Raw genomic sequence first — 72089 nt, forward strand, 5'->3', positions numbered from 1 at the left:
ACTTGTTAATGGTTTGCTTTCATCTTCTTATGAAATTTATTATGTGGGTTTTAACGAAGTGGAGCTAATTTTCTTATAGGGTTGTTGTTCAAGGCCCTGGACCAGGGCCACGCTATGGACATGTGATGGCATTAGTGGGGCAAAGATATCTCATGGCAATTGGTGGGAATGATGGTGAGTCAGTTGAAGCATCATCTTACTAATCTTTCGTGCATTGAATTAAAACAAAAAGAATCTGCATGATTAGATTTTTATTGATCTTAAGGGAAATTGGTGTGTGCTTTCCAGGAAAACGGCCTTTAGCAGATGTTTGGGCCCTTGACACAGCTGCCAAGCCTTATGAATGGCGTAAGTTGGAACCGGAGGGGGAGGGTCCACCACCATGCATGTATGTCTATCTCTCCCTCTCTAACGTTCATGACACTCAATATCATATTATCACATATGCAGATATGTCTATGCGTCTCACCTTTTGGGTATTTATATAATCACATGCTTGGATTTCCAAATGAATGTGTATTCCTTACACGAGTTTTGGGCATTGGCTTCCTACTTAAAGTCTCTTTTCCCAATTTTTTTGGTCCTTTTATATGTCAGTGGACTTGTACTGTTAGGGCCTATTTGTTACAAGGGCTTGGCTTGGACTGGATTGCCCAAAATATAATCCCATGTTTGTTTCACATGGTTCTAATCTTAAATGGGATTACCAATACTGGCTCCACCAAAAACACCTCCTTAGGTGTTCTTATGGAAGTCTGGGGAAAGGGGGGACAAATTGTCCGGAGCCCTTCGCTAGTGACATCACAGTTCCCCTCTCCCTCAACCAGCAATGTCGCCTGCAGACCAGCCACAACCAACAACAACCAAGAGCCAGCAGACCCACCCACCACCACTGCTTTCTCTCTCCTCCAGCCACAGCCCAGATTCACCATATCCGCCATAGCCACTGCATCATCGTCCCAATAAGCCATAACCCGTTCGAAATTCAAAAGAAAAAACACCACACAAACCCATTGCATCATTGTCCCAATCTTCCCCCACCCCAGCAACATCGATGTGCCCCTCTCCCTCTAACTCCTTTTCTCTACCCCTCTCTGCAAATCCCCAAGAAAAAAAAAAAAATTACAAAACAGAAAAGAACAGAAATGATTTCAATTTTGGCCAAGAAAAGAACAAAACAGGAGTTTTTTGGGGTTTGGGGAAGGGATGCTTTGAGATGATGTTCAATTTGAGGGTACAAAAGGGGAGTGGTGGCTTGGGTTCTTTGTTGGGACAAGGAGGAGATGAAGTTTATTTATTTTAATCTTATTTTATCATATTTTTTGTGTTTTTCTAATCTTTTTCTTTTTCTTTTAATTAGTTTTTAATGTTTTATTAATATTTTTTTTATCAAAAAAAGTTTTATTAATATTTTAATCAATTTAAATTTAGTCCCGGTCCAATCATATATCAAACGTGTGATAAGTGTTGTCCAACTTAGACCAAGCCAAGCCAATCCAAGACAATCCGTAAGCATAGTCCATGCCAGGATAGTCCAGCGTAACAAACGAGGCCTTAGAAGCATATATTTCATGGTCTCGTGTTGCTAAACTGGGTGATGTTTGGGTATTGTTTTTAGTTTTATCGGTGATTGAATATCTAGTAGTGAGTGTGGTGATTATTTGATATTTTAGTTGTCAGAGAAGTTGAATTATTATTTTTTCTAGACATGATAATAGTAGGTTCATTAGGATTTGTTTTTTTGGGTGGATACCATGTGGTAAAAGTCACTTGCCTTCCTAGGGACCCTCTATTATTGGGCCTTAGGCTCGTGACCCCAGAAATTGCTGGTAATTGTCTCATTCTATGTTCTTTTTACTGGGGCTGTTACCTATAGTGTGCAGAAAGAGTCTGTGCTCAACACTCACTTTCCAGACATCACTTGCATTTGTTGAATGAGCCTGATTTCTCACCGATTTGATACATGTTTCATTTGGGCTCTGATATCTAATTTATATTGTCACCTGGACAAAGAGTAATTATTCTATGTACATCTACCACTGAGAATGTTGAGTTTGAGAATTTTTCCTTGCCCATTATAATTTCTTTTTGTATTAAGACCTTAATTTCAACCCTTTGTCATTCTCTCATTTTCTTGTTTTATGATGTTACTTTGTTATAGATCTAAAGGGTTCTATTCTCATTTCTCTCTTTCCATTTGGGTTTATTTATTTTTATTGAAGAGTCTTTTTCCTTGCCATTTAGATCCAATAATTGCCTTTTAGATCCAATATTGTGAAGTCAATATGTAATCTTAATGTTTACTTTTGACCAGGTATGCAACTGCTAGTGCAAGGTCTGATGGTCTTCTCCTTCTTTGCGGAGGGAGGGATGCAAACAGTGTGGTGAGTCAAATACCGTAAATTTTTTTAGGGGTTTGTTTTTGTGGATACATGAATATGATAGTAGCATTTCATGTGATTTTATTTTATTTTCATATTGATTGCTGGGGTGGCTCCATTTTCCATTGGCACTTTGTCTTCTTTGTTGCATTCAGTCATTGCATACTGTGTCAAGGATGAGGCCCATGAGGGTATCTTGTCGGAATGGGCCAAGGAATTGGATAAGTTAATAGCACATTTTGCAATATAACTGTGGAACATTAACCCTTTGCTAGGGTATCCAATCTTTCTAACTGAAAACTGAAGTCACCCCTTACATATTAGTAGCAGAAGGACTTGTAATATGAATGCAGTCTTATTCTGGTGTATGGGAAAGATGGGGTAGGGGTTTGAAATTTTTTGCATGGATTACTTATTTCTATTTGGCTTTAAAGTTTGTTTTCCTAGCTCGTGTCTGAATGTTTATTTGATTCCCTTCCTCTTTAAATTTTGCAAACCACGGTGTCCCTAATATTAGTAACAGCTTTGTAGCGTGAAGTGTTAAGTTTCTTTTGGTTCTTTTGCTTGCAGCCATTGGCAAGTGCATATGGCCTTGCCAAACATAGGGATGGCCGTTGGGAATGGGCAATTGCTCCTGGTGTCTCACCCTCTCCCAGATATCAACATGCAGCAGTGGGTTTTGGCATCCATTTACTTGTTCCTATTTTACTGCTTTCCTTATAAGATTTTATATTTTAAAGTAGCATACTTTTGATACTAGGTCTTTGTTAATGCACGGCTGCATGTTTCCGGAGGGGCTCTTGGTGGTGGCCGAATGGTTGAAGATTCATCAAGCGTTGCAGGTACTTGATTATGGGTTTTACAAGCTTTTTAGTTTTTGTTATGTGGAACATAGGTGGTTTAGATATACATGTTAACTGTGGTTGTCATGGCAAAAGGTTTCATTTAATACTGACGCTCATGATGGAGGGGTATTAGGTTTTCTTAAGTGATCCCTGGCGGACCTTGTGTTCCCTTAGCTGAGAATGGGACCAATTTTGATTATATTATTGCTACTTCATATCATAAAATCACAATGCAGAAGAGAGTGCATTCGCAAACGCATACTAATACACATGTATGTATTGTTAATTTCAATATACTAGAAGTTGATTAAATATGTGTTACAGAATGAATTTAATTTTCTGGACTCAAGATTGTGGGATCCTCTTTGAGAGTTGCTGAATGCTTAATAGATTTAATTTTTCCACTAGTTTTGGTTGATGCTGGTTGATGTATTTTTGTTTTGCCCTTCCTCGCTGCCTAGGATAACTGCGCTGTGCCTTGTTTTTGCTGTGCTATGATTTGAGCGCATATTTGTGATCTTATTATCTCTATTGTAGGTTTGTATGTCTGAAGTAGCAATGACTCAAATAAGAATGATTTGGCTTTTATTCCACTTCAAATAATTGGTCCTCACCACATCATCGCATACAATTTTGGAAATTGATTAAGTTTCTATGAGAAACAGATAGAGTGGTAGCTTTGTTTAAGTTTTGTCGCTGTTTATTGGTGTTAAAAATTCCCATGTTTCCAATAGATTCACCATTATAATTATCATACAAATTCCTATGTTTCTATTGTCCAGTGTTGGATACTGCAGCTGGAGTTTGGTGCGATACAAAATCAGTTGTTACTAGTCCAAGGACAGGTAGATACAGTGCTGATGCAGCTGGTGGAGATGCTGCAGTTGAGTTGACAAGGCGTTGCAGGCATGCTGCTGCAGCGGTTGGTGATTTGATCTTTATATATGGTGGTCTACGTGGCGGTAAGAGATGAATGTGCTATTTCAACAGTTTGGCTGCATCTGTTTCCAGTTTCATTAACTTAGGATGTGAATCTATCAACCAGTAAATTGTTGTAAATCACATAATGACTTAAATAATTCCAGTATGAACACCACAATTCACTTTGTGTTGATATGTAGCTTGTTAATTCTCTGCCACTAAAAGTTTTAAGTTCAAGAATAGACATGTTTAGAGGAGAATAGATGTTTTGTATCTTGAGGTTAAGATTTCAGATACATAGTTGTGTTTTCTGATACATTATTGATTCTTTCAAAATTCAGCCAAGTTTTCAATGATTGGCTTACTAGCATTCAAATTGTTTCTCTGTTTTTTATGTTGACTTTGTCTTTCTGTGGATGAGTCAACTAGGATAAAAAGGACACGTAAGGATACTGTAGGTGTAGCAATTTATTCATTGGCATTCAAATTGTTTCTCTGATTTTTATGTTGACTTTGTCTTTCTGTGGATGAGTCAACTAGGATAAGGACACGTAAGGATACTGTAGGTGTAGCAATTTAGTCATTGGTGTAGTATTTTAGAGCCGTGGTATTGATGTTTGTTTCAAAGCTTTTATATTATGGATTGTGGACTTCACCTAGCAATTTTATCTTTCCAAGCTTATATAGTATCAAATGATAATATTCAAGCATACTAATTGTTTTGTTTATGGAATAGGGGTGTTGCTTGATGACCTACTTGTGGCGGAAGATTTGGCTGCTGCTGAAACAACATCTGCAGCTTCGCATGCTGCAGCTGCAGCTGCTCAATCTGTACAAGGTCGTTTGCCTGGAAGGTATGGGTTTATTGATGACAGAACGAGGCAGACAATGCCTGAAGCAGCCCCTGATGGTGCTGTTGTGCTGGGAAATCCAGTTGCCCCCCCTGTAAATGGTGACATGTATACTGATATAAGCACTGAAAATGCCTTGCTCCAGGGATCCCGGTAAGCTAGTCATTACGTGTACATTTTGATTGCAGGGTTTGAAGTCACTGAATTGTACTTCTTGGTACTGTTAAAAATATACTGGATGCTGTTTACTGTGTAGGAGAATGAGCAAAGGTGTAGAGTATTTGGTTGAAGCATCTGCAGCAGAAGCTGAGGCAATCAGTGCCACCTTGGCTGCTGCCAAGGCACGGCAGGTTAATGGAGAAGTTGAACTACCTGATAGAGATCGTGGTTCAGAGGCTACCCCGAGTGGGAAGCAGATATCTACCTTGATCAAGCCTGATTCTGCTGGATCAAATAACATTCCTTCAGCTGGAGTGCGACTGCATCATAGAGCTGTCAGTATTAGATTTTGATCACTACTCTGAATGTTTTCTAAAGTCTATTCTGGCAAGAACTTTTAAACCTATATGGTTCAGTCCTTAATGTTTCCTCACATGCTTTGTCAGGTTGTTGTAGCTGCAGAGACTGGTGGAGCTTTAGGTGGCATGGTGAGGCAGCTCTCAATTGATCAATTTGAAAATGAAGGCAGACGGGTTAGCTATGGGACTCCAGAGAGTGCAACTGCAGCAAGGAAATTGTTAGATAGGCAGATGTCCATTAATAGTGTTCCCAAAAAGGTTTGCACCTTATTTGATATACTTTTGCATCCCTAAATTTCCATATTTTTATTTTTGGATCTTATAAGGTTAATGTGCATGTTCAACTTTTGAGAAATAAATTTTGCTAACTCTTCCTAATCCACTTCCTATTAAGCCAATTATATTCTATAGAAAAATGAAAGAACAAGTGAGGGCCTGAGAGGAATCTCAAATTGCATTCAATAGTGCGAATGACTAATTGTTCTTTCCTAAAAATTAAGCATCATTGTTTTTGAAACCCCCCAACCCTTGGTGTTTAAGTGAATCATTTCATCCTGCATATAAAATCTATTGGGTTTCCTTATTAATGTATTTCCTTTTTTATTATCAGGTAATAGCACATCTTTTAAAGCCTCGTGGGTGGAAGCCTCCAGTTCGCAGGCAATTTTTCTTAGATTGCAATGAAATAGCAGATCTTTGTGACAGTGCTGAGAGGATATTCTCCAGTGAACCAAGCGTCTTACAGCTTAGGGCTCCTATCAAGATATTTGGTGATTTACATGGGCAATTTGGTGATCTCATGCGCCTTTTTGATGAGTATGGTTCACCTTCCACTGCTGGGGATATTGCGTAAGTTTCTTTATTAATACGATATTAAGCAACTTAGTTCATATGGTTCGATATTCAAAGATTTTATTCATGCGGGCACTTAATTCTACCTGAATTACATATGATAAGGGGTCTGTCAGTTTGAGTTGTGGGCACTTGATTATACGTACACTCCCATGATATTATGTTGATTATTATATGTCTTAATTTTTTAACAATCTAGCTAACTTGTATTATTTTTTGAATGGTTAATAGATATTTTATCAATTGAAAAGGCCAATGACTAGTTTAACCTAATGAATAGTCCTTTCAGTTTGAAGGTTTTGGTTTGTAATATGAAGTTTATATTTACATATTTTACGTAAAAAGATCATGGGATTATAGTATGGAATTCCTGATGTTCCTTTATATATAGGACCTTACATGGCAAGACAGCTAAACATGGCAGAAAAGATCTTCATACTTTATATATTTTTTTTGTTCTGATTTACTTAGCACAAACTCAGAATTGACCGAACCAGAAAGTTATATGAGACTAGGAAAAAATTATTGAATAACTAACCTAAGCACCCAATTCCTAAGAAGATGGTATGACATGAACACATACATAAAATTTCTAGTTAAGCCCTAGTATGAAATTTTGGTTTTTACCGGTCAGGAACATTTTGGTTAAATTACTGTCAGTAAACGTGTATCTTTTGCATTTGTAATGCAAGGTGGATTCTATAATTGACTGTGCAGGTCTTTCGGGTTTCCATCTTTCATATGCAGGGCTATTTATTTTTTAGTTATATTTTGTTGTATGTTTAGCAGTTAATTCACATGCATAATATTTTTACCTTTTTTACATCTTGTACTTATAGATTTATAAATATTTCATTATTATTGGTGATTTGTGTGCATAAATGATTCAGCCCATGCTTTGTGCGTTATACTATTGACAAATCTACAAAACGTAGTATTATGTTTCTTGCAATGATGCTGATTTTATATGGACAAAAATCAGATATATCGACTATCTCTTCTTAGGAGATTATGTTGACCGAGGCCAGCATAGCTTGGAGACCATTACACTTCTGCTAGCTTTGAAGGTAAGCTTTGGCATCACTGTTATTCTGTATCAATCTTTTATCACTTGATGCTTATCTCTCTTCCATGGTGGTTGTGTAATTATTTCTGTATACTAATGTCCATGCTCTTTTAAAAAATGCCAAAATTGCAGGTTGAGTATGCCCATAATGTACATTTAATTCGTGGCAACCATGAAGCTGCAGATATTAATGCTCTTTTTGGCTTCCGGATCGAATGTATCGAGCGGATGGTACTGTGTTAGATTATAAGATATCTGTTACTTATATATAATATAAAATTTATGAAGCTTACTGACTGAATGACTTACTGAACAGGGTGAGAGAGATGGAATTTGGGCATGGCATCGTATAAACCGTTTGTTTAATTGGCTTCCACTAGCAGCTCTCATCGAAAAGAAAATAATTTGTATGCATGGTGGTATTGGTCGGTCTATAAATCATGTGGAACAGATTGAAAATCTCCAGCGTCCTATTACAATGGAAGCTGGCTCAATCGTGCTTATGGATCTATTATGGTCAGTGCATGTCTGTATTGGTCCGCTTTGTGTGACTTTCATTACTTTAATATCTCTTAATTGGTCAATGACATTGTATCATTCTCTTTAGGTCTGACCCCACAGAAAATGACAGTGTAGAAGGCTTGCGACCAAATGCTAGGGGTCCAGGTTTGGTTACTTTTGGGGTGAGTACTTTTAATTGTTTTCGTATTCCTTATTTCACATTACCTATGATGTTTCAGAAATCTGTAGGCATCTAAATAAGTAGAGGTGTTCCTTATTTCGTATTCCTTTTGTTAATACTGTACAGTGCTATTTTTGGCTGTTAACGTTGGCAAAATTAGTTAGTAGTCCAAAATGAGATCTGTAATTGTTGATACAGATGGCATTAAGTTGATCTACCAACAAATTTGCATAGCATGTTAAACATAGCAGTCTGATGATATTATGTTGCAAGGATCTAGAGATATAGATTGATAATTGGATATGTTGATATAAAGGATGACTTTTTTGCTTCAAGAATAAAGGTTGAAATATATAGTCGGATTGGACATTGTCGGTATTGTCTCAGCTGGTGCTTCTGTTTTTCATTTGAGATGGACGTTAACAGCACCGTATCGTTTTAGCCACCTGTTTCGGATTTTATTGCACAGATTAATGTGGATGATATGCTAAAAGCAAGCAATACAAGAAGTAGTTTTATATTCAACTCTGAAGTTTAATCAGTCATCAGTGTTTTTTATATTTTAAGTTGCAATATTATATTTTTGGTACATAACTCACTAATTTGGCTCAGTCAGATAGTTTGGTCGGTTGCATGTTCCTTTAGTTGAGATTCCTTTTGTATAACAAGTGATATGCTCGTAAATAGCTTTTGTAGTTTTTGTTTTGTGGTTTTGGCACTTGAGATTCCTTTCCCATGTTTGGCAAGTACACTTTGGAGCAGAATGGCTTATTCCATAGGTATGCAAAAATCAAAACCTATAAAATGGAGGTTTTTGCATTCCTAAGGAAGAGGTGGGTTCCCATTCCTATTCCTTGGCTTTTGAATTATTATAATGATAACGATACGCTTGTGTTATATTCTCAAAATTGAAATTCCTCCTGTGTCTTGAGAACACCATTATACGCCCATCATTTCCAAACATTGGAATGGGAATGTTTTATTCCAATGGTTTCTAAAATTTCCATTCAGGGAGGTGTATGAGGCTCCTAGAATCCCTTTTCACTAAGCAAAAGGAGCCTTTAAGTAATTGAATTGTTCTTCCTCTTTTGCAATTGGTTCACTATTGATGGTCTAGATTGAAAATGTAGTCAAATGATGCTTGCCATGTAATTCATCTTCTATGACGTCCACGAAGCTTTTCTACTTTACTCAGGTTTATGTTCCATGAGTTTTTATGTTCTAAAGTATCTGGAATGTAAAAATTTGTAACTTTAATCGGGATCTTAAATATCCATTTGTGTCGTATGTCATCTAAAAAGGTTTGATGTTGCAGCCTGATCGGGTCATGGAGTTCTGCAATAACAATGATCTTCAGTTGATTGTACGCGCACATGAATGTGTAATGGATGGCTTTGAGCGTTTCGCCCAGGGACATTTGATTACTCTATTCTCTGCTACCAACTACTGTGGTATGAACCTGACCCCTTTATTATTTATGCAGCTTTGAACGCCTCACATGACTAAACATCTCATATTTGGCCCTTTCCACTTTGAACAGGTACGGCCAATAATGCAGGGGCAATCCTAGTTCTGGGTAGGGATCTTGTGGTCGTTCCAAAGCTCATTCATCCTTTACCACCGGCAATTTCATCACCAGAAACATCACCGGAACGCCATATTGAAGATACATGGATGCAGGTACGGATGTTTATTCATTAATTTTATTTTGAAATTTATAGTTATAACTTGAAAAGTCCTTGAATGAGGACCTTATTAGTCTCTCTCTCTCTCTCTCTCTCTCTAATATATATATATGTGCGTGTGTGTGTTTGTGTGTGCGCTTTTCACTGGAGTCTTTTCATTCCTCCCTCATGGGTGGCTCTTTTGGTTATTATCTTGGTAGTAATCTTTGTTTGATTTGATTTGTTATGAGACCAGGAGCTGAATGCGAACAGACCTCCAACACCAACTAGAGGCCGCCCACAAGTAGCTAATGATCGGGGTTCCCTCGCTTGGATATAATTGATAATTCCAAATTGCTTCGTTATATTCATTCTGGCCTTGTTCTTCCACATGGGATTTCTAGTGCTGTATAGAGCATGATGTCATATACAAGAAATTCCCTCGTTCTTCCACATGGGGTTTCTCGTGCTGTATAGAGCATGATGCCATATACAAGAAGTTCCAAACTTGTGATCTTTTTTCCAGATTAACAAGTTTGAAGGCTCGCAGAAATTTTGGTTTTTGCTACACAATTGGTAGGCCATGAGATGATGAGAGGATACAAGTTGAAGAAGCAGGTTGCTGTCGGCGGGTAGGTTTTACTTTTGTATGATGTGCTAAAAGTTACAGTTCGGGTCCACCCACCCTTTGTAAATTGAGCCACAAGCAGGTAGAAATCAGTCTCCGTTCTTCGCATGGATTGGTAGTGCTGCTGAGTATTCTTCTGATTAATTTATATATTATTTTTTATTCCTCGTTTTAGGCGTATTATTAATTTCTCTGTCGAGAGAGGACACAGGGGGTCTATTTGTGATGTGGTGAGATATATAGCTGTTTAGAATCTTTGTGAGCGTCCAATGTATCATAGAGAGGTTTGCTTTGTGTAATATTTCATCTCTGTTTTGTACAATGTAACATTGTGTGAAGATAAGTAACCTTTTTCGTTTTTGATCTGATACATGCAATATGTCAAGTTTTGGTCGAAAAATTGTGTATAATATCTTGTTTTCTCGTGCAAATAACTAACCAGATATGATGCAATCTAATCTCAAAGGCCAACTTTGTCATTTGGAGAATTCTTTTGTATAAAATCATCATTTTTATACTAAATTCAATGAAAAGGGGATTTTTTTCTCTTCAACACATCATTAATCTAAATTCAAGACCAAGAACTGTCAAGCAAAACTGTGAGCATTTTATTCAATATTCGCACCCTTTATTCTGATTCCTTTCCTGTCAACAGAAGTCTTAAATCAAATCTAATGCAAATTCAGTAGAATTATTTAAACACCCTACAAATCTACCATCCATTCATCAAAATTACAAATAAATACAAACTTGATAATTGGCTACTCACCAAATCTAGTCATAAGTGAATGGATACGTGCAATCTAATAGATTTTTTTTTTTTTTTTTGGTCGAAATTGCAATTCATTGCAAACCCCTAAAGGGGTAGAGAACAGTACAAACAAAGCCGAGCAAAAGCATCGGCCAAGAAACTAACAGAACAAGCAGGAACAAATCTAGCTAAAACTAGTACAGTATAGCATGAAAATCATGTTCCCGAGCCAAAAACTAAAACGTCAAAAGCCAACAAAAAGGCATGTAGCCCACATAAAGGCATATAGCCCACAAAGAGGCATTACGCCCACATTCAACGTAAAGCCTACATTAAACATGACATACATAAAATAAAACACCGTAAACCTAGCCGCCACAACCAAAGAGAACCTCCAAGCCCCCACTACCAGCAAAGAGAGATTCCACGACTGTAGATGGACAAACCACCAATCACCACCATGAAGAACCGAACACCCGTAGGTCAGCAAACCAAGCCAAACATCCCTCAAAACATAGCCCCCCCGAGATTCCCTAACAGATCCAGAGTTAACCCAACCAATACATCCAAAGGACAGCAGCCAACAAATAGAGAATGAGAAAACCCATTCCACAGCCAAGAGGGAAAGAACCAAGAACTTGGAAGAAGGTGGTGCAAGCACCCGAGCTAGAGCTCTACACACCTTCCAATAAATACGCGTCAAAGCACGTTCACAATTTGCAGCTACAAACCAAGGATGAGGCCAGATCGAAGGGGATGTGAAAGAATCCAGATGAGCCATGGATTTTGGGTCGATATGGAGCAGGATCTGCAGGGTAAAGATGGTGGTGATAGGGAAAATCAAGCCCATGGTCTTCATCCCACCAGATTGGAAAAAAGGAGGAGAAGGAGAGAAGTTTGTTTCAAGGAGGAAGAGGTAGAGGAAGAGAAGAGGAAGAGGGGAGGGGAGGGGAGGAGGGGCAGACCACCTCCCCCCCAAGATGCGACGCTGAAGAGGTTGGAGGTTTTGTTTCTTTGCTAGGTTTTGTTTCTCTACTAGGAATATTTTCTTCGTGCAATCTAATCGATTAGTTGACTAAGAGTGTTGGTAGATTGGATAGCCGTCCAAAATTAAAAATTAAAAAAAAGGGATTTTCATCCAAAAATTCACTCTGCATAATTTCTCCTTGATTTAAAAGCACAATAGCAAAAAGGATTCAAGCACAGCTACTAGAATGACTAATTCAAACACTTATATATATGATTATATAAACATAACAAGTACCTTATAAACCACCTCTAGTCTAGGTAATCATTGCTTGCTTTATCTATTCATTGTGACTGCAAGGCTACAATAGACTTGGTGAAACAATCTCATACAAATAGGAAAATGAGCAGGCACATACATGTGAGACATAAATATGTGAAGAGCCTATTAAGTAAGAACATTGTGTCTTTGGAGTATGTGAAGTTGGAGAACAACATTGCTGACCAATAGACTAAAGGTCTTTCTAGGAGCAAAGTTCTAGAAATGTTGAGGGGGATGGGTTTAAGCCCATAAGGGAGTCACCTAGGGAGGTACCCCAACTTCTGTGATTGGCGATCCCATGAAGGAAGTTCAATGGGTAGAAACAATCCATACTGCGTGACTCATTGAGCACTGTTTATATAATGTGGAGGCATCCTAGAGATGTCCTCATGCTTATCCCTATGACATCAGTGCTATATAATGTGACATTAGGAAGGGAGTTATCCCTGAATTAGTTTCGAAGCGGGCAATCTCCCGTAGGGTGCAAGTTGTTAAATAACCCGCTGCTGGATCTTGTTCTTTAATGTAACCAATGGAAATAGACTAAACTAGCAAATATTAGAAAACTTAGACACACACAAGAATTATACTGGTTCAGCAGAACTTTTGCCTACATCCAGTTGTGATTTCTCTAGGTAGAGAAATCACCGCTCCTTTGATTAATAATAGAGATTACAAAACTTTTGCAAACCCTAGAACTAATCTCAAAACTCTTGGTTGTCTCTGGCTGTTTTTCCCTCTCTTAAAATAAGCCTTGCCGCACCCTATTTATAGATATAGAGTTGGCTTACATGTCCCAAGGCTGATTGAATTCCTATTCCTAAGTGGATTAGGAAATTACACTTATCCAAAACCAAATAGGCTTATAGAAATCCAAACCTGAATTGAATAAGGAAAACTGAAATTCTTTCCTAATCTTCTAGGACAAGAATCGATATACCTCTAATTTTCCTAAAAACAATCCTAAACCAACTAGGACATATTTGACGAGCCAAAATCCTAACAATCTCCACCTTTGTGAGTCAAACCAAGTCTTGATCGTTGCACCCCAGAGTATCTTTGAACCTCCTTGAAGCAGCTCTGGAAATCTTCAAGAGTTTTCACCTTGGCAATCTTCTTCTTGCCTCATTGCACCTCAAGTGAGGAGGTGCTCCACTTTAATCAATCAACGAGATTGATCAAGTTCAAGCAATGCTTGAACTTCTTGACCGGCACTATCTTTGTAAGGAAATCTGCGGCATTGTCATCCGTATGAACCTTTTCAATCCAAATCTCCTTAGACTCCACCCAATTTCTGATTCTATGATACCTTGCTTCAATGTGCTTTGATCTTCCAGAAAAAACTTGATTCTTTGCCAAGTGAATGGCATTTTGACTATCACAATACAGCTTCACACAATCTTGGGTGATTCCCATTTGACTTACCAAGCCATTAAGCCAAATTGCTTTCTTTCCAGCTTCGGCCAATGCAATATACTCTGCCTCTGTGGTCAACAAAGCTGTAATTGGTTGCAGTAGTGCCCTCCAACTGATTGGTCCTCCTGCGCATGTAAACACATAACCAGAAGTTGACCTTCTCTTGTCCAAGTCCCCTGCATAATCGGCATCTACATATCCCAATACCCCTGCATTTTCTTTTTGCTTCTCAAACATAATCCTTCGTCGCCAAGAACCCTTCAAATAACGCAAAATCCACTTGACTGCATCCCAATGTTGCTTTCCTGGATTTGCCATGTATCTGAAAATGACACTGATTGCTTGAGCTATGTCGGGACGTGTACATACCATTGCATACATAAGGCAGCCCACGACATTAGCATGAGGCACCTTCTCCATTACTTGCTGCTCTTCCTCGGACTTAGGACACTGTTGCCCACTTAACTTGAAGTGAGCTGCCAAAGGAGTCGAAACTACCTTTGCTTCTTGCATGTTGAACTTCTCAAGAACCTTCTGAACTAATATACTTGGCTTGTGATATCCAGATCTTTCCAGCGGTCCTATCTCTCTGAATTTCCATGCCAAGGATCTTCTGTGATGCACCTAGATCCTTCATGTCGAACTCCTCGCTCAACATCTTCTTCAAGTCTTGAATTCTAGATTTGTCTTGACAAGCGATTAACATGTCATCCACATATAGCAATAGAAATATGATCATCCCATCTTGGAACACATGATAGTACACACAATAATCATATAAACATCTTCTAAAATTGATTTTCAGCATGAAGTAATCGAACCTCTTGTACCACTGTCTTGGAGACTGTTTCAGGCCATACAAGGACTTCCTTAGTTGACATACTAGGTTCTATTTCCCATATTCAACAAATCTTTCTGGTTGAGCCATGAAAATTGTCTTCTTTAGATCCCCATGAAGAAACGCAGTCTTCACATCCATCTGCTCAATCTCCATGTCATGCTGAGTTGCCATTGCTAAAAGCAATCTTATAGAAGTATGCTTGACTACAGGTAAAAAGATCTCATCATAATCCACCCCTTCCTTTTGTGAGTACCCTTTAGCCACGAGCCTTGCTTTGAATCTCACGGCATCTTGTTCATGTAGTCCTTCCTTTTTCCTAAATACCCACTTGCATCCAACTAGCTTTCTGTCTTTGGGCTTAGGAACCAACTCCCAAACAGAGTTCTTGTAAAGGGACTCCATTTCTTTTGTCATAGCACTTATCCAACTATCTCGCTCATCACTTGCTATAGCTTCTCGATAAGTAGTTGGATCTCCTTGACTAATGTTGATAGCATAATTAACTTCATCTTGGTCAAACCCAAACCTATCAGGTTTCTTCTTGTTCCGATTAGGTTTGTCCAGTGCTATGCATCTCTGGAATGCATGTGGATTATTGGTTGGAGTTCGAACCCTTTGGGATGTCTGGTGGATTAGAGTGCCTTCAAACTGCCCTATTTCTTGCTCCACCTGATTCCTAACTAGTGAATGATGTTGATGCTCTTCTTCTTCCTCGGAACCATTAGATTCGGCTTCTTGCTCAATTTGCTCCACCTGAGCTTCTTCTTCATCTGAACTGATTAACGGAATCTTTGTTGCTTCAATTTCAGCATCATCTTTCTTCTCTCTACTGCTCTCGACTTTATTCAGAGGCATGGTTGCCTCATCAAAGACAACATCTCGACTGACAACCTTTTTCCTATTGTTGATATCCCAAAGCTTGAAACCCTTCACTCCTTTCTCAAAACCTCAGAATATGCAATGTGTAGACTTTGGTTTGAGCTTGGACCTTTCATCACTTGGAATATGTGCGTAAGCACTGCAGCCAAACACCCTGAGCTTGGAATAGTCCACCAGCTTCTAAGACCATACCTCTTCTGCACTCTTAAAATCGAGAATTGTATATGGTGATCTGTTAATCAAATAACTTGCATGATAAACAGCCTCTGCCCAAAAACTATCAGGCAATCCTGCATGAAATTCCATGCTCCTCTCTCTCTCTCTCTCTCTCTCTCTCTCTCTCTCTCTCTCTCCATGAGAGTTCGGTTCATCCTCTCAGCAGCTCCATTTTGTTGGGGATTCTTCTTTACTGTGAAGTGCCTTATGATGCCTTCCAACTTGCAGTAATCGGTAAACTCATTACTTGTATATTCACCTCCATTGTCACTTCTCAGGTACTTGATCTTTCTTCCAGTTTGATTCTCTGTTTCTGTTTTCCATTCCTTGAACTTTGCAAAAACCTCGGATTTCTGCTTCATGAAATAAACCCAAACCTTCCTAGAAAAATCATCCTTGAAAGTAACAAAATAGATGGCTCCACCATTTGATTTGGTTGGTGCAGGGCCCCAAACATCTGAGTGAATATAGCTGAGTTGCTCCTTGTTTCGGTTATCTGCACTGCTACTTGCGAATGATACCTTCCTTTGTTTTCCATGAACACAATATTCACAAAAGTCCAGTTTGCAAGATGACACGCCTTCCAACAGGCCTTGCTTGTGTAATTCTTGCAACCCTTTCTGGCTTATGTGCCCGAGCCTATGATGCTAGAGTTCAGTCTTGTCTTCTATACCTTGATTTATAGAAACAGCTGCTCCCCCGACTATAGTGGTCCCAATTAACTTATATAGCTTATTGGGTTGTAGGTCACCCTGCATTACCACCAGTGATCCTTTGGTTACCCCGAGTCTTCCCTTTTTAGACTCATACCCATAGCCGGCCTCATCTAAAGTACCCAAGGAAATCAAATTCTTTCTTAGTCTAGGGACATACCTAACGTTCCCCAAAGCTCGTATCATCCCATCAAACATTCTGATTCGAATAGTGTCGATTCCTTTTACAGGACATGAAGAATCATCCCCCATTAAAACTTCCCCACTGCTAACTTCTTTGTAAGTTTCAAACCATTCTCTTACTGCACGCATATGAAAAGTGCATCCAGTATCCAAAATCCAATTTGTGAAAGCCTTGGAGCCTGATCTTACTGAAAGAAGCTCCCCTTCACTCTCATGCTCGATGACTGCACTAGCTAAACCTGAGCTTCCTTCCATCTTGGCTTTCTTCTCTTTCCAAATCTTGCAGTTCCTCTTCCAATGATCGGCTGAACCACATACGAAGCAACCTTCCTTTTTTTCCTTTTTCTTCTTGGATTTTGACCTACCTCTGTTGCTTGTTTTCTCTTCCTTTGTCTTTTCCCGCCCCCTCTCCGTGCCTTTGGCATAAAGGCTTTGAGAGTTTTCAGTTATATCATCTAGTTTAGCATATGACTAAAGAGCTTGAATTACGTCTTCAAGCTTCAGGGACTCTTTTCCAAACATTAGACTTATTCGAAAGTGCTTGAAAGACGAAGGTAGAGACCTCAGCAAGATGATAGCCATATCATCATCTTTGTAAGTTTCTTCAACCTTTTGAAGATTAGTTATGCAATTCTGGAACCTGCAAACGTGATCTTCAATATCACCTCCTTCTTCCAGTCGAAGTCCGAATAGTTCATCCTTTAGAAAAAGTTTATTGGACACGTTTTTGCCCATATAAACATTCTCCAACTTTTCCCATGCTTCATGGGTAGTCATCTTTTCAGTGATGTGTGACTGAACTGATCTTGTGAGATGGATCTCGATGGAGCTCTTGGAGTTCTTGAGAACCTTAATCCATGTTGTGTCTGTCATGCTTGTCGGCTTCTCACCATTGAGTGCATCATCCAAATCTTGCTGTATCAGTACGTTCTTCATCATCCTTTGCCAGTCCGTGAAGTCATCCTTGCCGTCAAAAGGTTTTAACGCGGGTCCTAGATCCGCCTTCATCTTCCCTTTAGACATCGTAGAACCCCTTGAACCTGGCTCTGATACCAATTGTTAAATAACCCGCTGTTGGATCTTGTTCTTTAATGTAACCAATGGAAATAAACTAAACTAGCAAATATTAGAAAACTTAGACACACACAAGAATTATACTGGTTCAGCAGAACTTTTGCCTACGTCCAGTTGTGATTTCTCTAGGTAGAGAAATCACCGCTCCTTTGATTAATAATAGAGATTACAAAACTTTTGCAAACCCTAGAACTAATCTCAAAACTCTTGGCTGTCTCTGGCTGTTTTTCCCTCTCTTAAAATAAGCCTTGCCGCACCCTATTTATAGATATAGAGTTGGCTTACATGTCCCAAGGCTGATTGAATTCCTATTCCTAAGTGGATTAGGAAATTACACTTATCCAAAACCAAATAGGCTTATAGAAATCCAAACTTGAATTGAATAAGGAAAACTGAAATTCTTTCCTAATCCTTCTAGGACAAGAATCGGTATACCTCTAATTTTCCTAAAAACAATCCTAAACCAACTAGGACATATTTGACGAGCCAAAATCCTAACACAAGTCACATGTACTCTTGGAGAACTCACCTAAGTGAGAGACGTCGTGAGGTCGTGACTGTGAGAATTGGGCTATTCTTTAGCAACTCTCATGAGAATCAAGATTAGTGCATGGCCATAAATAGAGCTACCCCGCTTCCAAGTCTCAACCAATACTATGTGTGGGATATGTTGAAGTTTGGTCAAAAGTGCCGAGTTCAATACTGTGTACACTCAGGTTCCTCAAATGAAAACTATCATCACTAAGTGAAGGTTCAAGCCCGGAAGGCACTTACACCTATTGCATAGTATTATGTTGCCCATATGTATATTTTCTTTATCTTTTACTATTTTAAAATTTTAAAACCCTTTGTGGGGGATTGTTATTATTTGAAAGGATTTTAAATTTTAACGTTTTATTTTCTGTTTTAATTTTTGGCTGTTTTCTTTTATTTATTATGGGAGTTACAAATTGTTTAATTTTCAGTTTAATTTTCTATTCATTGCACCAACTTTTCTGGTTAAATGTGTTTGGAGGTTACGAGTATTGGATGCCTATAAAAGGCCACTTTTCCTTCACTTTTCAACACACTACAATCAGAGTCTCTATTCTCATACTTTCATATATGGCGAGGGGGCAAAGTGAGATGCAAAACATCGGTCAAGGGGATAAAGTCACTTTAAGGGGGTTTAGTGAGAATTGACCAATGTTTCAAGGGGCACTATAGTACTTAAGAATATATATAACGGAATTTTTAACAGACTTGATGGTGAGGGGGCAAAGTGAGATACAAAACATCGGTCAAGGGGATAAAGTCACTTTAAGGGGGTTTAGTGAGAATTAACCAATGTTTCAAGGGGCACTGTAGTACTTAAGATTATATATATATATATATATCATCTACTCGTTAAACCAATTCTATATATTCTACAAATTTTGGCATAATTAATTTTAAAATTAAAAAATAATGGAATTAATAAGTAATACAACTAGTTAACAATAATGCTAAATTGGAGAAAATATTTAGGACGATTGATAAAATTACGAATATTTGTGAAATTTTTACTTCCATTGAAAAAAGCATTTGCGTGGGCCTCCTGGCGAGATTGATCCAGCCGTTGCTGTTGTGTTTGATGAATTGAATGGAACCTTCAACTTTTCACAGTCGACAGAAACTTCATATTTTTTAAGGCCACTAAAAATCCATTCCCAACCTCCTTTCATACGGAGGATTGCTTGGATTTTCACGTTGAAACTTACAGCTCCAGTTGTGCTCTTTTCTGCATCAATGGCTTTCGCTATCTGATTGCTGACAACCGTGGGAGAAGCAACCACGACGACCAGCACCAACTTGGTCTCCTCTGGCTGCTGCACAAAAGGGTCGATGAACGCGCCTCCAAGAAACGCATTCTTGTAAAAGACCTCGGCGTCGAGCTTGCGATAAATTAGCCTGCCGCTGCCATAAGGGTTTGTGAAGAAGAAAGTGATGTTCCAGTGAGCAGTTATTTTAGGGTTTGTAGCAGAAACGTCGATGCTGAAGGGGTCAGCAGAAAATGAGCCCAGTTGGACGCTTGGGGTGGAGAACCCTTTTGGAGATAAAGTGCCGGAGAAAAACAAAACAAATCATATTGAAAATAACAAAACAGAAAATAATGAATGCGGTTAGATTATCTGCATCCTCAGGCTTAACCCTTCCGGTCTTTTCTGGTGACGATGACTGAAGCAGAGGTGCTTCCTCATCAACTTCACCCACACCCGCACCCACCTTTTGGTCTGCCGATTTTCCTCCTTCAGTCTTCTTGACTGCTATACACATGTTTAGAGTTTAGCGTATGTTTGCTTGCTAAGGATGAATGCAGGAGGGAGGAGATTATGAATATGAAGAAAAGCTAGCTAGGCCCTCGTTTCTGGTTTTTGGTGGTGGTGTTGGTTTGTCTTTTAAATAGTGACCAGGGGAGTAGTTTGTTTATAATTCTAAGTCCTAAATAAGATAGATAACCACTGAATTATTTGTTGTATGGAATCCGTATTGTCACATAACTTTCTAAATCCCAGCAGGAAAAGAACTCTATATACGATCGAATTCGTACGCACATATTACTTGTACATGAACATTGAATTATCTCTCTCTGTTTTTTTGTTTGTTTTTGTTTTGGTTCTGTATGGAATTAATACGAGTTCCTATAATGTTTAAACTCTGGTTTGCCAGATTCCCCAATCCCCGAGATTGAAGCCGCAGATGAAAGCGGCCTCTCCCTCCAATTCTAATCTCTATTGGTTTAACTTTTGACTCTCTCCACTCTCACCAGTGCATAAGATGCAAATATTGACATGAACACCATTCATAATAAGATATGAAGTTAGCTAAGTTGACTATATCTAAATTGGTTCGAACCACCCTCTCCGTAGTTGAGATTAGATTAAAGTAAAATATTGCTTGTATAAAAATAGAAAAAGGAGTAAGAAATATAATAAGAATAGGAACAGTTTCATACCATTATCACAATTATTAAGTCCTTCAGGCATAGTTACGCAAATCTTAAAATCTGAAGAATTGCTTAGACTTAATCTACATCAAGCTTGGGGTTTGAAGAGAGCATATGTGCGCGTGTGAGTATATTTTGAAACGAAACAAGGAGGAAATTGGTAAAAGATGCGTCTATATATTTGGTTTAATTCTTTCATCTTTTTTAAATTGGTATAAGATAGGAATGTTCCAACAGACGTCTCTAAGTTAGACAATTTCCCACTATATATGTTCGTTTGATCTCATCTTGTTCGGGACCCAGAAACTCACAACTCACAAGAATCAATCTCTTTTTTTTTTTTTTTAATGACCTTCCCATATTAAGGTCCTGCCTGTCAAGATTTAGATATACTATACGGGGTATCAAAACATTATACTAATCATATATCTCACATTTGACACAATGTTAATCCTGTTTACAAACAAAGATTCATAGGGATGTTATCCTACATCCTGGGCTTTCGAATTTCTAATCCCCGAAAGCTTGGTTAATCGTCGAAACCGCAACCTATTAAGACCCTACCAGGCCAAAACCAAGCAATTCAACCTCGTTTTACTGGCCTTTGAACATAAGATTTGTTGGGGTCTTCAGTCTTGAGCTTTGGAGGTCGAATTTCTCCTTTCTTGGCCTGCAAATGAACACATATAACCGTATATTGAGCAACTATCATTTTCTTTTAAATATTTTCAAGACACGACAATACAGGTCAGTTGTTGCTCATAATAGAGTAGCTGAATGAGCACATCTCACCTTCTTTCCGCCCTTCATAAAATCCCTCCAACTTGAAACCTGATCATTAAGTGAAAAGGGAAATGAACAAGAGTGAGGAAATTGAACTTTCATATATCCCTATCAATGGGTTTGGAAATTAAAATTCTCAAATTGGAATTATAGACATAATTTGTCATTCAACCTAACGACATATTACGCAAATCAAATTAATAACTGTAAAGAACCACATGTCAAGCAATATGACAGTTGATTGGAAAACTGAGTCCAGTAAAGATTTCCAAAAGTTTTGGAAGAAATATAGCTGCAATTATAGACTTGACGGGCAAAAATGAGTTCAAAGCTGGAAACATGGACATCTCCCCATGATATTTCACATGCATCTTATGCCCTGGAATATGAAAGTTCAATATTACCTTTGAAGAAGGAAATAAAATACTTTGCAGCCTTTGGAAAATAAAGAATATCAAGATACAACATATATTTCAATGGAGATGCCATTCAAAAATTCAGTGGGCACTGGGTAATAACAAGAGGTACAGGTTAGGTTCTCACAGATCCTGACAAGAGAATGGCATACAATAATATATAGAATGTGAGGTGGTTTGAAGTCCCCAAGTTCTTGGCTATTTAAATGCTTCCGGAGGGCTTGCTAGTATAGATAACCATAAAATTCACAATTCAAATAAGACCATCAGCACCCATTTGGACCATGACAACCACAAACTAGCCATTGTCAATTTGATTAAACGTTGGCTTCATTGTGGACAACTGAACATGTATCTGTAGCATGTCCAAAATATCTATATTAACTGCTCATATCTCCTCAGTTCCTCATTCTTTTATTTTATTTGGTTGGCATTTAAATGTATGAGACAGGCAGTTGAATCAACCGTTCCAGTTATATTAAGCAGGAAAGATCCCCTACATTGACTAGATTTTGTTGAACGAAAAAACTTATGAATGGAATGAATTTCGAGTTCTACATAGTACATGCATAACCTGGGAATAACAGGGGCAACTCCCTTTACCTTAGACCTTTAATCATGAGAACAACCAAACAAATCCAACAGATAACAACATTTAGCTACAATCTTGTAACCTTTAAAGCATACACATAGAATTAAAAATAATGTCTAAAGGAACTGATGACAATAACTACCTCATATTGTAAATTCAAGCCCAACTGCGCACATTTTATGTTGCCATACATAGAAAAGAGCAAAAAGATAGAAACAAACCCTTTGTTCTCTTGTTCCTTCCCACTGTTCCTCATGCTCTCTTTTTCTTTTCCACATCTCTTTGGTCTCTTCTTCATCTTTTTTCAATCTACCTTCCTCTTCTGATATCTAAATGGCAATGAAGATAAAGAAAACTTTATATGGAACTTTAGATACGCAAAGCTCAATGAATCAAAAGAAAAAAAAAAACTACATTTTCAGCATACCCTCATTTGCATTTTTCTCCTTCGCCATTCTTGTTCTGTTAATATTTCTCGAACCTTCATTTTCAGTTCTTGCTGGAACTCTTCTGACTGTTCATACTGTTGCTCATATTTACCCTGTATCATATAACAAAGAGGCACAATGTTTACTTGGTTGCTTCCCAAGCCAGGAATTGGGAAAGGCCAATAAAAACTAACTACTTGAATTATGGACCCCCATGTCCAAAACACTCCCCATTCCCTTCCTCACAACAGGGGAAACATCAAAAGAAATATTAAAGGAATATTATGTAAATCAGTAAACAAAGAAGGATAGAGAAGGAACCATAACTAAAAAGCTATATGAATAGTATGCAAAGTAAAAATGAACCAGAATAGCATTTTCAATATCCTATGCTATCAAAGAAACATAAAGAGTAAGACAACCTGACTTATGAATCTTTATTATTTATATAAGTAACAGGAATTTTCATCAAGAAGAAAAGAGTAAAAAGATAGTGAACAGGGTCCACTTCTGAAAAAAAATAAACATGAAACCTGGAACAACAAAACTCTATCATAAGAGGAATACAACAGCACAAAACCATAATTTCCAAAGAACTATAAAACAACTGCTTTCATATCTAACAAAATAGGGTGCTGATTTTCCCACTTCCCTTTGCTTTTTCTAATACTTTTTACTCTAACATACAAGGGAGTGTAAGTGGACAAAAGAGGAATGGGAGCATACAATTTCAAACAAATGGAGTGTAAGTGGACAAAAGAAAAGTGGGAAAATCAGCTCCCATAAAATAACATAAATTTTATCTCTCTTTCCAACAAAAATCATGTGATAGGGGTTATTAGCTGAAAGTTCAGTAAAGAGCCATTTATCTAGGGCATTCTTCATGGGGCACTTTACCATCAGCAATAAGGCAAATCTTGTAAGAAATCAAATCTTACTAAAATACTCATTTTGTAATTTCTTTTGGGCGATATTAATTCTATAAGTCAAATCTACCTAATTAATTATAATGATTTATCGGTCAAAAGAAAAAGGATCTAAATCTGTAAATGATGCCACCAGATTGGTCATAACAAGAAACAGATATATGCAACATATGCAAGCGAAAAAGAGTTCGGGGATCTGAAAGTACCTCATCAACCAATGATTTTATTTTAGAAGCTGTATCTTTCTTCAACTGCTTCTTCCTTTTTGCTCTAAGTTCATCTGCAGTCCATATTAAGAAATTATAATTGCTTTTCCCCCTCCAGTAACACAAACCCCACCCAAAGAACAAATAACTTAATAATTAAGAATGAAAGATGCGAGAAGGATAATTGGATTATACATTACTTCAGGATGGCACAAAATAGTTTGAATGCTTCATACTTATCTAATCTAACCAAACCACATTTTGAGATTTGTAAACGCTTTTGGATGTATTAAGAGCCCAATGTAGATGGGAAAATCTAGCCACAAAAACAAACAAAAAAGAAATAGACTTTAGTACTGACCTTTGGCTGCATTGACTTGGCTAATAATATAATCCCTTTCCTGTTGATCGAGTAATAGCTGTTGCGCTTTTGCCAATGCTGCCAACAAAGCAATAACCAATGTTAATTTAAGCAAACATTTCAATATAGAAATACAAATGTCCATTAATATATGTATTACAGATAATTTGCATCCATACTCTGTACAAAACCAAAGCATTAGCAAGCACCACACTGTCAACAGCTGCCTACCAACAAGGGAAGACAATGCATCTAATGTGATGTCATCTTGCACATGTTCAAAGTAAAAAATTACCAACCTAAAACACAATACTAACACAAATGACACATTCAAGATCATTATTTTTTCTCTTTTCTTTTTGGAGAAAATAAAGAGTATACTGATAAAAGTCGATAGGTACAAAAACTTCTGCCTAGCTGTGAACAAGATATCCACAATCTAGGCAAAACTATATGATAATTCTATTAAATCGAGTGTACAACTACAAACATCTCTCTAAACACAGAATACAGAAGTCAACTTAGCTCCCAGCTGCACCCAATGCCCAATGGGTACCCATTGCCCATCCCTAACTAAAGGTAAAAAGCTGCCCTACTATGGACTAGAGTATATGAATACATAGATGCTACTTTAGAATTTAAAGATCAAAACTGGTACTACAGAATTCACAGATACTTCAGTCTGCGTATAAGCTTACTGAAGCTATCCAAAATCATGTCCATTCATGTATGTTTCCAATAACATGTGTTAGTTCAGGGTTTAAATCATGTCAAAACACATTAAAATCATCAGATTTCAAAGGAAAACTATACATTTATATTTATATACCAAACATATGTTCAGTAAAAAACTTGAAATAAAATGGAAACTGTTAAAAACGTATTTAAACCCAACACACGGTATAAAACATAGATTTAAGCACCTCCAAATGCCTCCTTAGCCTGTGGATGCTTGCACTTATCGGGGTGAACCATTAAAGATAACTGTAAGCAATTCAAATAAAAATGTGTCAACCAATGACTGAATCATAAAATCACCAAGAAAACGGCCATACCAAATTTAAGTTGAAGGAGGGAATTACCTTACGATACTGCTTTTTGACATCTTCTGGGGATGCATCAAAGGGTAAGTTAAGATACTCAAAAGGATTTAACTTGAAGCACGAGAGGATCCTACATATTTTTGCCAATGCCGAGAAAAACTTAATTAGATACTTGTGACATACCTACAAAATGTTTCTTTGCATTGTGTGATAAACTGATAGTAACAGATATATTACATTTTATTTATAAAAAGCTCAAAATTCATTCAAAGAGAAAGAAGCCTAAGTTGAGTGGGTAATGTCCAGTTGTGTATCCTTTATGGACAATGCTGTTTAGGGAGACCCAAGTTGAGTTGGGCAATTCCAGAATCTTGTGCTGCATTACCATGTGCAAAGCCAAAGTTTTGTGGAGGGAGGGGCTTGGTGCAAGGTAGATGTGCTGTATTGGCAATATTTTGGGCTGTTTGGATGGAGGGAAGCAAGACTTTTTTAAGATGCTAAAGGGGACGATGTGGATTTTCTATGGGACAGAGTTTCCTTCTGGGAATCCTTGTGGGCTTCACAACCCCAGAAAACAAAGCACCCTCTTCTCTCTAACAATTTGAACATTTATCTAACAATACATTAGACAAAACACTCAGCTAACTTGACCTATTTCAATCTATCCATTATATAGCATTCCGCAATGCGTACATGCACATTCTTCTAATCTAGTCCAAAAATAATGCACAAGTACACACATGTACTTCGAAAAAATTCCAACAACACATGTTCAATCATATTAAACGCATTACAGTGCAAACCGCAGCTCCATAAATCTTGTCAAAGTATGTATGAAAAATAAAAAGAAATTTGAAATGCAGTACACCTCATTAATAACTCTAATTCCCAGCCAAACCCATAGGTAGGCAATACATATTGCAACCTATTCGATTTCAATCAGGGCAATACATATTGCAGCGACGTGAATTTCAATAAGGGTTCCATTAATTGCCCACAAATATAAATAACCCCATCGCCAGAACCCTAATTACCAATTAAACTGTAACCATAACCACATCGTTTAGTAACAAACCCATATAATAACTCATATTCAATGACATACACACAAATATAACATACATGTACATGCACACATAGAGAGAGGGAAAGACCTGAGGACTTGGTTGTCCCTCTCAACTTCACTAACTTCAGCGAAGAAGTTCTTGAGAAGCAAATCGCCGTCCATGGATGCCTCACCCCCCTACAAATTTCGATCTGGATCGAGCGTACCCAATCGCGGTACGGTATCGATCTGGAACGAAAGATTTATCGACTCAGTTCCAGAGGAGAGAACACTACCTAATAGACGACGTCGCTGCTACAGAACAGTACCTGACCTTTGACAACAGACGAGCAATCGAGGGCACATGAGGGAGAGTGCTACACGTTTGATTCTTTTTTGGACGAATAGATTCGAATAGGTGGGACTGGTGATAAATGGATGCAAGCGGCTCTAGTCCGTTGGATCTAATCCAACGGATGAAAATAAGTCCAATCTTACAATAGAAACGGGTAAATAAAACCCGTGTGTGTAATGACCACCCGACTAAACTTGAACAAAACGTAGCGATGCCTTCTCTCCTTGTCTCCAACCTGTGAAACAACTTCCTCTTCTTCCACACCAAGTCCACCATGGATGATCGCGGAGATCCAATCCTCCCTTCACATTCGCCTTTCTCTCTCTTTCTTTCTCAAATCTTGAGGCCCATCAAAAAAAAGATTCCACCTTCCCAGCAATTCTTCGCTCAAAGAATCTACAGTAGCAACCTTTAATCTGCTACCTCCTCAATTTCATCCTGGTGTGTCTTGGTTGGTAGCCTAGAGAGGTAAATATGCAAAAAAATATTCTAAATTAGCATATTTTTTTGGTGTATTGAAACCTGGGATTGTTAATATAAATTAGGCTTTTATTTTTTTATTTTTTTATATTGAGTTTTAGGTTATAATATCTGCCTTTGATTTATGCTGGTTTTCAGTCTTCTAGTTTCTAGTTAGACAAACCATTTGCAGAGAAGGAGAGGATTATATATTAATTCTGCACTATTTGGCTGCTGCATTTTTTATTGATGAAGAAAATGAAACAGTGACTAGGTAAAAATGAAATAATGAAGCAAATGTTTGAACGCTTATTTTGTTATGTTTTGAAGCCTCATGCATGTGTTATGTTCTGAAGGCTTTTAAGAAAATGAAATGGTGAATAGGCCAGAAAATTTATTTGTCCATGGGTTTGCGAATACAGGTAGTTGGTTTTTGTTTAACTTTAGTATTACTAATACGTAATAACTTGATATTGTTCAACTAGCTGGCCCTTGTGTTTGTAGTCATAAAGCATGTATATGCTTATAGGTCTAGCCACACCACATTGATTTATAGTTTCTGTTATAAGAGTGTTTGGTCTTTATATGTATATATATATATATATATATATATATGGGAACGTGAATGGTTGAGCAGATTAACAAAGTGAGTTTAACTCTTGTTGACTCTTTAATCTACCAAGTGTTGATGCGTAATTTTTTTCTTTTCTAGGTATCTAATTTGATAGAGATACAAGCATATGATAAAGTTTTCGTAGCATGATGACATACAATTGATTGTATTGTAAGCTCCCTTAATTGTCCCATGACTATTCCCTTGTCTACCTCATACAAGAAAAAATATGTAAGTAAAAAAAAAATTTATAAACATGTATGTTGCAGTCTTCTCCTATTAAAAGTTGGTTCTGGGAAAATATTATAGATTAACTAGGATCAGCAAGAAATTGGATTTCGAAGCGAACATGGCTAAGGTGTGTCGAGCCCTGAATATACCCGCAGCATTTTGCGAATGGTACTGGCTGTTGAGCGAGTATCGGAAAAAGGCTAGTGATTTGCCCTTGCTAAAGATGCTGAGAGATAAAAGTAGTATAGACCAGACTTAGATGATCATCCTTTTGAACAAGAGGAGTTCTCGATCGAACTCCTTAGAAAGAGGAAGGCCGACGCTAGGTCCTCCAAAAATGAAGCTGCAACTTCACGAGCAAGGAATGTGTCTCTGCTGAGAAAGAAGTTAAGACTTCCTTCTGCTGTGATCAAGTCTTATTTGAAAGAGGTCTCGTTTGTTGAGAAGACTAAATTAGGAGCTGCTCCTTCGTTATCTGCCAAGGTCAAGCACCTCGTCGGCACGGATAGTAAGATTGGCAGTATGCGGTATGTTCAGGACATTCTACTTAAGTCTCCAACTGACAAGCTCAAAACTTGCAATCTGCCATGCAAATAAGTCTGTTTTTGAACTTGTTCGCCTGGCGATAAATAAATGGTTGCTATCATTCCTCACCAAAGTTCGAGTTGTCTGCACCAGTCAAGGGATGAGGATCAAACTGGGAGGATTGCTCCACTGTCTAACAATCATGATCCATCTACTAAGCCACAAGCAGTCAATCACGAAGCTGATTCATCATCATTGACTCCTTTGGAGGCGAGGATGGCTACGGCTAGGCGTGGCAATGGGTTGTGTGGGTTCGTGTCGCATCGGGATAATAAACGTGTCAAGAATGTTCAACCCAAACCCAACCCATTTAAAAAAACGTGTCGTGTTGGGTTCGAGTCGTCTTAAACAGGTTACCTAATTAATAACCTGTTTACTCATTCCTAGTTTCCAATAGATTCGTACACTTGTGGGTATTTATAGTTGGATGATTAGCATATTAATTTGTGTCATTAAAATTAAAATATAAAAAAAAAAAAATTAAAAAAAATGGAAAAATTAGAAAAATATTTCTTTCACATTAAAAAAAAAAAAAAGAAACAAGGGACTACATTAATTTTTATTTATTTAAAAACAACAACATCATGGCGTACTTCATGATTCCACAATAGGAGCCTTTAGTTTGGCCCTCTGGACCTCTTCTCTTGGGTTTTAATGCACAGCTTCTTTAGGGCTCATCACTCGAGCTCCCAAAGATCACACCCTTAGCTTGAGCATAACTTGTGTCGTGATCTCGTTTGCTTGCGTTTACCCGGTCGATCCAGGGCCTCCAGCTGCTTTTGCATGTTTTAAGAGTAAAAATCTACCTTTTTTAAAAATAAAAAAAAATAAAAATTTCTTTATAGCTTTTGATTCTCTTCTTGCAATATTTCAAGCTGATGTCGATTCGCCTCCGTCGTCTTTGCTCTCTCCCTCTTTAAACTCCATATAAGACAATGACAATCTTCAATCAAACTCCGCTCTACCACCAATTGAGCTGTTAGCACCTGCACCTCATGGGATTTCACAATGAGGCGATGCCCCACACTTGCGGGCAAATGCCGCACTTTGCGCGCTCAATGCCATGGCATCACTCACCACCTGATCATCATCCCTCGTCCCCAGCACGCGCATATCCCTAGGAGTCACTAAACTCCTTGCAACTCCAATGGCAACATCGTTGTCAATGAGTAATAAGTCGTTTACAGTTATTGGTCCTTGTGAGGAAGCAAAGTAGGGCATCCACACTGGTGCAGCCCTTTACCCCCATGTCTATGTTGGGGTAGCTAGGTTTAGATTGAGAGAAGGTGATAATGAAGAAGCCATATTTTATTTCTAAGTTTGAGGAGAATGGGAAGGAAGAAAATTGGCGAAGCTAGGTGTTTTGTTTTATGAGTTGTGATTTTTTTCCCCTTGTTTCCTTTTATACCTGCCCATTATGACACTCGTTTCTGATTTTTCCCCACACCTCTCGTAAATCCTAGAGACGTGGGGAAAAATCCCGAAGCGAAAATTACGTTGCGGAAATCACTAAACCACGCCATGATGTTGTTTTTATATAATAAAAAAATTAATGTAGTTCTTTGTTTCTTCTTTTTTAATGTGAAATAAATATTTTTCTAATTTTTCCTCTTTTTATTTATTTATTTTAATTTTAACGACGCAACTTAATGTGCTAATCATTCAACTATAAATACTCACAAGTGTACAAATCTATTGGAAACTAGGAATGAGTAACCAGTTTAAGATGACCCGAACCCGACATAACACGTTTATTAAATGGGTCGGGTTTGGGTTGAGCATTCTTGACACGTTTATTATCTCGACCTGACATGACCCATTGCCACGCCTACCTACGTCTCCCTTAGTACGTTTTGGCGATTGCCTATGTCTCCTTTAAGACGTTTTGGCAAGTGGACTTTGTCTCCCTTAAGAAGTTTTGACGGTGGACTACGTCTCCCTTAGGACATTTTGGCAGTTGCTTACGTCTCTCTTAAGACGTTTTGGCAGGTGGCATATGTCTCCCTTATGACGTTTTGGCGGTTGCCTACGTCTCCCTTAGAACGTTTTGGCAGGTGGCAAATGTCTCCCTTAGGACGTTTTGGCGGTGGCCTACGTCACTCTTAGGATGTTTTGGTAGTTTCCTTCGTCTCCCTTAGGATGTTTTGGTAGTTGTCATGCGTCTTCTTTAGGACACTTCATTATAGTTGTCCTACGTCTCCCTTAGGACATCTTGGATATCTTCTTGCGTCTCCCTTAAGACACTTTGGATCTTCTCTTGAACACTTCTTTTGAAAAACTCGAATTTCTTCGAAGTGGAGTGGACTTAGTCATTTGTCTGCCGCGCAAATCTCACAGCCTGGAGTTCCGGGCCGAGGGGATGTGCGTTAACACGGGGTTTCCTGCTTTTGGGTGCGGTGCGGTTGTGCGCGGGCGTGCCAGCACGGTCTACCGTGCGTTGATGTGTTGATGAGTGTTGGATGGATAAGTGGTGCGCCTGTTTGATCTGTCTTCCTAGTCAAACGATTGTAGCCGAGAGAGGAACTGTTCTCGGCTGTTAGGTTCACGGCCTGAACTACAAGGCCGTTGAGTGATGGTGTTGGTGGCGGGTTTTCGACGGTGCTCCGGCGCGCTGCTCAGGAAGCGACGGTCGTGTGATATATGGGGTGAGTGAACGAACAACAAGGATGGTGCTCCGGCGCCTTGAAAATCAAGGGTCGTATGATATATTGATGAATGGATTTTCCTTACAATCTACCACTACTCCTAGGAAAGCAAGTAAAGATATTGAAAGTGCATTACAGGAAAAAATAAGTTGCTCCGTGGGAGGCTTTGTTTTGGTGTTGAACCCTTTGATTGTAGCTCGAGTCTTGTATTTATAGGAAGAGTCCATGGATGAGTAATCGAGGCTGAATTTACGCGTAGTGGAGTCTGATTAGCGCAAGTGGGCAGTCCAATCGACATTTGGGATCGTGAAGTATGGTGGTGAGACCCCAGAAATCCCGGTGAATCTCGGCCGCCGCTCTTGATCGTGGGTTCTGAGCCTCTGGCCGTGGAGACGCATTTATGGCCTGGATAGCTGGTGAACCAACATCTCAGGCTGTCAGAATTCTTGTGAGAATGTCCACGTCTAATCACTCTGATCCTTATCACCAAATCCTGACTTCAGTCACTTCCCACCTTCCCTCATGCATTAAATGCTTCTTTGTGGCCAATGGGTTTGCTGCATTAAACAGGCACTACTTCATTAAATGAAGCCTGGGACCCTGCTATCACGTGATGATTTGCCTTTAATGCCTTGGCCGCAATTTTGTTCGGCCTCGGCCTCGGCCTACGCTTGAGGCCGAGATGATCATGCCTTAGCATTTCTTCTTTTATTTTTAGGAAGGCGAAATACCCTGGCGAAACGCTGCGTTTCAGCTTCTGCGAACAAGTGCCAGGGCCGAGAGAAAGGGCTCCTTCGGCCAGCTCATGGCCGTGATTTATCAGGCACAAACATCATTTGCTTGCCAATGTATTGTGATCCGTTGTTAGTGACCAGCAACTGTGGGCAGCCGAATCGACATATGATGTTTCTCCAGATGAATCGTTCCACATAGCAGATGATAGAGCTTCGACTTCAATCCATTTAGTAAAGTAGTCGGTGGCAACGATCATCATGTCCTTCTTGGCATGTGCCAGCAGCAGGGAGTCCATTAATTTGATGGTCCATTGCATGAATGGCAATGGACTATTCTGTGGATGATACACTTCGATTGGCAGACTTGAGACAAGCTTATAGTGTTGGCCTCGATCACATTTTTTGACATACTCTGTAGAGTCGTGGCGCATGGTAGGCCAAAAGTAGCCTATACTAAGAGCCTTCTAGGCGAGTGACCTATCCCCGTTGCGGTTTCCACATTCGCCGTTGTGGATTTTGCAAACCACTTTGAAAGTTTGCGAGTACTTGATGCAGATGAGATGAGGACCATAATATAATCTTCGAACAATCTTGTTGTCATTCATGTAATATCTTACAGCTTTTTGCTTGATTTCTCTAGCATCAGACTTCTCCCTTGGCAAATTTTCGTTCACTAAGTAGTCAATGATGGGGTTTTGCTTTGCTTCTTTGATGCTTGGCTAATCAAGGTGCTCAACCGGAATTGAACATCTGAACTGGGTATCCAACATTGATCCCAAGCTTGCCAGCACATATGCACGTGTGTTCTCTGCCAAGGGAACTTGTTAGATGGTGAAGTTAGGGAATGCCTTCAAAAGCTCTTGGACTTTGCTATGTATTCCCCTGACGCTTGATTACTGATAAGTTAAGAATCTAAGTAGATGGCTAGCCTCTTGATTGATAGCGAGTTTGCCACGCGTAGTCCAGCGAGTAGCGCCTCGTACTTTGCTTTGTTGTTTGAGGCTAGAAAGCCCAGTGTGATGGCTTGCTCCAACAAGGTTCCGTCTTGGGTAATTTTAATGACGCCTACTCCATCTCCCTTGTAATTTGAAGCTCCGCCTATGCGTAACTGCCGCATGTATTGGAGCATGTCAAGATCAACGAAGGAGGTCTCGCATGTTCTCGAACTTTCCTTGAATATGTTAACCAGCTTCTCTTCTTTGGCTGATGGAATGAACTCCATAACGAAATCTGCTAAAGCTTGGGCTTTTATCGCAGTCTTCGGTCAGTAGAGGAGGTCATATTGACTTAATTCGATAACCTACTTCATGAGTCGCTGAGAAGCATCAAGACTATGAAGAATCGATCTCAAATGAAATTCTGTCATGACGATGATACGGTGAACTTGGTAGTAGTGTCTTAATTTTCTTGCAAATGCTACAAGGGACAAAATGAGCCTCTCCATTTTCGGATAGTGAGTCTTTGCATTGAGGAGGTCTTTTGACATGTAGAATATCGGATGTTGTGCCCTCAGCTCTTCGCGACTGAGATCTAAGCTAATTACTGAGTTGGACACCGCCAGGTAGATGAACAAATCTTTGCCTAGTACGAGTTTTGAGAGCAGGGGAGGTGAAGTAAGGTAGGTCTTTAAGTTTTCAAAATCTACCTCGCACTCTTCATACCACTTGTCTCTTTATCAGTGAATTTCGAAAGGAATCGATTTAGAGCTGTTGCTCTGCATGTCAAACTTTGTATCTTTTTTGTTGTGGTAGGCGACTTCATGTTGAGAATGGCCTTGATTTGATTCATATGTGCATCGATGCCTCTTTAGGTGACTAAGTATCCCAAATATGGGCCAGATGAGATTCCAAATGTGCACTTGCTCAGGTTCAACTTTATGTGGTACTTTTGGAGCAGTCTCGGCATGATTCTTGATGTGATCTGCTTGTTGGGGAGCTTTGACTAGCATCTCATCTACGTAGATCTCCATAGTCGTGTTGATCCACTCTTTGAAAATCTTGTTCACGAGCCTCTAGTACGTTGCTCCGGTATTCTTCAACCTAAAGGACATGACTTTGTAGCAATATGTGCCTCTTTCAATTATGAAAGAAGTCTACGCTTTATCGTCCTCATGCATTATGATTTGATTGTAGCCGGAGTATGCGTTCATGAAGCTTAGCAGTTGGTTGTCGGAAGTCGAATCTACTAGCTGATCAATTCTTGGCAGTGGAAAGTTGTCCTTCGGGCATGCCTTGGTAAGGTCGGTGTAATCCACACACACTCTCTACTTGCCTTGGTCTTTCTTTGCCCCTAGAACAACGTTGGCCAGCCACTTTAAGTAGGAGCCTTCTTTAATGAAGCCGATAGCTAGAAGCTTGTCAATCTCGGTTTCAATGATGGCAACTCATTTAGGAGCGAAGTTGCGTCTCTTCTGCGCTATTGATCTACTGGCTGGTTTGACATGAAGGCGATGGCAGATGATCTACGGATCAATGGTTGGCATGCCAAATGGTGACCACGCAAACACGTATCTGTTGTTCTGGAGGAAGGTGGTAAGCTCCATCTTCTCTTCTAGGCTTAGGCGCGAGTCGATCCGGGCTTTTCTTTATGGCTTATCAGAATTAAGGGATACTAGCTCGACATCCTCCTCGAGCTGCCATCCTTCTTCAGGAGAGACCTACGGACGAATTCACTCATCTTGGTCCTGATTCTTTAATTTCTTTTGAAGGATGATTATTCTCTTTCCCTTCTAGTCCGCTCGACTGTCAAGAACAAATTGGGTCTGTCTTCTTTTCTTCAGTCCTTGAGTTGAGCATCTTCTCGCTACTGCTTAATCACTGTTAATCTGCCCGACACCTCCCCAAGGATTAGGTAGCAGATTTTCTGGTGCGTAGTGGAAGTGATGACGTTGATCTTGCCAATTCATGGCATGCCCATGATGCCATTACATAGGGAGACCTCATCGATGATTATGAACATCTATTCGCTGATCACTGGTGGAGAGCAAACACCGATCTCTACCGTTCCCACAGTGATCGAGGTTGGTCCATTGAAGACGATCAGCTACCTGGTTAATTTATTGCAAGGGATTCTCTATGGCTTGTCACCGTGAGTTGGCCCTTCTGGAGCAAGCAGGTGAGCATGTTTTTTCGCGTATTTCATGAGGATGATCGTGAGCCTAATCTCGTATGAATGCTTCTCTGAGGGCCCAAGCGAGCATGAAAATCGGATCGTAGGCCTAACCTCTCGTGCACATTGGTCTTTGGACTAATCTCGATCGGAGACTCAATCTACTTTGAGTAGGGCTAGCGGATGCATGTGACATCCCAACGTGCTGAGCAGGACGCTTTAATCTTTCTCCTTGCCTGCTTGCTCCTGCTCGACCTGTCTAGGACCTCTTAAACTACCTGCCTGCGCGCTCTTCCATCCTTCTCTCTTCACCATGGGATCGAGGGCCAAGGTCTTTGATCAAATTGATATGCCTAAAGAGTTGTCCAACCAAGTTGTTTTGGTCGTATACTCTTTGACTGAGTTGGTCTACTCTAATGCTGAGGTCTGCTTGACTGCTTGGATTTGAAGGAGAGAATTGTGTGGAGCCCAATGACACGTGGGCTAAGGTTTCGTTAGAGGTGTAGGGAGCAATCGTTAAGCTCGGCGGCAAAGGAGGGAATTGATGGAGTTGTTCCAAGATGGTCGTGAGTGGTGGTTCCACCATGCACTGCGGCTTCGTCGTGGTGATGAACCTCGAATTCGGCCGTAAGGCCATGTGGCAGCAAGGATGCGGTGGCCACGGGGCCATGAGATGGAGCCATGGTCTTGGTCGAGGGATCGCAAGACGTATGGCTTTGGCTCGTTGCGAATTGCGTCATCGCGGCGGCCTCGCTTCGAGTGCACATGCTTCCAACCATGGTTGTTTGGAAGGCTTTAGTTGAGTGAAGAATAGGAGGAAACATATTCCTTTAATTTAATAGCATGCATTGAGTATAACTCTTGCTCTAAATGGAAGAACCAAATATGTTTGAGCAAAATTCCCCACGGGGAATATTTGCGGGTTGATTCTATGATCTTTGACCTTCTTTCTCTCTCTTCCTCGATCCCTGCAAAATAAATATGAGTAAATAGACCACACCCGAAGGGTTTTGACCAAAGGCCCTTCGATGCCGAAGTTAGTTCGATTGGATCTTGAAAAAGATACGACAATAGCTAAAGTGGATGAAGTTTTCTCTCACAAGAAGAACCGGGTTGCCGGAGCTGTGTGTGGTGGCACTTAGCCGTGTGGGAGAGAAAAGAGAGAGAGTTGCGGGAAGAGAGGATTTTAGGGTTAAAAAAGAGTTACCTTAAATGCCTTGTGTATCCATGTATTTATAGGCTCGTTGTGTGCTAGGGTTTTGGGAGAATAATCCTTATTTTGTTAGGATTATTTTTTACCCAAAAAGATGATAGGAATTACTCCAAGAGATTTAGTGAAAATTGGTTCCTTAATTTAGGGAGATATTCCTATCTTAAATTAAAGATAATTTCTCTAATTAAATAGGATTTAATTAGTGTTATTAGTTGACCTAAGGAATGTTCTTTTTCCACGTGTCGTCTCCTTATTGGCCGGCAAAATATGTGTTCCCACATAGTGCATCTCATGTGTGAAGTCAAAACAAAACTTATACTTCTGTTAATGGTACTCATTAACTTTAAGTTTCATTGTACTTTTAAAATTACACATTTTGAAAGCTAAGTGTTGTCATTGAAGAAAATTTATGAAAATCAGGATTTTGTAATCTGGGTTTCTTTTGTTCTATATCTGAGTTTGTCATGGGCAGCTGGGCTTGTGGGTTTTTCCTTTTTTCTTTTTTTGTTTTGTGTGTGTGTGTGTTTATACACTTGAACATGATGGGTAAAGAGAGAGATGGTACAAACATGTGGCAGATTAAGTATAAAATCAATCTTTCTCCTTCTCTATGTTTCTTTTTTTGGATAGGAAAAACAAAAATGTAAAAGAATTGTACCCCTTGGACTTTCTTATTAGAATAAATGAATTTGATATAGCTAAACTAAACAGAGCACTTGATATTTATTTATTTTTATTTAGTGAAAGACTAGCTTTGGTTAATTTCCGTAGTCACTGAATTGAGGTGTTGGGATGAGGCTGCGGAAGGAGGCGACGTGTAATTTGAACCAATGGGCTATGGACTTCGATTGCAATATGAAGAACATCAAGGAGTTGATAGCTAAGGCTAAGGAGGCTAGGTTGTGATTCAGCTTGGTCCTGAGCTTGAAATTACTGGTTATGGCTGCGAAGACCATTTCCTTGAGCTCGATACTGTTAATCATGCGTAAGTTCTTAGCATTTCAAACTAGTTTTTCAAAGTTTAGTTTTGAAAAAGAAAAAAATGGTATATAGAGTGTTAAAGCTTTTTGTTGACAATACATCATCTTTTGGTCTCATTTGTGGATTAATTATGTGTAAAAAAATTAACTTGCAAGGAAATTTATAAGTTATTGTTAATGGTAATCTTGCATGATGATTGAGAAGTGTGTTTGAACAAAAAGATTATCATGATATACTTAAAGTTGTGGCTTGAGATGTATTATTTTGAAAATTAGTGTGGATATGTTATGAACCCCATATTGCGCCAGTGTATTGTTTTTCAATTGTGTATTTATTGTACATATGTTGCCATCTTAGTGCTCTTGTATTGCTATCATATTGCTTGAGTATTGCCATAGCAGTGCCCCTGTATCGCCTTTTTTTCAAGTATGGAGTTTTTGTATTGCCACTCTATTGCCTTGGTATTACCACTATATTGCCATCATATCACTTTTTTTTTCTTTTCAAGTGTGTTCAAATGTAATTATAGTGGGAGTATGAAGTTTTTGCATTATCATCGTATTGCCTCCCTATTGCCCTAATATTCTCACTGCATTGCCATCGTATCACCTTTGTTTTGAAATTATAGTGGGATTAGGGACACATAACATGAACTCAAATATGTGGAATTATAATTTTAGACCTTAAATATCAAAGCCACTGTCGTAAGGAACACATAGCATTTTTCGGTGTATTTTTCTGATTTTTCATTAATTATTTACAAATTTTTTAAGATAGAAAAAAAAAAAAGAGGGAAGAAAGCCAACATGTGGCGCTACCATATAAAGACACGCGTCATGAATACTTACTCCTCGCCAATAAGCAGTTGCCACATGTCAATCATTTGTGTAACATCCCATCGCGAAATTTAATTTAATTTTTAAAATTCTAAAGTGAAAAGATGACTTTAACCTTAGGTTCCTTGATGGTTTAGAGTTGACATTTTGCTCGGGGCTAGTTTTAGAAATTTTCTTGGTTCCATTGCATAGTGCTTGATCTCATGAGTTCGTAGACACGTTTTGGGCCTAAATTGGAGTTGAAACGGAGATGTTTTGGCTAACGGAAGTGTAGTGACATAACCATAAATATTTCAAAATTGAATTTTTAAAGTAGGACCTAAACTGGCCCAAGTGAGGGCACTTTCTCTCTCCTCTCTCTCCCGATCTCTCTTTGTCTCTCAGAAGACCGCACACAGCGCCTCTTCGACTTCCTAGCGGCACAATGCCAATGTCCAGCTACCTCCGCAAACGAGACTGGTAGTAAAATGATGAGCACTGACCGGCAACAACGTTTGGGCCAAGACCCCGCCACCCCAGACCGTCACGCCGTCGATGTGAGCTCGGAAAGGGCCGATAGTTTCCATGGTTTCCGTCTCCATTTCAAACAACTCCGATGGCCATTGACGTCGATCTTAGTATGGATTTCGATCCTCTCCTCGTGCTCTTGTTGATTGTGTAGGTGGTTAGGGTTGATTTTGTTGTTTGAGATATCGATTTTTAACCCCCAAATTGGCCAATGGTTTTGGCAGTGATTTACCCTGTTCCAGCTACTTTATAGGCGGGGTCCGATACCAAAACTTGTTCCCCTTGTTAGTCTAAACGTGTTGGTATAAGTATTGTAGGGAGTTTTGAGAATTTTCTGATGCCAGAATTTTCTTAAGACACCCACCGCTACTGGCGATGGGTGGCTGCGTGTGGGCCCACTGTGGCCACCCATTTTGTTCTGAAATATTCTCCATGTGGTCCTAAGCACAACGGTATGCTCGGATTTGAATTTGATTATCGTTGACTATCGAACGAATATTGCGCCTATTATGCGATATCCGAGTTCGATACGTTCAGACCGTTAGATTGGTTCAATTTTAAGTTACGTTGTTTCTCCTATCGTTAGGATCGTGCAAAATCTCGCAGATTGAGAATCAGACATTCAGATATTCCGAATCCTCAAATCTAAGATTTTAACCTTTGATTGCCGCCCGATCGTGCGGTCATTGACGATCTGACCGTTGGATTGTAACCAAACTTTTGGGACGTAATCGATGGACTATTGTGGACCTATAAGAACTTTTGGACTGGAGATTAGAGGCCCAACTTACCAAGATGGTGGGCCTAGCCGGCCCAATCGGGACCAATTGGTTAGGAGGTGTTTGGGATTTGGTTGTTTGTTTTAAAATGGTATTATGCTATGAGAGTCTTATTAAATATTTATGAATTATTATTCTATCGCTTTATAATATATTTATGTTTCATTATGCGGATTTGGGTTGAGTTGATTTTAAATGTTTAGTTATATGTTTATTCTTATACATGTGTTAAATAGTTTGAAATTGGATTATGTTGCCTTCGGAAATATGGTTGCCTTAGGAATATTAATGTTTTCGGACATCCTGGTTGCCTTCGAAAATATTATTGTCTTCGGACATCCCGGTTGCCTTCGGAAATATGGTTGCCTTTAGGAATATTGATGTCTTCAGACATCCTGGATGCCTTCAGAAATATTGATGTCTTTGGGCATCCCAATTGCCTTTAGGAAATAAAGGTGTCTTCTAAGAACTCAGTTGTCTTTGAAAAAGTCTACGCGCTTATGACATTGTCCCCGGAGTATCAGGAACGCCCGAATCGTGTGGTGCTAGGATTTGCGTTCTCAAGTTGAGTATATCTCCCTGAGTTCTGCTAGAATTGCATTCTCAGGTTGACCATTCGTCTTGAGTTCTGCTAAGATGTGCCACAAATGTGGAGTAGACCGTTCCACATGTGTAGTACTTGGAATTGACGAATTATCTATCGAATTGATGGATTATGTTTGGTGTACACCTATGTGGACAATAATGCAATACTGATGTGTTTTATACAGTTAACAAGATATTCTTCGCCACCCTGCTCATATTATCTGCATTGGCCAGGATCCCTAGCCACCTACCTGACTTGTCTACACAGGTGGTTGGCTAGTTTCCCCCTTCCTCAGTTGCCTTTGGATTTAATGATATTTCTCATATACTTCTTGGTGGGTGATAGTAGGATATATGCGCTACGCAGATGGTTACAGGTATGGATTTCGGGTAAAAGGTTTGGTTACACATGTGTTTGGATGTACAATGATAAACTGATTGAACAGTTAGGTACATAAATTTAGGACATGACATTCAGTTTATAGCTTGTTGAAATTAAGTAAAGAATGATTCTAGAATTTTATTGTTAGTTTCACCTTGAACATTTCTGTATTATCTTAATTGTGATTTATGGTAGAAAGAACTACGTGTGGCTTGATCCCTCAGTAAGGGTACGTAGGCAACCTAAGTGCAGCCGCAAGTTTAGGATTTATTTGTTATGTTCAGTTATATCAAGAGGATTTTGCTCACGTATTTATGTTGGTAAAAAGAAGGGCTTGAAGCCCATCGAAACTTTTGTTATTTGGTGTGTGGTTTACACCTTGTGCATGCTGAATGCTTGGGAAGTAATTGTGTTTGCTTTGAGCCTGTTTCAAGTGAGGATCTATCGATTTTCCCGTAGAAGTCAAACCCTAAAGTTGTTTCGGAATTAGGGCAAGAAGGGTATTTTAGTATTTTGGGATGACACATGCCTGGTGTCAGAAAGGGAGAGGGTTCGTCGCGGATTCCAAGCGGGAATTCGGGGCAAGTCCTTTCAATTGTATTTAATTTAAATGTTTTTATGATTTAATTTCTAAAATTCGTAATAAATACATTAAAATTTGAAAAAATACATCGAAAAAGCTTTTTGGTCAACCGAGTCAATAAGATCAAACCTTAGGGAAAACGGGACCACGGGGTTCACGACCGCCGATCTCATATCCAAAAGTTCTAACATGATCCCAACGACATGTAGAACAACACTTCTCAAAACAGAACTGATTTCATGGTCCGATCACACCAAACCCAACAACACATACTAGGCAAAAGTCCGTTCTCGCAAATCCAAACATACCGTTGTGCTCAAGACGAGATGGGGATCATTCTAGGTCCAAAACAAGTCTCCAACACCTGGCGCCGGCTATGGTGGGTGTCTTGAGTAGTTTTTTGATGATCGGAAAACTCCAAATTGTCGGCAATACCTATACCAAAAGAACTAGCACGATAAGTGGAGTATCTTTATATATACTTATAAAGCTCTTTCTATTGTCGATTGGAGCACTACGATGAAGGATCGAATCGGATCTTTGGAGGAAAAGATAGAGGAGAAGCTAGTGAACACTTTGGTACCAAGATCTCGGCCAGTGGTAGCCGAAAAACGTCAATCTTGACACTGGAAGTTCCCGCATCTACGAGGCTTTTCTAGCTGTGACTTCCTCTCCAAAATCGGGGTAATTCTTGAGTTAGTGGTGTCGAGTGATGGTTTGGCTAGGCAGAGGAGAGAGAGGGAGACGAAGCTAATGGGACCGGTGGCGCAGCTTAGGTGGTTGGACGACGACGAATTGCCAATTAGAAGTTGCGATGTGTAACAACCCGGTCCTAAATTAATAGTTAAATATTAAATTATTCAAGGAAAAGACAATTTTACCCCTAGAATGATTAAAGAATTAAAATAAGGGGAAATAAGTTTAAATGAGAAAAAAATTGACTTAAATAATAAAATAAAATGATTTGAATTAATTAAGGTTTTTGAAAATTAAAATATTATTTAATATTAAAGGGACAAAAAGGTCATTTCAAGTTCATGAAGGAATTTGGAAATTTAGATTGGACCGTTGCGTAGAGCACGTCGAGACTAGTCAGTAGACACGTAGTGGGCTTGAATCGGAGTTGTAACGGAAGAGTTACGATCGAAAAACCCTCAGTGGCAAACTTGTAAATATTTTGAAATTGGATTTTAGAAAAACCCCGGAACTTTCTCTCTCCTGCACGCACAGACCTCTCTTTCTCCCCCCTCTCTCTCTCCACGACGCTGTCCCTCTCTCTCTCTATCTTCGATTCTCTCAGCTCCGGCCACAACAAGGGCCAGCACCGGTCCTAATCGATCTGGCTCGACGCCACAATCACAACCCGCCACTTTTCCCGGTTGAAGAGCTCGAGATTTGCCGGCAATTTCGACTAGTTCGAATCGGTCTTGCTGTCACGCTGCCACAGTCACTGCCCAATTCTGGTGGATCAGGTGAGGTTTCTTCCTCTTTTTCCATGTCCTAGCTGCCTGTTGTGTAGGATTTGAACGATTGTAGCGTTTTGGAATTCGATTTTGAATTTAGGTTTTGGCAGGATTTCAAAGTGAAATTCCGGCCGGTTGCCATCCAAATTAGACCTCCATGTAGTTAAATAAAATGCTCCACTCGTCGAATAGGACCTATAGCCGAGAGGGTGAGCCATGATTCTGAAATTTTCCGGCCATCGTTTTCGCTTTGAACACCCACACGATCGTTATCACTTTGAACCATAAATCCAAACTTTCGGGACATGTGTCCTAGGCATTTTGGAACCTTTAGGGACTCCCGAATTTGTGATAGGAGGTCGCGGGGCCCGGTTTACCAAGTTTAGGCGGTTTGACCCCTCGGTTGACCGTGAGTATTCCGAGGCAGTTATATCCTTTGAGAAGGGTTATAAGGACCATGTGAACGAGTCCTGACCGGGAATGAGTTATCTGAATCAATTTATCAGAAAATTGATATAAAGGCCAGGAAATAGATTGTGAATTAAAAGGAAAGTATTGATATAAGTTTGGGATACGGTTTTCAAACCCATCACAAGGGTACCCCTAGTTGCTTGAAACAGTGTCATTTATAAATAATGCCCCACGTGTTTCGAGGACCCCTGAATCGTGTGGTGCGAGGATTGCGGCTCGGATAGAAGCGGCATCTCCGAGGCCTGCGAGGATTGCGGCTTGGATAGAAATGGCATCTCTGAGGCCTGCAAGGATTGCTGCTCGAGTGGACTTGGTGTCTCCGAGGCCTGTGAGGATGGAATTGACGGAAACTAAAGAAATTGACATATCAGGAATGGGGGTATGCCTAGGTGGAGAGAGTTTCAGTTCTGAGATATTCTTAAACTAAAATAAGAGAGTTCAGTGTATGGCATATTTATATTCAGTATATGATTGATATGAATATTTGAAAGAACTACGTGTGGCTTGATCCCTTGTTAAGGGTACGTAGGCAGCCTAGAGTTAATAGGTGCAGCCGTGAGGTCAAGTAATAAAAAGGTAGTCCAGTTAAGTTATTATGAAATGTAACATTGTTCTGGGGATGTTCTAGAAATTGAATTGAATGTTGTTAGCAGAATGATTTATTCGATTTATTGAGGCCTGAGGCCAGAATGATATGATGCTTGATTTTTGGATATAATACGATACATGCTGGCAATTAGGTTATATATAAATATATATGCTTGTTTTACAGGTGGAAATTTTTTGGAAATGTTCAATTTACAGGGGAAACTCTATCGAATTTTCGGCAGAAGTCGCACTTGAATTTCATTGAATTTTGGTTAGAAGGGCAATTTGGTCAATTGTGCCCGACAACCGCCAGGTGTCGGACACGCACAGGGTTCGATTCGGATTTCAAAGTGGAATTTGGGTCGGGTCCTGTCATGTTGTCATGCCCCCAGAGAGGAGAGAGAAGCTCGCAAGGGAGGAGAGAGAAAAGAGAGAAAATCTGATTTCGCATGCTTGGGTTTTGGGGCTTTAACCCAACTTCCAAAATTACAATTTTACCCAAAACATTTTTAGACCATAACTTTGTCAAATTAACTCGGAATCGGGCCCACTACATGTCTATGAACTCATGAGAGCGAGCTCTATGCAATGGTGCAACCCAAATTCCCAAATTGACTTCCAAACCAAAAGTGACCAAAATTCTCTTAACTCCAAAGGTAAAATATAACTTTTCCAAAACAAAATAAATAATTAGGCCAGGGTGTTACACTATGAGTTTATCAAGAATCCCGATAATCACCTTCAAGTCATACCTTTTAATATAACCATATAGTGTTCCCAAAGACAAATGACTCGTCCACAAAATAATTGTGATGTCTCAGGTCTAAGGACTAACTTGTACTAATGCAACTCTAAATTCTTGTTTGACATTGTCTGTAAGACTTTCATACGAGAATTCATGGTCGATTGCGTTCAGTGAACTATATCTCTATTGAGCACCTACACACTCGTCTCAGTGTCTCTACACAAATGATTTGAGACTAATAATCATCCTCCCTATTGAGCATACATAATGTGTATTAGTCTTTGTGGATTACCATTGTCCAATTGATGATCTTATAACTAAGAACATTTAAGATAAGATATCATGTAATAAGGTTTAGGAGGAAGGAAGTTTGTTTTGACAATGCTTCTTTAGCAAGGTTTAATGGATGTTGATTTGGGTGTATAGACTAGAGATGGATTTTGATTATATGTTTTGAAAATTTAGGGTTTCTTTTTAGGTGTGGGATATCGTGAGGAATAGCCATTCTAGAACAATCATTTGGGTTGGTTCATTCTTTAACTAGTGTTGCTGCAAGTGCGATAGGTTGGCCATGCCTCTCTTCACTGTGAACTCTCCCTTCATGGAGGTTCGTGGTGACGGCTCACATGAGGGAGGGTGGTATCTCTTGTTTTAGAGCTAGGTTTTTTTTTTCTTTCCCTTTTCTAATATCATTTCTTTATGTTAGGCCTCGTAATCTGAAGCCTCTTTGTTTGTTTTTACTACTTGTATTTCAATGCTCCAAACCATCTCCTTCAAATATCATTTCACAAAAAAATCATTTGAATCTAAAATCATTTTACCATTCAATTAAATAGTTGTAGTATTTTCTTGAAACACCATGGTCATCTATTTTGTTAGTCATAACTAGATGCCTTAATGGTTTTCAATTTGTCTAATTTTTGCAAAAATAATTCATGAATAAAGGCTTGAAAAATAAACGGTTTGAATTATTGAAATAAAATTTGTAATAAACCCCAAAAGGTGTCCCTCAAATAATTTTTTTTGAGAGAACCTTTACTAAAAAGTATTTGAGAGATCCTCAATTGAAAGGGATATAATATATATATATATATATATATATATATATATATATATATATATTAGCTCTATATTTAGTTATACGGATATTTTGATACTCATAAGCTTAACCCAAAAGAGAGAAGCACATATGAAGAGTAGTTGATCATGATGTTCCCAAATTGAAGACGAATTAAGCGAGAAACAACCCATATTGAAATCCCATTGGCTAGGTTTTACCAAAGCAAAGAAAGTTGAAAAGAACAAACAGACAAGACAGTCCAACAAGTCAAAGATGACGCTAAGATTTTGTTTTAGCTACTATAACCGAGAGATTTATATATATAAATCCTTTATGTGACACGTACTGTTGAAATCTGCTCTCTTTCTCTGTGATCATAGTTTGATCCTCTCAAATCAAATTTCCTCTCTCCCTTCTTTTTCTTTTATTTGACTACACAAACCCTACAAGAGTGGAGGGAACAAGACACAGAGGGATAGTTCGAGTAAATTAATAATGGGTAGTAAGTAATCAAGGATTTGGATTAACAGTGGGTTACGAGGATTTGGATCATCAAGAGGTGGCAATGCAATAAGGCTCCCAAAATAGAAGAGACCTTCTAGGCTCTTTGCAACCCTTTGAAAAAGGAGCCAAGTGATCCCCTTTGTTCCCTCTCAAAACGAGCAATTGTTGCTGATCATTTGCCACTTGATTCTTGGACATAAAGCCATTGCTCTTGAGGGATTGGGACGTTGCTTGTGGAAGAGGATTAAGAGCCGCTGTTGCTGTGGGCTTGGTGCGCCAATAGTACTCGTAAGCGTTGAAAGAGCCTGCTGCTGCCGCTGCTTTTGCTGCCGCCGGCGGCTTTGGTATCAACCGTGCCACGCGGCCGGGCCGGGGTGGGAGTGACTTTGCTAGTGGGGTTGGCTCCACTACTTCCACCTCCTCATCATCCCCTCCATACTTCACTACTTCATTGAACTTGTTAGCCCACCCATGAGTCTTATTAGCAAACCCAATGGGCTTATTCATCATTAGTGCTAGCCTATGAACATTTGTCACCCTACTTGTTAGCACTTTTGGTGCTTCCTCCATCACAATTTCTCTTTCTTTGATTCCATTTTCTTTTGTTGCTTTCTCCTCCTCCTCATCATCATCACCATCATTATCATCATCACTTTTTTCACTTTCTTTTTCTTCCCCTCCTTCCTGAAAGTTCACAAAATTCTCCTCAAAGTCTTCCTCTCTACTTTGCTCTTCTTTATCAACAACCTCTTCACTCTCAGTCTCCTCACAAGAGCTTGGAGTAGTAGCAAGAAAAGTGAGGACAAGGCGACCATCTTGGCGTTGGGCACGGAAGTTATTCGGTGAAGGCATGGACACAGCTTCGAGGACTACTCGTCCGTTGTTGCGATGAGTCCTCATGCGAACAGATGTCCCGTCACATCCTGACAAAGACGGAAGGGGCGGAGGGAATGATCGAGTTGGAGGCAACTTCTTACTGGCAGCAGAGTTGTACTTGACAACTCGAAATTCTTCCCCGTCAAATGCTTGTGCCACCCGTACTTTTTCTTTTTCTTCTTCTTGTTGTCGTGGAAACTCAGCTCGATCTTCTTCCTGTTCTTTGTCCAGTACTTCTATGTCACCAGTCTCCGAAGGAGGGTACGACGAAAACACTTCAGAGCCAGTCTCCGATCCGAGACTCTCAGTGCACACTTCAAGGCTCTTTACAGTCAAAGAGCTTGATTGTTTCTTCACAAGAGGATGAACATAAGGTGCTGCTGTATCAACCGCCTTGTTGGCCTCTTCATTGGCCTTTTGACATATAATTGAGCTCCACAGATCGAGTTGTCCCTGCTGCTTCTTCTCAGCGTCGGCTTTGCTCATCTTCTTCTTTTGATCTTCTTCATCAAGTGAGCTCCAAATAAGGAACTTTCCCTTCCTTTCTTGGTAACGATCTTCGTCTTCTGACGATGAAGAAGTGTTGTCCTGCGTATCGATGGAGGCGGAGAGTTCTTCAGAGGATGCAATCTTTTTCATGGGGAAGAAACCATGTTGAGCCAGCCATCTCTTGGAGGACATGTCCGCAGACAGTGTTCGTCGCAGGGAAGCAGCTTTGGTTCTTTCGGAGTCAGACGGGCCAAGAATCGTGACGATGCCCTGCTTCTCAGTGATGACCTTACTGGCTTCGTGCTCCATAATATTCCTCTTCATGAAATGAGAAGATGGTGAGCGAGTTAGGCTCTTGCTGAGAGAAGCAGACATATCTCCCAAAATAAGCTAACAAGTAGCTGTAAGTGAAGAATGAGAGCTTTAATTAGCTGCAAAAAGAAACAAAACACAAACAACGCAATCAGCAAAACAAGTTGCTGAACATTGCAACAAATTTCAAGTTACAAAGCAAATTATAATATATATATGTTTGGTGGATGTGCATAAAACATGCATTTGATAGAAGAAAATACAAAACTAGCTGAGCTGTGGAGCAGATGGGAATTCAAATTTACCTGATGAGAGATTCAGAAGGCAACTAAAACAACACAAGAAAGCATCCAACAGAGGTCTCTTCTGCTAACAGAGAGACCACTGATGGGCTGTGACTTTGCAGAGAATAATAATAGCAGAGAGAGAGAGAGATAGGGTATTATGAATGTGATGTTTGAGGAGTGGGTGTGGCTGATCTGATGGCAAAGCAGTGAAGGGGGAATGTGGGTATTTGTAGGGAGCCAAAAGGGCTTTAGAACCGTGTGCAGTGGGGCCCGTCTACGCCACCCATGAGAAAAGTCCCTTCCCCATTTGGTTTCCAGTTTTTCCCCCTTATCAGAATAGTGGGTGGATAAAACTTGAGAAAATTTTGAGTTTGGATTTCAAGAGGATGTTCTCAATTTGTTTCTTGCTCTCTGAGATATAGTACAGTAATATAATCAAATGATATAGTTTATACACTTGTTATACTATACTAGAGTAGTGTACCGTACTATTCTACTTTCTCTAGTATACCACATGATCATAGTACCATACTACAGTAGTGTACCGTACTATTCTACGTACTATTCTACTTTCTCTAGTATACCACATGGTTACCATACTACAGTAGTTTACCGTACTATTCTACTTTCTCCTCTCCCTCCTCGAAGATTATATTGTATTAAGAAAATTGAGGTTAAAAAAAAAGCTCCCTAAAATTAATTGAAACCAACGTTGACTATGATGACATCCAGCTATCACTCACCTCTCATCGTACGTAAGCAGTTTAGATAATAAAAATATTCATATAAAATTTTTAATGAAATTCGTGGACATAATTTGAGAAGGATACCACCCCTCTAGTAGCCATAACAAGGGTTGTCAGAAGAAACATTCATCTATTCTATTGCTTTGCTGAGGTTTTCTGAATTTTTAGTTGTAACTTTAATTGAAGTTTTAGTGGAAAGTTAACTATTATGTGTTTAAAATTAGATATATTTAGTCATATATCCATTCTTAGTACTAATTAATGATATAGATAAACCCTACATTATTTAATTTCTATAAACAAATGCAAAAACAAAAACAAAAAAAATGATAGATGGCCTTATTGAGTTTAATTTTGATTACTAAATTACTTTGATACCCTATTGAGTGTTTTGGGTGTTTTTATGAGGTTTTTGGGTTGGGCTTGTTTTAAGAAATTGACAGTTTTGTAATTTATAAGAAATTAAAAGCCTCTTTGTTATGTTGTAAATGGGCTTTGGGTGTGTTTCTAAAGTTCATTTCATATATAGTGTTTTTGTAATTTGAGACCCTACTAGCTAAAAGGCCAACTACAGTAATTCATTAATAGAAATTAGTTGTTAAGTGGTTTGTGAAATATTTTTTGGGTTTTTTATGGGTGTGTTCGTGAAATTATTTTGGGGTGTATTTCTAAAGTCCATTTTATAAAGGGTTTTTTTAATAATTTGGGACCCATACTAGCTAAAAGGCCGACTACAGTAATTCATTAATAGAAATTAGTTGTTAAGTGGTTTGTGAAATATTTTTTGGGTTTTTTATGGGTGTGTTCGTGAAAATTTTTTTGGGTGTATTTCTAAAGTTCATTTCATAAAGGGTTTTTTTAATAATTTGGGACCCATACTAGCTAAAAGGCCGACTACAGTAATTCATTAATAGAAATTAGTTGTTAAGTGGTTTGTGAATTTTTTTTTTTCTCTAAAAAAGGGGACTAGCTAGTGGCGAACCATGGCAATCCACCCTCTCTGAGGGTTGGGAAGACTCACACAAGCGTTTCATCGCATCCTTGGCCACAATCAAAAGATTCACCAGCAGTGAGAATCGAACCCAAGACGAACCGAGAGCATACCGGGCCTAAGGAACCCCTCAACCATTGGCCAACATGTTGTGGTTAAGTTATCCGAGTGTTAATTTTTTTTTAAATGGGATTTTTTTTCCACCTTTCTGAAAGTTAGACTGGCAAAATTGTGGCTTTTGTTAGTACTGACTACCGATTGGACAGTAGCTAATATTGAGGTTTTGTAACGGTAAGAGTGCCCAAATCCTCTCAATACGTACTCAATAACTCTGCCCAAGTCAGTTTATCTACAAAGAAAACACATAAGAGAAGAAGGCAATCAGCCCCGAGGCTCCTTCTTCGATGAGTATTTCCTAGTTACGTTTCCAAACACACACTGTTATACATATATTACTGAAAAGTTAGCCGTGCACTTTGATCCATGACAAAATATTTGCTCAGCATCTTTAAGCAGCTAATTAATTATAATAAACTAAACTCATGCATGCATAATAACAATAACTAAAGACAGACAGTAAGACCTCACGACAAGATTGTGAGTAAAGTTCCACCAGAGTCCCACTCAAAGGCAAACACCAAAAAAAGGCACTGCTAGCTACCATGCATTATAAGCAATATTACCAATTAGGAAATGCAAAAAATGACACTGATTGGACGAAAATGGCTTAAGGAAGAAGCAAGGGAATCACTTTCAGATAGCTCAACATGATTGGACGGCCAGAAACCCTCCTGATCTCACAAGCTCAATACAAAAGATAAAAAGAAAGAATCTCATCATATATTATAAAATAATAACAAAGAATAATGTATGTGGAAACAATAAGAAGCCGTCACCATCTAGATATTTGGACCCCTTTTGCTTACGTAACACCATTAATAAATAGCATTAGCAAAAAAAAACAAGACCTCTCTCTCTGTCTCTCTGTCTCTGTCTCTCATTCTGTGTATACGTATATAGATGGAGAAGAGACCAATACGTCCACCACTCATATATACTAAAAAGGATGTGACGTTGATGAGTACAATTAAATCATATATGCGCGGAGCTAGAATTATAAAGTTAAAATGATCAAAATGAAAAAATATAAGTATACATAAGTATTTAAAAATTACATATTAGACTTAATTATTTCAGAGGAACCTAAATTACAAGTTTTGTCCGAAAAACTTGAAGAGGGGGCAGGGGCACCCGTGGCCAAGGAGTGGCTCCTTCATAGACTTACATTAGAATTATTACAAATTATGACGTGGAAATTAAAAGGAATTTTCATATATCAAGACAGAAAGAGAGAGGGCGAGAGAGAGAGAGAGCCATAGAAAAATGAAGTATTATGCTTTGCCACAAACCGAGGAAGGCAAAGAGGAACCATGGATGCGCCTTGTCTGCCTATAAAGCAATGCCACTCAAACCTACAACGCTTATCTGTGGACTCTATCCAGCCTTTTGGTTTTGGAATGGTTTCGTGGGAATGGTCAACTTGCATCACTCCAATATAATAATAATTTCTTGATTGCTATTAAGGAGATAGCTAGCAAGTTATTGGTAATATAATTAGGTCCTGTCTTGCTTGTGCATGTATATGTGCGTGGGGGTTCCTCTCCGTCAAAAGAAAGTTTATTATCGAATATATATATAGAAATTCTCGTTATTATTATTCGGACGTCATATATTTTTAATTATCCTTCTTTGCTTTTCTCTCTTTTTATAATGGCATCTGCACAATAATACCGTGCAAACATCCGAATGAGAAAACAACTGTATATATATAGCTTTTGTTGAGGGATTTCTTAAATAACCTTATTTGAAAGACACCCTTGTAGGACACAATCCACATTGTATTTCACTAATTCAAATCATCTATTTTTTTATATATTCATTCAAAGATTATCTCTATAAAAAATCACTTGAATTTAAAATACTTATCCTTACATCGATATTTTAGGTCCATTTTTTTTCAAGAACTTTAGTGGAATTTAGGTTGGTACGCTCTCTACCAACCAATTTCTCCCATTCCAAGGAGTGTGATGGAAAGTATGTTTAGCATAGTTCCTTTTAAATTAATTTTAAAGGCACCGAAATTGAAACCGAGTGGGAAATATTTTGAGAGTAAAATAGAAGATTCAGTGCGCATTCTTTTCAGTACATATACAACATACACAAAGGACCAAAAATTATTGGAAACAAAAGTAACAAAACGACATTGAAGAAGTGGTCGTGACTTGTGATACTGGTTCTCCACGGGTATTTTCTACAAATAGTATTTTTATAATTAAAGAAAAGGAATGTTAAAATAGATAAGGTGAAAAGAATATGACACTTCGGTTATGGATATATATCAGGGTTTATTAGTTTCTCAATCAACATCTTTGGATGTATCATTTTCTTATTAGTGCTTATCTTAATTTTTCATTTACTTAAAGAGATATTTAGTCATATACTCATTCTTAGCATTAAAACTATAAATAAACCTTATACCATTTAATTTCTATAAACAAACCCAAAAAATGACAGCTGACTCTATTGAATTTAATTTTGATTATTAAATTACTTCCCTATTGAGTGTTTTGGGCTTTTTTATGAGGTTTTAGGGTTGGGTTTGTTTTAAGAAATCAATGGCAGTTTTATAATTTTAAAAAAGTTGAAAGCTTTTTTTGTTATGTTGTAAATGGGCTTTGGGTATGTTTCTAAAGTCCATTTAATATAGGTTTTTTTTATAATTTGGGCTCCTATATTGGATATAATAGTGAATCTCTCTTATTTAAAATCCTAAAATAATGAGGAATAACTTTATTTTTTTAAAGGGCAAAAACTTTGTCATTTAATGACAGAGAAATTTGAACTTAGCTTCATTCACAGCAAAGTGAAAAGGTATAGTTCTTATCCGAAAAAAGAAAGTATAATTTTGAGCCAAAAATATAATAATGGGCCTTACATATTCCACAATTTTTTTTAATTATATGTAATAACATAAGAAAATTAATTATAAGTTGTGAAAGGCGGTTTCTTGGTTTGAAGAGCCGCCAAATTATATTTCCGATGTTCTCCTTGGGGATTGTAACTTGTAGTTTTTATGAATATGATCTTAAGGGGGAATGGGAGACTCTATCGGAGCTAAGGTTCCTTTTTCACTTGCGGTTGAGAAGCTAGACTACCTCAGTAAACCGACGACCACTACGCTTCATTTGGTGTAGAGTACTTGTCTAATCCTTGAGGACATAGTTTGGTTTTTGTATTGGTTACTCATTTTCCTCATTAATAAAAACACTATCGCTGTTGTGTCAAAAAACAAAAAGAAAATTCATTATAATCTGAGCTATTAAGTCAACCGGTTATTTAATTGGGTTAGTCGGCTCCCGAGCTAATACAATTGGTTAAAAGTGAAGAATTCGTACATACTATGGAATTGTCGATTAAAAAATAGAGAGAACATTAATTAGAATAACAATTGTTAAAATTAAAAATTACAATTGATTAACCATTCGTACGTTGAGCACATTCCAACTGGATGGATCGATTCGTAAGTGACTCGTGAACATAATATTAGGATAAACTTCGGAATCGGAATTCTGCTTTCGGTTGTGATTATTATTAATTAATTATAATCTAAAACTTTTATACTAAAAGAAATTATAAGTTCTTCCTCATATTTTTATTTTCGCAGCCGAAAAGTAGATATTTAATTTATGGCTTAAATGCTAAAATGGTCCATGTGTTTTTAGCCCGTTGGTCAATTTAGTCATTGTCTTTTCAATTTGGCTAATTTGGTCCTTGTGTTTAGCACCGTTAGCCAATGTCATCACTTGGGAGTGATTCTGGATAGACAAATAATCACTTCTATGAAAAATCACTTCTTTATGTCATCACTTTAAGGGCTCGTTTGAGAGTGGTTCTGGCCCCAAAATCACTTATTGGCAAAAGCATATAACCTGTTTTTCTCCGTATATGGCTCGTTTGGGAGTGATTCTAGATAGGCTAATAATCACTTCTCCATATAATCACTTTAAGTGTTTTAAAGTGATTTTATAGAAAAGTAATTCTCCATAAAAGTGATTATTGGCCTATTCAAAATCAGTACCCAAACGAACCCTAATTGGTTTTAACATGACTAAATAATTTTACATTTGTCTTTTACAAGGATTACTTTTGAATATGGACAAAAGAAATGATAATCATGTTAAAAAGTTGAGATTAATGTGATCACTTCTTTTGTTTACTTTCTAGCAGCTCCTTGATTACTCTTTCGATATTCGTCTCCTTTTAGAAGCATTTAGGGTTTACTATTATGTTTTATATTAAAAAAAATAATTAAATTAGGTGGTAATAACCAATTTAATTTTGATAATAGATTATATATTTTGTTTTTTTGAATACAAGCGATAATCTAAATTACGAGAGAAGTGGGGGTTTCACTCTCTCTCTCTCACACACACACACTATTAAGGAGTGTCATGGGGGTTCGAACCTGATACCAATGGTCTTCAAATCAAAGCCCATTTTCACTAAGCTAGAGCCATGACGGAGGATTATATTTCTTGAGCCGTGTAATTTGGAATGATGTGGTATAACCAGGCGTAGAGAATTCTAACTCAAGGCTAATGTGAAATGGAATGCTGCAGTAGGAAATCGTACCACATGACAGGCTACATACATCACCTAGATAAGACATGCCATATGTGATTAAGGCCATCATTAGTGTGATTATTATTCATGAATTATTATTCGATCTTGTACGTCATCCTATTAAATTTATCTTTTTGTATAGGCATAAAGGCATTGCGTTAGGATGCATCATTATAGCTAATTGACCATTACAACTTTAATCAATTTGCTTTACATCCAAACGTTTAAAGGTAGTGCTTAATTAGTGGTTGACCTAAACTCTATACACAATTAACTATTGCGTTAGAGGTTTAGGGTGTTTGAATTTTGGTTTCAACGGTCGCTAGAATGATATTAATTGGACACTATGGAGCACCTAAGTACCTCTTTATCAGTCGCCGTGATTCTCTTTTGGTTAAATTAGAGAAGAACATTTTCTTTTTTAGAGAATTAGAGAAGAACTTTATAATTAATGTATTAACATCAATTAAGAAAAGTAAATGATGCGGTTTAAGAGCAAGCGCACTTGGTTTAAGCTTTAAAGAAGTCAAGAGGCATTATTGTGTTTGTGGTGGTACGTCATGCACCAAAAAATATAAAATATTATGATATATATATATATATATATATATATATATATATATATATTTTAATATGACATTAATCATATATTTTCTTTTATAAACCTTAAACCCTAAACTTTCTGTCATGTATGTCAGAAAATTTCAAAACTAAAGGTATTTTTGTCCCACGTTGGATTTTTTAATTTATTTTTCATGAAGTCAACGTATAAATACGTGTTTTGTGGGCACAATGGCTTAACTAAAATGACACCCCACACATTTCATCCGTCAAAAGAGTCCCCTTAATAGCTGTCTAATATTTTTTTTAATAGCTACAGCAATTTTATTAATGAAAGGAATACAAGATATATACAAGAGATGAAGAACATTGCCCCACAAAGAGCTCTTGCAACCAATAGAATAAGATAGAAACAATAAATACAACCATTACAAGACAGTGAGCAAAATTAATTTCACATCTTGAAGACCCAATTCACTAGGAAATTTAAGGATCCATAAAACCATTGCATTCGGTGCTGCAAGAAGATCATATGAGAGAGCTGAGCAGTTCGGAATTTGGAATAGGAAATACCTTCAAGAGCAGGCAAATACTGCTTAACTTCCACCATGACACATGATTACAGGCTCCCAAATAGTTCCATCCCTCAATACAGAAAACAGATGGAGAACCACCTCATCAACCCCAAAACTTCTAGCACAACACATCAGAGGCCAAAGAAAGATAAATCTACACAAATCTAAAAAGATCTAACCGAAAAGGTTGGTAGGAAGACCCTAGAACAACTAGGGGTGAGATAAAATTTGCAAAACAGAAGGGAGCCAAAAGCCTAGCAGAAAATCGGCTAGGAAGATATGAATGGGATGGTTCCAAGGGAAAATTCCTTTTTTTTTTTTTTGGTCAAGGGTACTTTCATTCCAAACGAAAGAGAAGTACAAGCAAAGGGCTAGGCTACCCACAGCCACAAACAGAGAACAGCAAGCTACCAACAGCCAGCAAAAGAAAGGAGAAAAACAAGCAACGGCGAGACTAAAACAGCCACAGCAGAAAGAGAAGAAAAACAAGCTACAACAAAACAAAGCAAAATTAGTTAGAGGCCAAACCTATGACACCTCCCAACAGGGAGCGTGTCCGCCTCTAACAGACAGAACTCACAATGTAGGGGGACATGGGAGCCCATCAGCTTGTAACACAAAGACCAAAGAGGATGGGAGGCTGGATTCCCAAACCTCATCACACATCCTCCTTCTAGCATGAGAAGCTGCAGCATCTGCTGCTTTGTTTGCACCACGGTGCACCCAATTCCAAGAATACGAACTGAAACCACTACAGGCTCTTCGAATTGCCGATAGAATGGGGAAAATAGTCCATCTACTCTTCTGAATATGGCCTTTGACAGACTGGACCAGCTCCTTTGAATCAGATTCAAAAACCACATGTGAAATCCCCATTTGAGCAGCTAAATGTACTCCATTCAACGCTGCGTGCGCCTCCGCCTCAATAGCCGACTCTGCTAGTCTGGTTTTGCAGCTGCCGCCCAAACACACAGCATTTGAGTCCCGAACCACCACCCCCAAACCTGCTAGCTTCGAACCTCCCTCCCAAGAAGCATCAACATTTACTTTACAGTATGCATGGGGTGGGGCAGACCATCTTGCCTCTGTCGCCCCAACCTCAACAGCATTTTCACTCATATTCATCGCAGACTCAGATTGCATTTGCATGAATTCGCTTACCATAGACTGGGCAGCACACAAAGTCTTCTGCGGGCACACCTGAACACCTTCAAAGACAGCAGCGCATCGACTTTTCCAAATACTCCAACAAGTATATGCAATTTGAGCCATGAGCCAAGATCGATCATGAGCAGAGTTTTGAGGGATCTGCAAGGTCCTCTTTAGCCACTCACCAATTGTTGTAATACTTTGTCTATTTATTTTATAACATAAAGGGCCTCCAAACCAAACTCCTTGAACCCAGTTGCATAAAAGAAGTAGGTGCTCTTCAGATTCAGGAAACTCTCCACATAAAGGACAAAGAGGAGAGGGACCAAGGTGTCTCCTATGCAGAGCTTGACAAGTCGATAAACAACCCTTGCACATTCTCCACAAGAAATTTTTTAATTTTGGCACCAGCTTCGAATTCCATATTGACTTCCACAGAGTCTTATCTGTTGTCCAAGAGCCAGAAGGCCTACTGGTGTTAGAACTAAGAGAAGCATTGATGATTAAATTATACCCAGATTTTACAGTAAATCTTCCATCTCTATTGAAAGGCCACACCATTCTATCAGCCTCACTCCCGTCACCTAAAGGCAGAGCTTTAATCAGACAAGCATCCTTGACATTGACTTGTCTATCAATAGCATTTACATTCCAGTCACAGTTTGAAGGGTTTATTATTGTTTCAACCTTTTCCTCCTCATTTACCTCCACACCTGGTTTTGGCATTAAAAGATGATCAGGGGAGCAAGGAATCCACTTGTCAGTCCACAAATGAATCCGACTTCCATCCAAAACTTGCCACCGCGCACCATTGAGAATAACGTCCCTTCCTGCCAGCAAGCTCGACCAAGCCCATGAGGACCTAGCTCCTTTTTTTGCTTCTAGAAAATCATTGTTCGGAAAGTATCGACTCTTAATTAATTTAGCCCAAAAAGCATCTGGCTCCATCATCAATCTCCAGCATTGCTTGGCTAATAAGGCAGTATTGAAGTCACTTAGGCTTCTAAAACCCATCCCTCCTTCCTTCTTTGGCAGCCCCAAATCCTTCCAGCTAATCCAATGAATTTTATTTGCTTCCTGGTTATGTCCCCACCAAAAGTTGGCCAGAATACTATCAATCTCCTTGCAGAAGCCGATGGGAAAAGAGAACACTGACATGGGATATGAGGGAACCGCCTAAGCCACGGATTTTATCAACACTTCTCGCCCCGCTTGTGTGAGTAAGTTTTGCTTCCATCCCTGCACCTTATTCAAGATTTTCTCCTTTACAAAAGTCAAAGCCTCCTTTTTTGATCTCCCGTATATTGTTGGAAGGCCAAGGTATTTTCCAGGGTCATCCGTGATATTAACGTTAAGAGCAGCTTTCATCTCTTCCTTCACTTCCATCAAAGTGTTAGGACTGAAAAACAGGTTTGATTTTTCCAAATTGACAGCTTGACCCGAGGCCTTGCAGTAAGACTTCAGAATTTGGCTCACCACTCTGCAATTTTGACTTGTAGCTTTAAGAAATAGGAGGGAGTCATCTGCGAAAAATAGGTGAGTTAGAGTCGGGCCCCTCCTGCCAAAACTTAGGCCTTGAAGGAAGCCTCTCGCAGCTGCATGGTTAAGCATAGAAGATAACACATCACTGACAATTATGAACAAATATGGAGATATAGGGTCCCCCTGGCGAATTCCCCTCGATGGCTTGAAGCCACCCCTGCCCTTCCATTGATTATCACAGAGAATTCCACTGAAGAGACACAGTTCATCACCTTTTGCACCCAAGCCTCTGCAAAACCCATTTTCAATAACACTGCTTGGAGGAAATCCCACTCAATTCTATCGTAAGCTTTGTTCATATCCAGCTTCAGCCCCATTTCAAAAATGCTAGTAGCTCTTCTAATCTTCAGAGAGTGGAAAGCCTCATGTGCAATAAAAATATTATCTTGAATCTGCCTTCCCGGAATAAACGCACATTGTTGGGGAGAAATGATTGCATCTAAGTGGGGTTGAAGGCGATTAGCGAGAATCTTCGAGATTACCTTGTAAGAGTAGTTGCACAATGCAATAGGGCGGAATTGAGTGACCAACTCCGGGCTCAGCACCTTTGGAATAAGAGCAATCTCAGTTACATTCATAGCAGAAATATTTTCGTCGTATGAGAAAAATCTTTTAACCATCCCACACATATCCTCACCAATTATGCTCCAATACTTTTGATAAAAGATACCAGAAAAACCGTCAGGCCCCGGAGACTTTAGGGCCCCCATTTGAAAAACAGCATGTCTAACCTCTTCATCATTTATTGGGGCCAACAAGCTTGAATTAATATCCTCAGTGAATATTGGAGAGACAAAAGATAAGATATCACCCCAGTCCCTCTGACCTTCAGAAGTAAATAAATTCTGGAAGTAAGTCTCAATGGTGTTACGAACCTGAGCATCGTTACTCTCCCAGTCACCATCTTGGTTTTTTATCCGGGCAATCCGATTTCTCCTCCTTTTCTGAACCGTACTATTGTGGAAAAAGGCAGTATTTGCATCTCCTTCTTTTAGCCACTTGGTTTTCGCCCTCTGCTTCCAATACAACTCCTCACGCCTCCAAACATCATTGAGCTTATTCCCTACTTCCCCAATTTTCCCATAGTTTGCATCCCAGTTCAGCTGAAGTTGATCAAGCTCCGCCAACAAGGAATTTGCAATTTTCCGATTATTTAAGAATTTCCCATCACTCTAAACCAAGGGAAAATTCCTTAAGGAATTGAAAGCGTGCCTCGATCGCTGGTTTTACTCTAGCAAAGGCAAAGGGTGGTTAAACATTGAAAATACCACAAAATGTACCCAGTTAATGAAAATTTTAAGAAATAAGAATAATATAATAAATTACCATTTTTGCATATTTTCATAATAATTTTTAAAAAGACCAATTAGTACGCACATGAGCATGTGCCAAGAGACTAATATATAAAAACAGAGGCGGATATAGTGAAACATTTAGGATATATACAAAGGCAGACCTAAGCCTAGGCTAGAGTGGGCTCCAGCCTAGGGGAACATTTATAAAATATTAAATGTGGTCTTATTATTATAGGTTTATTCCTACTCTAATAAATATTAGCCCATTGCACCAAATAAATATAGCCCACACATGCATTGTTTTTCTTTTTTTAATAAATTAATAATAGCCCAATCTGTAAATAATAGCTCATGGTCTTCTATTTAAAATAAGCCAACTCTTGAAGCATATAGGAAATAATAAACGTCAATCCAATTCAAATCTATATAAATTTGATTAGAAGCATATGTCACGCTAAGGCTCTACCAACTTGAGCTATTCTAATCGTACTGATATTGGGCTACACCCACATAGAGCAAACATCAAAAAATTTATTCTAGCCACCCAAAACGCCATATTTGAACCTTGAGAGCCTAGAGGAAATAGCTCTCCTCCTCTAAAAAATTGTACCAACCTATCTTGAGTAGGTTCTTCAATCTTGGTAAGTTTTTCTCTTTGTTTTTTTAGGCTTAATATCACAAAACATCCCTAAGGTTTACGAAACTATCAGATTGCATCCTTACTGTTTTTTTTGTGTCATTTGTGGTCCTCAATGTTAGTATGTGTGCTCACAAATGGTCCCTATCGTTAGGTTCCGTCAAAACCTTTGTTAGTTTGCTGACGTGGCATATATATAAATATATATATATCACAAAACATACCTCAAGTTCATGCACCTATCACAAATGGTTCCTGCAAAAAAATTTGGTTTTTTCATTTAAATTCATAAAATTTAAAAATGAAAAAACCTTTGTGCATAAATTTTTTGTTTTTTCATTTAAGATTTTGGTTTTTCATTTCTAAATTTAGAAAACTCCCTTAGTTTGCTCATGTGGCATATATGTGGAGCCCACATCTCCAATAATATAGTGCCACATGTATTCAAAATACAATATATATTTTTAAAAAATAATTTAAAATTCATAAAATATTGGTTTTTTCATTTTTAAATTTTATGAATTTTTTTTTTATTTTTTTTTAAAACTCCATTAGTTTGTTGATGTGGCATATATGTGGAACCCACATCTCTAATAATATTGTGTTACGTGTATTTAAAATACAATATATAATTTATAATAATTTATAATTTATAAAATTTTACAAAGAAAACCAAAATTTTATGAACTTTAAATGAAAAAATAAAAAACATTTCACACGGACCATTTGTGAAAGGTGCGTGAACTTCAGGGATGTTTTGTGATATATATATGCCACGTCAGCAAACAAACAGAGTTTTTTACGGAACCTAACGGCAGAGACCATTTGTAAGCACAAATACTAACCTTAAGGACCACGAATGACACAAAAAAACAATAAGGATGCAATTTGATAGTTTTGTAAACCTTAAGGACGTTTTATGATATTAAGCCTTTAAAAAAAAAATTAAATAAATTCAATTTCCAATTTTAATTGTTGTTGTTAAGTTTTTATGATTTAGGGTTTGAGTGAAAACTTTTGGAGATTGTTGATATATGTTTTATTTTTGCAACTTAAAGTATTAATTAGCATATATGATTTTTGGTGTCTAGTATTTTTGGGGAATCAACTTATTGTATTCTTGTTGATGAAGCAAAAGATGCATCTAATAGAGAGCAAATTACCATTGTTTTAAGATTTGTTGATAAAGATTGTTTTGTACGAGAACCGTTTTTTGAGATTGTTTGGTATTTATTTATATTTTATACTTCTTTGTGTTATATTTGCTCGTAATGTGGCTTTGTTTGATTTATAAAACTTTATTTACATTTTTGTTTCAAGAGAAAAAAGGCTTATAATATATCTCCTCTATAAATAAATAAATAAAAATTTAGCCTACGTCTATAAAAATTCTTGGGTCCGCCATTGGATATATACCACAAAACTTCCCCAGTTGATGAAAATATTAAGAAATAAGAGTATTCATTAAATAAAAATAACATAGTAAATTACAAGTTTTTCATAATAAAAAAATTAAAATTAAAATTAAAACAAAAAAACAAAATGAGAACATGGTCCTTATTTTCATTTAACACAACTAGAGTACTCATTTCTCTCTCTCAATTCTAAAATATAAAAAAAGGAAAAAAAAAAAAAACAATTGGCACACATATGAGCGAAATAGTTTAGAATAAAAAAATAGAGTGCTGCTATTTCCACCAACTTGTCCTATTTTCCCGCCCACCTTATTTTCAAAATTTTAAAGACAAATTTACCCCTTTGTAAAATGTCTTATGAGGACAACTCTCTCTCGGTCTCTCTCACACGCACCCACACCCATATTTTCTTTTTCTTTTTCTTTCTGTTCGAAATCCACACCCATCTTCATACCCAACCCACCAAACAAAACGAAGTCAACATCTTCCTCTCCCTATGTTCTTTAGGGTTTAGGAACCAGAAGATCTAAACTTACAAACTCATAACCCCAATTTTATTTTCAATCACACATAATCCAATCGTTTTTCTTTCTTCTCTAACTCTAAAGCTCAAGTAGTCCCATAATTACATCGACTTTGAGCTTTTGGGCAACTCTAAAACTGACAAAAATCCATGGCCATTTCCTTTTCTTCCTTTGTCTCTTTCTTTTCTTTTAATTTCGAACTCAAATAACACCTCTCTCTTGCAGTCTCTGAAATTAAAAATAAAATAAAGCAAATGTGTTTTCATTTTCTGGAACAAATAGAGCAATCAATGTGAGTTTTTTTTGTGGGTGATAGGAAGGGGAGTGCTTTTTTTGTCGGCAGTAGAAGGAGAGTTTTTCTTTGGTTGAAGAAGGAAAGTTAAATGTTTGTAAGGTCATGGTGTTGACTGTTGGGTTTTCGTCATAGAAGAAGGTTGGGGTGGGGGAAGGGGGAGGGGGAGGGAGATTGGGGTGGGGATAGGCTAATTGAAGAATTTTTTTAATTGTTTTTTTATATAATTTTTTTATTGTAATAGCAAATATGGAAATACAATTAAAGGGTATTTTAGGAGTAATGGTGGGTGGAAAGATATGTTTGTGTTTATTCAAATTTATGTTGTGGGTGGAAAGATAAGGTGGGTGGGGAAATAGAACAAAGGGGTGGAAATAACAGCACTCAAAAAATATTGTGGTTTACAATCCCATATATAAATCCCCAAATAAAGTATGTAGGGTAATTTCGTCCTTCTTGGCTTTCCTATTACAATTAATTTCTTTTTGAGCGATAAGGTTTCCTTTACGTTTATCAATTTTTCGTGTGTTCCTATTTTCTTGCGGTTGTTGTTATTATAATGTGTTGCATCACATATGGTGGACCAATTAGAAAGACAAAAAAGAAAAAAAGAAAAAACCAAAAGAACAAAGAATATATAGTAACGAAAGAAGAACCTTCCCTTTGAGGGCAAACCTTCCATAGTCCAGAAAGATTAAAAAATACCGTTTTGTTATAAGTAGCATGCTAATCCTTTAGCACGTGGGAAACCTATCGCCTCTTTTCTCAATTCCACTTTTAAGATACCTATAACCAATGTGAAAAAATTGATTATTTATTTAATCAGCCGATGTTAACAAAAAGAAAGTAGAGATATTTCCATAAAAGATGACATTGGTAAGTGCTTTTACTAAAAGCAGAAAAAGAAACTTTTAAGTGGCATTACCTAATAGCAAGAATCATCCATCCACACTATCAGAGGTAGCTAGCAAGCTTTTCTTACCACGCCATCCTCCACGAATATATATGGATTGTCAGACTCAAACATATTCATATAACATTTACACAAGATAAATATTTAAGTACCAAAAATAACGAAACGGAATTTAATAGCCTCTATTTGGTTGACAAGTTAGATAGAGCGGAATGTGTTTCCTACCCTGTACCCGAGTTCAAATATCTCTTCACTTAATTTATATTATAGATTAAAGTAGAATATCGTTTGTATCAAAAGCTTCTATTTGGTTGCAGAAATTAAAGACACCTTCTTCAACACATATATAAGAAGCAAAATGCTGTTGCAGGCCACATGGGTATAATCTGATCCATCTGGACGTTCTCCTTCTCCATATGTTGTTAATCTCAAACCAAGTTTTAGTTGAACTGTATACAAATAGGTACACAATTATATTTACATTCATATTTTTAAGTATAGTAATAGATATATCAATTGATGTACTTGAAACCATTGTATCCATGTAATGTTTTGACAAGTAGGGAAAGAATACTTCAAGTAGTTTTCCATTGAGACTGGATAATATGCTATGCTGCCATATTAGAATGTGAGTATCTAGTCGAAACTTTGAAGAGGTTCAAAATCTTAGTTTATTAGAATGTGAGTATCTAATTGAAACTAATTGATAATGATTGAAGAGGTCCAAAATCTTATAAGCACTAAGGTAAAACTTTCCTCTTTCAATATGGAAGACATTCAACATATGGATCATGAAAGTTTAGAGGTACGCAATATAACAAAAGACATCTTCACCAACGAGGGTTGGTTGAATTGGTAATGATCATTCTCTTCATTATCAAGGCCTAAGTTCAAGTCTCGTTGTTGATAATCCTTCTTGGTGGTTAATATATAAAAACCAAAAAAAGAGCTAAGACCTCCTCTGTAAGTCCTCAAAAAATTCTTGGTATGCCCTGGCCCCTGAAACGAGGTAGCCTCCCCAACCCCTAAATTTTTTTATTTAAAAAAAAAAAAAGACATCTTCAACTAAAATAGCATTTGTAAGTGGCAGTGGCAGCTCTATAGGAACACAATTGAACAAATGGCAATGGGACACGTCATATGCTTAAAGAAACTTTTATAGGTGGCCAGTAGTACTACTCGTGCTTTGCCAAATAAAAAAAATGTCATAAAAAGTGGGACCAATCGTTATGGAAAGAGTAGAGGCATATGGTTCTGTCTGTGATTCCCACTTGCGACAAGTGAAAAAATAATGGATAATATTGGCCAATAATCCATATTGGATGTCTACCAAGAGAGCCTCTTCATTCTTCGCGGCCAACGTATTTTTAACTTATACCTTCTGCTTTCGTCTAGCGTTAGCATGTTTGAATAGGAGAATATATATACGTATGTATAATTTTTGTTTTGTACTGTATTGTATTTTGCTTTGTATTGATATTGAATTTCTGATGGGCAGTACTTGTTTATCTACTTTGGGACTGACCCATTTGGGTCATTTTCTTCGTTATCTATTGGTGTTTGGTTTTATTCACATCCATGTTAAATGTTGTTTTCATTTTCTTTATTAGATAGGGAAATGACTTTAATTTTCTTTCACTTTCAGTTGGAAACTTGGAATCTCTGCCATAACAGTCAGCCACTGATAGAGGATATGACTCAATTATTTTGAGAATTATCCACATACACGTATTGTTAGATTGTTTGACCAAGATGATGACCATATATGATAATGGTAATAGAAGATTATTAATAATTAATTGGGTAGTTTTGGTGAGTTGAGCAAACACCACCACACACTTGGTGGCTAAGCAAGAAAAGCCGGTATTGATATATATATATAGAAATTCTCCGATACAGACGTTTGCACGTTATTATTGTTCGAATTTATTGTATTTTCTACTACATACCTGTTTTTGCTTTCCTCTCTATTTACAATGTCATTCGCAAGATAATCATGTACGGTCATCTGAATGAGAGAATATATTTATTGGACGTCAGCAAAAGCAACACCTTCCGGTCTTTACCTTTACTTTCTTGCTGGATGATAAACTTTCTTGGAAAATAATTTATTTTGCCGGAAAAAAATAAGGGGAAAAGAAAAGACGGTGTGTGTGTGAGAGAGAGAGTGGGAAAAGGTAGAAAAGGGGAAGATATTCGCCCCCAACAAAGTTTTGCTTTTTTGAAGCTTTATAACAAAGGCTTTGATATTCTCATCAGAAGATCTTCCCCCATTATTACATGGTCCATCTGGTGGCACGGAAACAAAGACTGAAAGACACACGAAATAAAGAGAGAAAGAGAAAGAAGAAAAAGGGCAAAAAGAGCGGGAAAATGCCAGAATATGTTTGGAAGAATTCCTTCCCTCCTTTTCATTCATAATATTCTAAGGTTGGGGAGCCAATTTGGCGAATGAGAGCGTGCCACTTGGCCAAATGAGTATGGGGGCACGTCGCTGGCTAGGTTTTGCTTGGCTTGAGCTAGGGGCCTTGTTGTGGTGCGTGGTCCAAGCCCCTTCTTAGCCGAGCATGATGGGGAGGCCAGCGGTGGGCGTGGGGTGCCTTTTTAATCATGGGAATGAGCCATCAACTACACCACTAGGGTATTGGTGGCCAGCCTAGCAGAATCTTGGTATATTCTGCCTTGTTTCTTTTGTTTGCCTAGTTTACAAGTGTGCGTTTAGGCCACGATACGAATTTTCTCTTTTGGCTGTAATTTATATATTTTATGGTTTAAAAAAATATACATATACACATACCGTTGGGTGTTCATTACAAATTTGTTTTCAACGGTCCAAATCGTTTATTTTTCAAGTCTTCAATTATAGATTATTCTTTCAAAAAATTGAACAAATCGGAAATCATTAAGGAATCAAGTTGTGACCAACAAAATAGGCAAACATGGTAGTTTTGGGTTCGGACGATTTTTTGCAGAAATGATTTTTGAAGGAATATTTAAAAACTAGACAGTTCAGATCATTGTAATATAGTGTGTGGTGAGCTCTACAAAGATGTCCATTATCTGAAACTCTCTAGATACATCATATCAAATGTCTAGCTAAAGCTGTCTGCCCATTACAAGAAAATGTTGGTGTATCAAATTCCAATTTCCCAATCCAGAAACTGACCTCCCTCTTTCGCTTTCTTGTCGTGAGTCTACAATATTATCTCTTGCTATAGTTCGGTTTGAAGTGTTAAATATCTAGTTTTTACACGTAATTAAAAAGGTTCAAATGTTATTGTACTAAAAAAAAGGGACAGGGATATCAATAGAGGAATATTATGCTATAGGATATTATGAAGCAAATGCGAATAATAGTAATATCATTACTTGAAAACAATTTATTTGTTGATATTTCTTTCCACAATTTATTGAAAAAATATATATATTCAAGTTCAAATATCTCCTCTCGTGAGCCGAAAAAAGAGCTAAATGCTAAATTTAAAGTCATGTGACGATGAGGTTTTTTGTTTTTTGTTTCTTTCCAGCTGATGCAATGTTTAGAACGTCTCTCTTTCTTATAAGTTTTTTCCATTCTCTTTCTCAGATTTTTTTTCTGTCTCTCATCTTTCTTTCCCCAATGTCTTTAATTTTTTCGAATGACCCGTTTGCTCCTGATTTCTCATTTTTATATTGCCTAATTTTTTAATATTAAGCTCAAACGCATAAAAATTTCAAGAAATATCATACGGATGACATCCAACAAAGAAGATGTGGTTAGTTCTTATCGTTTACGCACATATATTATTTTTAATATACACATAGTACATTTATACCCTAAGGGCGTAGCCAAAGCGATGACTGCAGTGCCCTTGGCCACCCCACCCTTTCTCCAACATGTACATATATGAAGAATATATAATGTAGAAACAAAATATTTCACAATATTAAGCTAGTTTGCCAACGAGTTCTAGTCGAGTGAAAAAGCTACTTTGCCAACGAGGACTGCAGTGCCGCCCTCCCTCTCTTTTAAGATGAGAAAGCTATTTTGCCAATGAGGTCTAGTCGAGTGGAAAATGACCTTAACTTGGAGACCAGTAGTCCAATGTTCGAACTCCCATCAATATCAAAATATCAATTAAGAATGAAAAAAATATTATCTTCAAGTGATGAAACAAGTTTCTTTTCTTTTAGGCGGTTCATTCGCATCATATATTTTGCAACTTAGGAAGGCGCTGTGCATGATTCTTGAGATTTTAGATAAGGCAATGAGTTTTACATGCAGGACATGTCCAATCGATTACGTGAGACAGTAACCACGCAATCATGATTCATGTAGATGTAGGATTCGATTACATCTGGTTTATTATGTGAATATTTTCACTTATTATTCTTGGTGGATCAACTACCACACGCACGAATGGCAATCAAGTGGTGGACAACAACCGACATTAAGAATGGATACCATTGTAAAGTTTTGGGACACGTCATACAATTATATATATACACATATGCTTCTTGAATTAGGTCATTTCACAAACCCAGAAAATAAAAGCATTTAGTAACTCATCATCCACCATTGATTTCATGGCTAAAATGATGAAAACACAGCCAAATGCTGTGGCAAAGCAAGCGATGTTAAAGTCAAATTGGGGCCGTGAACCATGACGTACGTACCATTATTTGTACGGACAAATCTTGGAAAAATCTTATGCCACTATATATCAATAGGATTGGCCTCGACAAAGAAGGTTGAGACCCATAAAATATTATATGGTGAAAAGAAAAGAGAAATGGGGTTAGTTGGTGATGGAAAATCCAACATTGTTATTGTGATACAACTAATATTTGGAATCTTACTCGATAAGCCATGACCCAAAATCAGACAAGAAGCCAAGAGACCAGGAAAAAGTTTGAAGTGGTGGGAACACATAGAGGAGGGGAGGCAAAGAAAATGGGATGCTGCGGTCAAATCCTTGTCCACCCTCCCACCCTAAAATTTGTAGACATAATTAATTGTTAGCTTGATTATGTGATCAGTGATTTGGATATGACACCACTGCCAAGAACTTGGTAGTGAGGTTATGACTTTCCATTATGAGTATGTCTGTTGCATTTTGTGTGCACATGCTCCCTTCTTAGGGTCCTTAATTGCTCTAGCTAGGGCTTTTTAGATAGAGAGTGATGGAGCAACAAGCGAAAAAAAAAAAACAGACAAAAGAAGAAGGGCTTGTGAATTGTACATTGTTCTTATAGTTTTTTTAGTTGCAATAGTCTCTGAATTTAGACTCAATTTGTATTCTGATAAATGAAGTCGTAAAATGGCTATTGTAGTCCTTAAACTCCACTTCCTTTAGCAGAATTGCGTTACTTTTTCTGTCAAATTTAGGAGAAAAAAATATTTTTTACGTTCTTTCTAATGGGCACGCACAACCATATTTTACGTTTATCTTCCTTCTTTTTCTTGCTTTTTCAGTTGATCTGGTAAAGATTAAAGCAATTGGGTTGGGGGGGCAAACCTGGGTGGGGAATTGGTAGGGGAAATATCTTGTGAGGCTAGGTAGGGGACATTTCGTGGTGTAACTGGGATGACCTTGGATGTTTGATGGGTTTAAATAAAAAAATTCAAAAGAAGGCAATTGAATTTTGTTCTTATTGTTCTTGTGGTAGGGGCGGAAATGATGGATTTGGGTACAAAGTAGTGGTGGGAATGGTGGCCAGTGTGAGTGACGGGGATTGGATTTCAAGTTACAATTTTACCCCTAAATCTAGCAGGAAAATTTAACAAAATCTAACGGCAGGACCAACATTGCTAACAAAAGTGAAGTTGAGGGACTATAGCAACTATTTTGCAAATTCGAGGACCAAAATGCAAATCGGGTCTAAATTAAGAGACTATGGCAATTAAAAAGCCTTTATTTATTTATTTATAATTATGGTTGATTTTTTGGTGGAGAATGTAAGGATAAGAGCATCTAAAATATTAGAAATACGAGAATAGAGAAAAATTTCTCAAATTTTATTAATTAATCAACTAACCATCAAACGACAAGGGGCTTGTAGTTCAAGAGTCCTAGGTTTTATTCCCCCTCAATATCACTTTGTATGAAAAAAAAAAAAAACTAACCATTAAACGCTTAACAACAATTACACCAAACACCAAACATCAAACACCTTAGGCAACATAATGAAAAGAAAAAAAAAAGCCCTAATTCATGCAACTAAAATAACCCTAATAATTTGAGGTTAATTTTTTTGTTTGACGAAATTTTTGTATTTATGGTATGATGAGTTTTATGACGAAAATTAACAGAAGGGGTTTGTTTTTAAATAATTTGAAACCCTAGGGGGTGCTAGAGTATTTATGAAACTTCAAGGATTTTGTGAAAACACCAAAAACTTTAGGTGCTGTTAGTGTAAATAGTTCAAAATATAATATTAATCAAGCTAATCAAGTCGTCCCTTGTTTGGCAGAGCTTTGCTTTGCTTCATTTGTCTTTATGAATTTGTTGGACTTGTTCAACCTTGATGCTTTAGTAACTTGGGTATGATTCTTGTGTAGTGAGGGTTCTTTGGTAGAAATCACCATCATAGGTTTTGTGATGACCAAGTTGATGGCGGTTGATCCATTTAGGCCTTAGCAACCCTTAATGTTTAAGTTGGAATAACCAAGTTGATTAGGATTCAGCCAATCATGACTCGGGTTCTTGCAAAGGCTTGAATAGCCGTGGAAGTCTCGACGGGTTTGCAAACTTTAGCCATAGTGGCATACGTTGTTGCAACTTCAAAAGCTTCTATTAGGATAACTTTAACAGCGCTTTCTCAGTTTTTGTGGGTTGGGCATGAAGGAAACATGCATCTAATGCTTAGGAAATGAACTTTAGCCACAACCTATACAACAAAAACATTCTAAATGGCGGATTCATTTTGTTTATACTAGTTGAGCTAAACCTTTTTCATTTTAAACAAAGTATCTTAGCCTAATCTCTTTGAACACAAATAGAAAAAGGAAAAAGGGAATAGATCTTTACCCTTGACGACCTTTTCTTGATTTCTCAAGAATGAACACCTTTGTTGGAAATGCCTTTTGTTTCTCTTGATTTTGACTTCTTCACCTCCAAGATTGGAGTCCTCTACCTCACCACACCAAATGCTCCTAGAGATGAGGAGAAGGCAATCAAGAAGTATGGATGCTAGTCTACTTTTTTATTGGACCAATTTTTGGTTTATGGAAGATGAGATACAAAGATGATCATTCATCAACCAAAGTAGGAAACCAAAAACCATAGCTAGGTTTTCTCCAACACTTAGCTTATATACAATAACACAAAAGGTAAGGGGACAGCTTCTCCTTAGTTACCAAAATTTGGGTGGGTATTTGGGGCTCCATTTGGTTCATGTGTCATGTCATCTCATGTCACTTATTCCTTTGGCCCAATAGCCTTTTGAGCTATTTTGTCTCTTTTCTTTTAAATCGTATTTAAAGGCCCAATCCAATATTTCTACATGTCAATATTAATTCCATAATTAATCTTTTAATTATAATTTAACTATTAAATTATATAGATTATTATAAATAAACCCAATCCTAGGCATGTATTTATAAAAAAACCCACACACTATTTAAACATAGAAACACACCCAAAATCAACCCCAAAATCAACAATTGTATATTTTTTGGGTGTGTTTATAAATGAGTTTTGAGTGTGTGTAATGATGGGTTTTGGGTGTGTTTATAAAGTGTTTTGGGTGTTGGGTTTTTTTATAATTTCAGCCCCCATTTTGGGTGTTTTAGTGAAACCCCCTAAATTATAATTATAGTCTTACTTAATTGACCCGGTCGAATTATTTGACTTTGGTCAATTGCTCCAGTCAACATGTTGACTTTTGATCGTTGACTTTGACATTTGATTATCAACCATCGACTTGTGTCTCCTCATTTCATTTCTCTTCATTTGTACCTCTAATCACATTCTTTGGGTGTGCAGATCCAGTGGTTCCCCTTAGCAAGGTAGTTGGTTGACTCAACTCCTCAGAGATGATATAAGAATTAAATTCCACAATTAAATTCTTCCTATTAATAAAGGTTAATTGAAACCTTTTAGGACATCCACAGACCATGGTTGTCGCCTAGCAGCAAGTCATGGTTATCCGAGCTAAATGAGACATTGTGAAAGAACCTATTCAAATTGGAATGACCGTGCAATTGAATCCTTCTCTTACGTCAATACTCCTTATTCACATTATTAGAACATGGAATCCGATTGCCAATATCCTAATGTGAATCATTACTTTTATATGAGTATCTTGGTAAGATTTGAAGACTTCTTCTTTCAAGTCTTATCCTGGTAAGATTTGACCAATCATATCTTGGAGTATTCTCTCTCCTTTACTGAGAGTAGAGATTCCTTGTTGTACATTCATTTGCTTTCATGACTCTATTGAGAATCCTGATAAGCACCTTTAAGCTATGCCTAATTCAGCATAACCGTATAGTACCCTCAAAGATTAACAACATTTGCACCATTGCAATTTATGAGTTACAGGTTGACATGTGAGTAAAGACTTCCATGCTGTAACTCATGTGTTGGATCGTGTTCAATGTACTTGTTCTTCTACAAGCACCTACACACATATCGATATGTCTCCACACTTAATGACTTGAGACCTTGCCATTCCCTACATATAGAGACGATACTGTGTGTACTGGTCTTTGCGGAATATTGATTGGCCAAGAAAATATTCAGGATTTAGGGATGATGCGAAGTCTCCATGTATGCAATCTCATTACATAGCTCTCATATCCACTTATGTATTCCTTTGACTATGGTTATTCTACATATTGAAAGATAATATAGAATG

The 72089-nt window shown here is 38.0% G+C and overlaps 3 protein-coding genes and 1 long non-coding RNA gene across 6 annotated transcripts in view; 2 read left to right on the forward strand and 2 right to left on the reverse strand.

Moving 5' to 3' along the window:
* LOC110760023 (serine/threonine-protein phosphatase BSL3) overlaps window positions 1-10778 on the forward strand; it is a 13058-nt gene extending 2280 nt beyond the window's left edge. The window contains exons 5-21 of the mRNA XM_021962197.2: window positions 80-174; window positions 289-388; window positions 2315-2384; window positions 2952-3053; window positions 3142-3223; window positions 4009-4188; window positions 4884-5151; window positions 5255-5492; window positions 5604-5774; window positions 6127-6365; window positions 7351-7435; window positions 7567-7665; window positions 7751-7950; window positions 8042-8117; window positions 9432-9567; window positions 9657-9796; window positions 10037-10778. Coding sequence (XP_021817889.1) covers window positions 80-174; window positions 289-388; window positions 2315-2384; window positions 2952-3053; window positions 3142-3223; window positions 4009-4188; window positions 4884-5151; window positions 5255-5492; window positions 5604-5774; window positions 6127-6365; window positions 7351-7435; window positions 7567-7665; window positions 7751-7950; window positions 8042-8117; window positions 9432-9567; window positions 9657-9796; window positions 10037-10120 — 2365 coding nt within the window. The 3' untranslated portion in view covers window positions 10121-10778. The remainder of the gene's footprint in view (window positions 1-79; window positions 175-288; window positions 389-2314; window positions 2385-2951; window positions 3054-3141; window positions 3224-4008; window positions 4189-4883; window positions 5152-5254; window positions 5493-5603; window positions 5775-6126; window positions 6366-7350; window positions 7436-7566; window positions 7666-7750; window positions 7951-8041; window positions 8118-9431; window positions 9568-9656; window positions 9797-10036) is intronic.
* Window positions 10779-21136: 10358 nt separating this feature from the next.
* Window positions 21137-26913, reverse strand: LOC110760034 (Chaperone DnaJ-domain superfamily protein). The gene is made up of 9 exons (XM_021962210.2): window positions 26644-26913; window positions 25529-25619; window positions 25370-25430; window positions 24447-24524; window positions 24086-24159; window positions 22953-23066; window positions 22747-22854; window positions 21527-21565; window positions 21137-21404 (listed from the first exon to the last, which is right to left on the reverse strand). Exons 1-9 carry the CDS (start codon window positions 26715-26717, stop codon window positions 21318-21320), a joined length of 726 nt encoding a protein of 241 aa, XP_021817902.1. The 5' UTR covers window positions 26718-26913; the 3' UTR covers window positions 21137-21317.
* Window positions 26914-27057: 144 nt separating this feature from the next.
* On the forward strand, window positions 27058-37661 carry LOC110760035 (uncharacterized). Of its 2 annotated transcripts, none has more exons than XR_002527199.2 (2): window positions 27058-27357; window positions 37219-37661. It is a non-coding gene; the product is annotated as an uncharacterized LOC110760035 (long non-coding RNA). The 2 variants fall into 2 exon arrangements; XR_015836464.1 differs by having other exon boundaries at window positions 37249-37661.
* Window positions 37662-45647: 7986 nt separating this feature from the next.
* On the reverse strand, window positions 45648-48131 carry LOC110760040 (FAF-like protein (DUF3049)). Of its 2 annotated transcripts, none has more exons than XM_021962217.2 (2): window positions 47944-48131; window positions 45648-47727 (listed from the first exon to the last, which is right to left on the reverse strand). In XM_021962217.2, the coding sequence occupies exon 2, from the start codon at window positions 47699-47701 to the stop codon at window positions 46010-46012; it is 1692 nt and encodes a 563-aa protein (XP_021817909.1). In that variant the 5' UTR covers window positions 47702-47727; window positions 47944-48131; the 3' UTR covers window positions 45648-46009. The 2 variants fall into 2 exon arrangements, with proteins under 2 accessions (XP_021817909.1, XP_021817907.1); XM_021962215.2 differs by having other exon boundaries at window positions 45648-47757.
* Window positions 48132-72089: the final 23958 nt, after the last annotated feature.

The sequence above is a fragment of the Prunus avium genome, chromosome 6, assembly GCF_965620075.1.
Source record: "Prunus avium chromosome 6, drPruAviu1.hap1.1, whole genome shotgun sequence".
In the NCBI taxonomy this organism is placed as follows: domain Eukaryota; kingdom Viridiplantae; phylum Streptophyta; class Magnoliopsida; order Rosales; family Rosaceae; genus Prunus; species Prunus avium.

What these genes read in the sequence shown, in the direction of transcription:
- LOC110760034 (XM_021962210.2), bottom strand. Translation starts at nt 26,717, where the DNA reads ATGGACGGCGATTTGCTTCTCAAGAACTTCTTCGCTGAAGTTAGTGAA. An exon ending in TAAAATCATTGGTTGATGAG is followed by an intron (nt 23,067 to 24,085) that starts GTACTTTCAGAT and finishes TATATGATACAG; the next exon opens with GGTAAATATGAGCAACAGTA. An exon ending in TTATGAAGGGCGGAAAGAAG is followed by an intron (nt 21,405 to 21,526) that starts GTGAGATGTGCT and finishes GTTCATTTGCAG; the next exon opens with GCCAAGAAAGGAGAAATTCG.
- LOC110760040 (XM_021962217.2), bottom strand. Translation starts at nt 47,701, where the DNA reads ATGTCTGCTTCTCTCAGCAAGAGCCTAACTCGCTCACCATCTTCTCAT.